The sequence below is a fragment of the Lissotriton helveticus genome, chromosome 1_1 (genome assembly GCF_964261635.1).
Source record: "Lissotriton helveticus chromosome 1_1, aLisHel1.1, whole genome shotgun sequence".
NCBI classification, from domain to species: domain Eukaryota; kingdom Metazoa; phylum Chordata; class Amphibia; order Caudata; family Salamandridae; genus Lissotriton; species Lissotriton helveticus.
Window position 1 is genome coordinate 585,032,443 of NC_136057.1, and position 72,089 is coordinate 585,104,531.

Consider the following 72,089-nt stretch of genomic DNA (forward strand, 5'->3'; position numbering starts at 1 on the left):
TAAGATGGGAATTTATTTGTTAATTTAAACTATAGCAACATATTTTAAATGTAATATATTTACATTAAATAAATATTTATTTCACACAAATTAATAGTGATTTATTTCAAATACAACATTAACAATAATACTTAACTTAAAAATATCTTTACTGTTTTTTTCCCAAGTTTAATTAACTTTTTTAGTTTTTCCTATGCTTTACCATATGTTGATCTCTGCACCCACTAGTATCCCCCTATGATAAAGTATAGGAAGAAGTGAAAAAGTTTATTTAACTTGAAAACAAATAATTGACTGCTCCCCACACCTACCAGTGACACTGATGCCCAACAGTTCACATTTGTGTGCGTGACCCAGGATTTAAAATTATGGTGGGGCAATTCTCTTCTTGCTGCTTCAGCTAATACTCCACCCTTCTGTTCACCATATCATCCACCCTGCTGCCACCAACAAATTCTCTTCCCACCCTTTCTGAGAAACATGTTTCAGTATTAGTAGCAAAGCAGACCTCACTGTAATTATAATTGAGAAACATTTACTGTAGTAGCAGGTAATTACCACAGAGGCCCCCAAACAATAGCACCAGACAAGACACTTGCTGTTATTAGAAATACAGGTCACGCATACTATCAGTAGGCTGTAACCCCAGTGACATCAACACAAAGCGTCCCACACACTGTCCGCAAATGTAGGAAACACAAACACGGAGGTCCGGGAATTTGCAGATGGCCAGCAACCTATTTATTAACCGTGGAAGAATAGGAGACTCAGCTGGTTTGCTGGGACTTGAACTTGGGGCCTGCATGTCATACACATGTCAGCTTTGAATGCTGGCTCACTGTAAGAATAACTGCAGAACTGCGGGGTCATTGGGAAGGGTAGGAGTTATTGTAGTTCGGCAGTGGCAGCATGGCTTGTGTGAATCCTATTTTGCATTTATGTTTTGTAATATGATTTAATCATTTAGAGTTACACCACTACTGACTGTGGCCTTAATCAGCAGAATGGAGGATGTACCAGAGAAGGAGAATAAACCACATGATGTGAATACAGGTTTGTACAGCTAAGGATGTGCCCTCCAACAACTATAGTTTAGTTGATTTCAAGGAAACTTTGTGTTGCGCCTGGCCCTCTCTGCAAGGTCACTTTAGATGTGTGCCTTCCTTTGCTGAGCTCATGTTTGTTGTGCTTTTGGGACTGTGCCCTTTCCCCTTTTCAATCAGTGGTAAATTGCTTGTCCTCTCTCCTTAACACATGGTAAAATTTGTCTTCACCTAAATGGTACATTTAATTTTCTTGTAAGTCCCTAGAAATGGTACTATATGTACCCAGGGCTGCAACACTCATTGCACCACTCACTAAAGTAGCATTTTAAAGTATACATCAGGCCTGCCACTGCAGTCTGTAGTGCAGTTTTAAACTGCCATTGTGACATTACAAGATAAACCTTTTACCAGACGTAAGCTTTCTTGTTAAAAGTGGCGCTAAAGGCTCATAAGGAAAGGTTTATGATATTCAAAAAGTAGGATATGTGGGTTTAAGTTTTACATGTCCTGGCAGTGAAAAACTTCTAACGTTGTTTTTTACTGTTGTAAGGTTATCTCTCCCACAGACTAACACTATGAGGCCCATTATGATGTCGGGTGGATTGCCTTCGCCAGGCTGGCGGAAGCCACCGCCGGCCTGGTGGAGGCAATCCGCCCGACATCTATGCCCGGATTCCCCCCCGCCGTATTAGGATGGCGGGGGGGAGCGCCATATTACAATGGCCACATATAGGTGCCTTTCCGCGGCGGCCTTGCCGCCACGGAAAGGCAGGCGGTGTTTGCAGCGGGGGCCCCCAGGTGATGCCGGTGTAGGGGGAGGACAGGGGGTACCTATGGTACCCCCCCCACATTTGCATATGCAAATGCATTCACAAGTGTTTTGCATTGTGGCGGGCGGTGCAGAGTGCACAGCCCGCCACAATGCAAAACATGGAGGACGTGCCCGCCACAGTGGCGGGCACATCCTAATTCCCCCTACGGGACCCCCGCCCTTATGGCGGGCGGTCCCGGTCTCCGTTAGGGCATCCTAATGAGCCCCTATGTTACCTTATTTCACTTAGGGGCAGATTATGATACTGTCAGAAAAGACTCCGACAGTCGGTCGTAGCCTTTCCGACCACATCCTAATGTGCCTGTCAGATTCCTTTCCGCCCGCCTCATTACAATAGAGGCGGCCGGAAAAAATCAGACCGGTCATTCCGACTGTCTTGCGACGTGTTCGGAGAGCCTGACCACCAGTCAGAATGCTTTCAGTAATCCCGGATTTTTTTCCGCCCTTGGGATTACATTGTTGTTTTTCGGCAGCCTTTCTGTGGCGGCCTTTCCGACACAGAAAGGCTAACGGAACACGACTTTGGGGGCCTCCAGCAAGGCCCCCTCTGGTTGCAGGCTGCCTTGTTGATCCCTGCACCTCATGCCAGGCACCTTGAGGTGCCTGCCACGGGTGCAGGGATGAACTGCACCTCTGATTTTACAATGGGAGCATGTATTCCAGCTGGAATACATGCTCCCCTTGTAAAGTATAGGAATGTGACCGAACAGTGTTCGGTAGCATCCTAATTAGTTGGTCGGGACCGCTGACCGGTATCGGTCTGTCCCATGACCGAGATGATGTCAGTCAGAGTAAACTCCACCCAACATCATAATAGGGCCCTTAATAAGTGATACATTCTGGTTGGGACCAGATATAGATATGATGTTTGCACTCAAGTGACTTGTAATTTAGAATCTTCTACAATGGTAAAGCCAGATTTTAGGTACTATTCTGCAACTTACACTTTTAGAAAGTTGGTATTTTAAAGATATATGTAAGTATCACCTAAGGAAGGCCTATGAAGCCCTATGGCAGGTAGCTATGTACACTTAAGTAAGACATATACCTTTTACTATGTCTTAGCAGCAACACTTCTAAACTGTCAACTTGCTGTGGGAAGATGAGGAGCCCCATCAGCTAACACAGGGTTAAACAGTTGGTATCCCTAACCGTATAACTCCTGAATGGGAACACCTAACAAGGTCAATCAAGTATGGTATCAAATTAATTGGGACATTAAATCCGACCTGATGCCCATGCCAGATTTTGAGTCACTATTGAAGTTAAGCAACTTTTAGAAAGTTGCCACACTGCTCTCCAGCTAGTACCGTGACCTCAAAAAGGCATTGACACATAGATGGGTTTCTGAGTGCCTGGGGAGATGTGTGAACGACTCCTAAGCCTAGGAACAAAGGCATTTGCCGCAGAGTGACGTATCACCTCCTGCACCAGGATGGCCACTCAGGGTGTTAGGCAAAAAAGCAGGCCTCAAAGGTGAAGCCTTTGAAGGGTTGCTTGCAACAACATCCCTGGGCAGTATGCCTTTTGTCCTGCAGACAATTAGGAGACAGAAGTATGAGAGGGGAGCCTGTGTCCAAGCTGGTTTTCCAGTGGGCATGTAGCCCACTGGTTAAACACACCTCTGTGGTGGGCTACCCTGCTCTCGATGACCGAGTAGGGGTCATGCCATTTTGAAGGGGGCAAGAATAGGATCTGGGATAGCCAGATGCCACACATCTATTTATTTATTTAGAGAGTTTTATATAGCGCAAACATGACCCTTGGGTATCAGAGCGCTTCACATTCACATGAGGTAGGTTTGATATACATATACATCTTATCTGGCATGAGGTAAGTTTTGTACAAAGCAATATAATAAACATTTCACGTGGTATGAGGAAGGTTCAGAAATTACATATGTCTGTATAATTCCTGTAAATGTCTGACTTAAAAGTTTCAATGGAGATTCTTGGACTAGTCTACTGTGCTGTACTTGGTGTATTCTGGCTCCAGTACCAGTTTCGAGTTGCCCTATTCCGTGCATTCTGCATCCGTAGATCTGGATTAGTATTGTATCGACACAGGTTATCCTTAGCATAGCATGTGACTTTCTCTTCCCTTCCATTTGTTAATCTATTTTGGAACATCTTTGTTCCGGTGGTGGTGATGCCCTGTCCTGTCTATTTGAGGAACTTACTCATTAGGAAGATCTTAGCTTCCCTCTTGAATTTTGCAGTGTTTGGAATTTTCCTAATATTTGAGGGGAGTGAGTTCCAAATTCTGCGGGCGGCTCCGGAGAAAGCTCTGTTAAAGGTTTTCTTCTTCCGGAACATGGGTGGTCTCAGCAGCAGCTACTTGGCACTTCTGGCTGGTCTGCCTCTTCCAGATAGCTCAATTTTCTGGGCCAGGTATCTTGGTGTTTTATAGTGGAGCGCTTTGTGGATGATACATGCCATCTTCAGTTGGATTCTGGCTTCGTACGGTAGCCAGTTTAACGATTTTAGGTGTGAAGGGATATGATCGAATTTCCTCCCTCCAGTGATGATTCTTGCAGCTGCATTGAGGCATGCTTTTAGTGGAGCTGTGGAATTTTTTGGTAGACCTGCTAAGGTTGTGCATCCATATTCAATCCTTGTGACCACTAATGATTGTACAGCCAGTTTGAGGTCCGCCATAGAAATTAATGGTTTCACTCTCCTAATGTAGTTCAGGTGAAAACTGGCACTTTTTGCCATTGATTTGATGTGGGCTTTCATGTCTAGGTTCTTATCTAGCGTGATTCCTAGTGATGTTGCTGAATCCACTAGCGTAGGGGTGCAGTTTAGTGCTGTGATCAGTTTGGTCCATTCCTTCACCTCTGTGTGGTTCTATGGTGGTGAAATTAATAGGAATTCTGTTTTTTATGTGCATTTAGTTTCAGATGATTAGTAGTTACCCATCAAAGTGACAGTTTTAGGGCCTCATTCATTACCTTGATGTCTTCCAGGGGTGCGATCTTCATGTAAATCTGCGTGTCGTCTGCGTACATGTGACAGGATATGTTTGCGTATCGGAGAATTTCTGTAAGTGGTTCGACATAAAGGTTGAAAAGAGATGGAGATAGGGTAGACCCTTGAGGGACTCCAATTGAGTTAGGACATGATGGGGATAGTGTCTGGTTGACCTGAAATCTTTGGGTTCTATTCTGAAGGAAGGATTCAAACCATTTCAGCACGTTTCCTGACAGTCCCATCCTGTCATGAAGCCTGGCTAGTAATTTTCCATGATTTACCTTGTCGAATGCAGACGACAGGTCGAGGAGGATTAGTAGACATGTTCTATTGCTATGTAGGGCCTGTAACGCATCATTGACAATATGTAGGATCGCTGTTTCCGTGCGGTGGCCTGTCCTGAATCCCGATTGGCAGTCGTCCAGTAGCATGAAATTAGCGATGTGTTGACTCAGTTGATTTTGCACACATTTCTCAATTAATTTGGCAAGTAATGGAATATTGGTAACTGGGTGAAAGTTATTAGGATCTGCCGGGTCCGCTGTAGGTGTTTTGATGATGGACAATTCAACAGGATCCCTTGTGATAGTGAGGCATTAATTATTCTAGTCCATATAGGGATGACGATGTGGCTGATTTTTTGAAGACATTTAGAGGGGAGTGGGTCATTATGGTGGTTATTAGGTTTAATATCTGAGAGTGTTTTGGCAATGGTATTCTGGACGTATAGCTTGAAGGTATCCCACTGGATACCCTGATCTCAGTGGCCAAAGATGCCCCACATCACCCGCGGACCGAGGACTCAACACGACTTTACGCTCGCCAACTGCCCAGCATCAGGAGCATCCTTTGAGCATCCATTGCCTCCATCCCTAAGCATTCCATTAAAGTCAATGGCGGTTATCCTGTAAAGTTGAGAACTTGCTTCACTGACACTCTGGTGGCTGGTAACTGTCTGAAGCATCCTTTCTGGCCTCCTAGACCAGATCCCTGCTGGATTTGGTCACCAAAGTCAGGTCGGAGTACTTCCACTAACTTTTCCAAACTTCTCAAAAGTTTTCAAACTTTACGTTTGCTAGTGATTGTTTGCGGTTGAATTTAAAAGTGATAAAAAGTTCTAAAATCCGTATGTCCGGAACCCTCTGGAGAATTTGATGATCAAGGTCTCTAAAAAGTCATAAAAATATGCTCTATTTTTATAGATTGTTGTTATGTCTATTGATGTGCACTTCTCTTTTGTTGTAGTTTGGTGCTGTTAAATGCATTACACTAAGTTCAGTTACCAAGCCTTAAAGCTCTCAGCCACAGCTATCCAAGGTGGAGCTTAAGATTGAGTAAATGATACTGACTGAACCCAAGATGGTGTCTGTGAGTGTACGCCACGATAATGCCTCACAGCCATATAATATAGTACACACAGATACTCACAACACCCTAGAGAGTTTGGAGCCAAACCAAGGTGAAGAGGAATAACTGACAAAAACATGTTTTGGGGGTTGGTCAGGGCAAGCCTGGCACCAGGTATAAAAGTAGCATCTTCAGAACCTCTTATCAGAACACTTCTGGACCTGTGGAAGATTTAAAAGAAGGACCACCCTGCTGTCTGAAGAAAGAAGATTGCCTTGAACCCAGGCTCCCCAGAAGTCAAAGGTTCATTTGGCTGACGTCCTGTTTGAGCTACAGGCGCATAACAAGCTTCTAGAGGCCTCCCTGAGCTACCCAGCTGTCCAGCACCAACTGGACCAGCCTGTACCTCCCTGAGCCTTGCTGCTGGCCTCTGCAGGAGTGAGTCTGATCCCAAGTGGTGCCCCTCAGGTAATGGACCGTTGGCTGGCACAAACGCGTACTCCTCCTGAAGAAAAGATGAAGATACAGACGTTTTGGGCTCCCCTTGAACGAGAATTGACTGTTAATAAATATAGACACAGTCTTTACTATATTAGTTTGACATGTCCGGCCGGACAGTGGTCTAGTGTTTAGTGTCAAGTACAGCATGAATTTACAAAGTGGGGCACAAGCCTGTACCCTACTCAACAAACATTCAACGTACAATTAGTAACCATAGAAACATAAAGGGATTTTTAGGCAAAAACAGACGGTTCCGTTATCTATACAGTTTCAATTGTCTGAACAGAACATCAGTAGCACCTTCACAATTAAAGTGACATTACGTTAATAACTGTATAACTGACTGTATAAGGTGCAAAGTTTCGTCGATGGTGGTATGTCTAGCGGACATGTGTATCACACATGTGTGTGTACGTTTCCCCGGAGCTGCACACAATGCCTACGTTATGAGGAGTAGTCACATGCTGAGACTGATGGCACAGATGCCAAACCAGTGTGCCTGGCTTGTTGGTGTGTATAGTATACCATTGGGTGTGTTTGGCAATGTTGTATCCCACCCTCTTACAAGACTCAACTAATGTGCTATTCTTTGTAAGTAGGTGACTGTGAATACCCCAACATGACGTGGTTGCTGACAACCCTCAGGAATCCTGTGACAGCAGCCGAGATGTGCTACAATGAGGCACATTGTCGAACCAGGAGAGTGATTGAGCGGACCTTTGGTCTCCTGAAAAGCCACTTCCGCTGCCTGGACAAGACCAGAGGGGCCCTCCCATATGAGCCTGCAAAGGTGTGCAAGATCATCATAGTATGCTGCATGCTACACAACATGGCAGTGCGGAAGAAGCTGCCTCTCATCCAGGATGACGATTACCTACATCCGCCACCTGTGGAGGATCCTGGCCTGGGCCACGATGCCTGTGATGATGATGATGAGGGTGACGTCGGCACACAGCTCATCAACAACATCTTCAGCTGAATGTGAGTTTACAGGGTTGTTATGTCAATGTATTGAGCTAGCCTGAGATGTGTTGGTGCTGCTCAGTTGCTATTTGAGTTTGTCCGTGTGGTACTTGACAGGATGCCTGCAGTGATGTGTCCTGTCAGATGGTCTGTAGTCCACAATAGTGTCGACATGCTAACTTGTTTCTGTGTAGGTTTCTTGTGACATGTTTTGTGCATGTGTATTGCATTTCTATTCTGTTCTGATGTGCTTCTGACTGTGTCTTATGTCTGTCCTCCCCAAGGTACTTTGCCTCTTGCATGAACATCTGTGGCTCACTTGTCCTTCTTCGGACGACCCCTCTTCTTCTTCTGGGGGGGATCTTCAAGTGCAGGCATCTGAGGTGCATCGGACTCTCCACCAGATTCATCCTCCCTCCCTGTGGCATTTGCAGATCCTGCAGCAACAGATGTTGTTGGCACACAGGGAGGTGTGGACATATTTGTGCTGATCTGGCAGAGACAAGTCAATATGTCCCTATGCACCACAGTAAGTGTGTCTCACTTGGCCTCCATGCGTGCATGATGGACAGCCTGCTCCTGTTGCATGTCCTTGAGGATCCCCACTACCTGGCAGAATCCTCGTGTGCTATCCTGGTACGCATCTATGATGGGGTAATCATGCAGTCCAGGCCCCTCTGCAGGCCGTGACCTCTGCCTACCACCCCTAGCCACACGGGCAGGACCTGCGGTGGCATGCCCAGGTGACCCCGGGCCCCCTTGGGGGTTGCTACTGGTGGTGTTTTCCGTAGCTTCCTGGGTTGCCGGTGGCCCTGTGCTGTTTGAATTCTGTGTCCTAGGTCTGTCCGTGCTGGCGGGGGTGCTTGTCTGTTGCCAGACGTTGTAAGCATGGGTGCAAGGGGTGCAGATGTTTGTGCTGCTGAGGGTGCAGATGTTTGTGCTGCTGGGGCTGCAGATGTTTGTGCTGCTGGGGCTGCATAATGACTCACACCAGAGGTGCCAAGTTGTTCTTCGTCATCCGAAGAGGACAGAGCCAGATCCACACCAGAGAGCTCATCCTCCACCGGAGTCTGTAACAGGGACTCCTCTTCACTTGCTGCTGTGTCCCCAGCACCACCTGTGTTTGGAAGAGAGACACATTGTCAGTTATGTTACTACAGGCATCAATGGTTCACATATGCATTTAGCAACGGGGAGGGAGGAAGAGGTACTGATCCATTCAGCTTGCAATGGTTAGTACTAAAAATCAAGGAGGGGGGAATGGATCACTCGTCCTGTGCAACCAGGGTATTTACGTATTTTCATTCCTTACTAAATACCCTCATAAACGTACACAGGCATGGGGCAGTGTATCTTGGTTCTCCACCTCAGTGTACTATAGCAGCATTATAATTGAGCCTCCATTGTTGCAAATATGCTGTGCCTACACCTGGAGGTAGACTGGCTGCTTTCCCAGTAGTGTCCAGAGAAGAAAAAGTCTCTAGGCTCACATGGGGCTGAAACATTACACTAGTGCGGTGGATCAGTAGCTGGATCCACACACGCAACACCTTTGTTCGTACATCACAATGTTCACCATTTAACACTAGCCTTTGAGTGATGTAAGGGATTTTGACTCACAGCACTTGAGCACAGAAACACACTCTTAATTTTCCTTTCTGGACACTACCGGAAAACCAGCCGGTTTACCTCCATGTGGAGGCACAGCATATTTGCAACAATGGAGACCCAATGATAATGCTGCTACAGTACACTGAGGCAGAAAACCAAGATATACCGCACTACACCTGTGTACGTATGTGAGGTTTTGGATGAAGGCAACACAATACGTAAAGACCCGGGTTGTACAGGACGAGTGAACCATTCCCCCCTCCTTGATTTTTGTATCAATGGTTCATATACATGACATTTGCAACGGTACGTCAGGAAGCGTGCTTGTACACTGCATTGTCTTAAGTCATCACAGACAGAGATTGATATTGTTGTTGCACATTGTCCAGCCAACATGAAGCATTTCAATGTGCATGTTGAAGTGTGGGCATGCCCAGCTCATGTATGGATTTCACTGTACATGGCCATTGGTACTCAAGGGCCATCAGGTGGCTGACACAGGAGTGTCATCCCTGTTCACATTTGACTCTGCTTCCCTGTGAGGGAGTGTGACAGCAATGGAAAGATGGCTGACCTGTTGTTTGTTGATGGCCAATTCCCAGCAGGGCCTTGTGCTCCCCACAACAGAGCCCAGTCCCAAAGATCTGTCAGTCCATTTCCACCCCCTGTGAGGTGAGCATAGTTCAGTGTGAGCTTGCTGGGCCATGTAGGTGGCTGTGGATTGTCAGTGAATGCAACTCCCACCATGTCCTTGGCTACACCCCCCTTCCCAGCATGCCCTCACTTCCCTCCTTTGGACTCTGCTTCCCTGTGAGGGTGTGTGCCTGTGCTGACAAGCTGCCTAACAGTGCAATCCTGTTGTTTGTTGGTGGCCAGTTCCCAGCAGGGACTTGTGCTCCCCACAACAGATCCCAGTCACAGAGTTCTTGCCAGTCCATTTCCAACCCCTGTGAGGTGAGCATGGTTCAGAGAGGTATTGATGGTCCATTTGGGAGGGGAGCATTATCTGTGGCAACAACACAATCATGCTTTTGGATACACTCACTTCACCGGCATGCACACTATTCCTTCCTGTCAGTCAGCTTCACTGTGAGGTAGTGGTTGTGGTGGCAAGAATGTCTGACAGTGTTTATTTAGATTAGTGCCACTGCCTTGCTCTATTTGTTGGTAGGTTTGTATATGTCATGACTCAGTTACAAATCACAGTTCAATCCACGCCCCATCTTGCCAAACACCAAAGTACAAATGCTCTATTAAACTCACATGTGTGTCCCAGGTGTAGTTAAATCGTATCACATGATGAAAATAATGAAACTAAACAAAATGCAATGCTTTTACATGCTCCTGCTCAACCCCATGAAAATGAAAAAAGTAAAACATGCCAACTTTGCTCCACATCTCATGACTTTATAAATTATAATTAGTTGCACGAAAACGGAAAACTTCTGATAATAAATTTAACAATATCAACGTGTCAAAGCATTGCGAACTCAATAAACATCCTCATGAGATCACTTGTTGCCTTTAAACACTCCATGGAGAGCCAGCTAATGTGATCAATGCGTCAGAACAGTGAACCTCCAGTGTTATGTTCTCCTTTAACTTTTTTCTTCATACATTCGGTTCACTGACAAAATATTGATAGTAAAAATATAGATGACAAAAATATAGATGAAAAAATATAAAATGCAAAAATATTGACTTCTTATACTTAAACGGGTAAGTACAAAAATATTGAATCAAAAATATCGAAGTAAAACGTATAGATATAAAAAATATAAATTTAAAAATATAAATAAAATAATATAATATAGATAAAAAATATAAAAGATTACATGTTATATTTAACAAAATAATTAAATGTAATATACATTTTAAATAAATATAAAAAATAAGCTTAATTAAAAAATGTATAACCACCAACATAATAATTCATACATATGCATATATTTACTTTAAAATGATGTATTAACTTTATCTTTATATAATACTTTTAAACTTTTAAATTATATAAAAATAAAATGTATACATGTATTAATAATTTAAAATACAAAAAAATCTATAATTAATTAAAACATTAAACTATTTTTTTAAACGTACATTTCGCAATACAATAAATACAACAGTAGGGAAAATGTTGGATAGCGGAATAATAAAATGTACTATTCCAACTCCAAAGAGTGCAACAGTAGGGAAAGTGTTGGATATCGGAGGGATAAAATGTACTATTCCCACTCCAGTGAGTGCAAAGGTAGGGTAAATGTTGGATAGCAGAAAAATTCAATTTACTATTCCAACTTCAGTGAGTGCAACAGTAGGGAAAATGTTGGATAGCAGAGGGGTAAAAATGACTATTCCCACTCCAGTGAGTACAACAGTAGGGAAAGTGTTGGATACCGGAGGGGCAAAAATTACTATTCCCACTACAGTGAGTGCAACATATGGAAAGTATGGGATGGCGGAGGTGTAAAAATTACTATTCCCACTCCAGTGAGTGCAACAGTATGGAAAGTGCTAGATAGCGGAGTGTAGTGTAGTTCCTATATTCCCCAATAGGCTCTGCGCATTGGAATAATATATCCTGTAGATTAGACGTAGGACTGAGGTCGACTAGGTCTCTACCGAATATACTAAACTTAATTGTGTGTGCCAGGTAGCTCAGAGGTCACTAGAAACGTTCTCGAGTCAACAAGAAGGGATTAGTCTCTGACAACCGCATAAACATGACAACTTTGTTTCCCCAAGATAAAACGTATCTTCAGAGTCGTGGAAACAATAGATAGATATTTCACTCAGTCAATTGTGCATGCTTCGTTTCACCAGAGGTGCAGAGAAATAGATAGACGGGCGTTTTCAATAAAAAGATTTATTGAACAGTCTTCTTTCTCAAGCATAAGAATTGAACTGTTACAATCGTAACACAGTTTGTAAAATATAATGCGTACAGTATAAATAGTAGAATAAAATAATACTGCAAGAGCATTGTATGGTTCCTAAACCATAGAAAAATACATACATAAATAACAGAGGCTAAAAGTACTCAACTGATGCTTCTAAAATACGCCTACTTCGGTGTACCTAACCTAAGCATAGTACAAGGGAATAAGTAAGTGAGGTGTAGCATAAATGTAGTATTCTTTTGCAAAGAATCTGCCCAAGATTTCTCAATGGGTCTAATCAGCTCCGTACCTTAGTTTAGAATGGAGAAGGCTGATCTCGGGACTCGATTTCCCACCAACACTGGAGCTGGATTTCTCGGCAGGAGAAAAGACAGCGTCTCTCTCAGTGCGTTTGCTGGATGGTCGGCTTCCTTTGGCACTTGCTGTAGCAGGCTGCGTCGGGCAAGTAGATAGTCGAACTGCTCCAAACCACTATGTGTTTCCTTGGGCAAGCGTGGGCATATTTATATCTTAAAGGTGCCTGGTTTGACATATGGTTGGACATAATAACGTCATCAAAGAGTCTCAGTTCTTTGAAAACTCCATGAGTTCTTGGATAAATCAGTGCTCAAGCAAGGGGAAGTCCCTGACTGCTGAAGGCGGATTTTTCCAAGAAATCGTTGTGGATTTTTAGAACTAGTTGAAGTAGCCCTGCCGTATTTGGACTGCATGAGCTATGCCTAAATATGGTTATGATTTCTATATTTCTATAAGGATATAGTGAATTATACCTATATAAGGGCATAAATCGGGAAACTTACAATAGGGTCCTAAAATAATATATAACAGGAGGGGTAAAAATTACTATTCCCACTCCAAAGAGTGCAACAGTAGGGAAAGTGTTGGATAGAAGAGAAACAAAAATTACTAATAACATTTAAACAATTGAAAAAAATTAAATAATCTTGAAAATAAATAAATATTTTTAAAATATATGATTATATATATTTCAAACATATAAAACACATATTATAATATTAATTACATATAACAAAAAGGTACAAATATTATATAAAATAAATTGAAAAATACATTTATAAACAATATTTATTTAAAAGGAGCAAATATTAACAAATTATTTAAAACATAAATGCATTTATTTTATTTCCTACCTTATAACATCACACCAATAAAAAATACTTCAACATTTTAATTTAAATGTATTTCCATAATTAACATAATTAATAATGAATTCAAAAATATTTATAGAAAAATATAAACATTCATTGAGTGCACATTCTTTAACACTATAATATCCACAACACACACCTAAAATTAATTACACAATTACCATAATTAATTACTAATTAATTAATTTAAACTAATTAACAAAAAATTAATAATTAATAATCAATACAAAATAATTTACTTTCCCCCTTCCCACCAGATACACTTATAAACACCACAACACACATCTAAAATTAATTACACAATTACCATCATTCATTACTAATTAATTAATTATAATTAATTAACTAATTATTAATTCATCAATTAAAAATAAATTACTTATTACCCTTCCCACCATTTTCACCTATAAACCACACCCTTAAAATTAATTACACAATTACCATAATTAATTGCCAATTAATTAAAATCAATTAAGATCTAATATTAAATAATTAATAACAAATTCATTTACACACACATTTAACACTAGAACATCTCAATGAAACAAATATTAATAAATACAAATTATTCAATAAATGTAATATATAGGAGTACGGATGGGGAACATGGTGGCCGCCAACGAAGTGGTCACGGGTCGGCAGTCCCCCTGGCCCTGTATTTTGAACAATGGGGCTTTTCCAAAGCCTCCCCGTTTCCTTTCCGCTCCCTGCAACCTTATCTTCACCCCCTAATACCTTCATTTGATGACCCGGTTGTGTATTTCGGCCTGCTCAACATGATCTATCCTGATGGCTCCAGATCTGCGGGAGGAATCAAGGTGCTCTGAGCCCCGCAGTGGGAGGGCGTGGCTCGGGAGTGGCGCCGCTGTCGTGCTGTGAACTTTCAGGCCCGGGTAGGGAGAGGCAGAGACAGCACTAGAGATGGCAGAGAGGGCGTGCAGATGCAGGACCGGGATTTCAGCATTAAACTGGGGGCCTTTTCGGCTGAAGGAGGTGCCACAAGGACAGGTTCCAGGGTCTCAGCAGAAGGTGGCGGTACGATGGCCTTGGAGGCGGCTGGAGTCACGGGGGGTCTGCTGTATTTGACCTTGGCCCCATTTAATGGTGCTCTGTCCCATTCACCTCCTCTGGTCTCCCTGAAAAACCTGGGTGGCATTTAGCGAGTGGTGGAGCTGGGTGGGGAGGAGGCACAATATCCTATGGAAAGGGGCAGTAACCAGCTAACAAGATTTAACCCCTTTGCAGGGAAAGTGTGTAGGTTTACACTTCATACAAGGGGCGTACAATCCATCTCCTCTCCAGGGTCAACAACCCAGGAGCCCCCGCTCCATGAATAATACAGGTAATACCAACGTACCCAGGTCCCTTGAGCGTCAAAAAGAGAGGAAAGGAGGCGGGGAGAAGGGGGGAAAGAATTGTGATAGTTAAAGGTCCTGGGAGCAGGGGCACGGGTAGAGGGAAAAAAGGCTTCTGTATCGAGATTGAAGATCACATTATCACTAAAATCCTATTATAAAGTTTTTGCTGCGCCAGCCTTAATTCCGGCTTAGGAACGTGCTCTTGAGACTGTCAGGTACTCTAGGATGGAGCCAAGTCAGCCGCGAGAAGTACCTGGGGTAACTTCCCCCTCCTCTCCTCCCCACCTAGCCTCTCCACACCCGCCTATAGTGAAATTTACTCACTCGAGGCTCGCAATTTGCATGGGTGGGGGCTGGGTTGTGGGTAAAATAAAAGGAAAACATACCTGATCCCGGTCCCATGCCGCCTCTGTTCCTGGACCGGTCCTGAAAGGGAACAGGAACATGCATGCTCCCTCCCCTCCTGTAGCCAATCACAATGCTGCAATGGCAGCATTGTAATTAGTGCAGAGTCCCGGACAGTGCCCAGCTTGGTGCCTAATGGGAGGCCATTTTCTCTATGTAGGCTGCAAAGAGAAAATGTAGAGTGCGCATGACTGCTTTGGTCGGCCACAGGACCAAAGCAGTCAGGGTACTCGGAGTGGTGCAAACCACTCCTCCCGACCCGCCCACCTGCCCGCCTCCAACCAGGCATATATTCCCTCCCTCCACCAACCATGCATATCCCTGCCGTCTACTTTCTCGCAGCGCGAGAAGCAGAAAATAAAATGGTATTTCAAATACCATTTTATTTTCTGCTTGTCGCACTGCGAGAAAGCAGTGGGGCATCGCTCCTCTGCCTTAATGACGGAGTTGCACCTGGACTTACTGTGCTGGAGATGCAAGAAGGGGATAGTCAGGATGAACAGCCAACATTAATGCAGCATGCTTCGAGCATTTGTCAGGCTCCCCAGACAACCTCGGAGATGCTGGCTGATATCCTTTTATCCCTTAAGGAGGAGATGGGGAACAGGTGTGCGGTATCTAAAAACAACCAAATGGCGATACAGGCCTCCTGCGTAGTTCTAGCACGGAAGCTGGAAGAAGTATCCCTTAGAACTGATACTCTGGAGCAGGAAATCCCTAAGATAAAAGAGGTACTTGATACCACTTCAGCAGAGGTGAATAGACTAACGAAACAGAATAAAGAAATGAGGGATGATTTAGAGCGCCTTGAGAATCATTCAAGAAAGAATAATCTGAGACTGATTAATGTTCCAGGAGCCCTAGAAGGGTCCGATATTAAGGATTTCGTGATTTCACTGCTAAGAGACACAAGGGCAGATTTACAAGGCCCTTGCGCCACTTTTGCTTCACTTTTCCCATGTTAAAAATGACGCAAAAGTGGCGCAAGGACCTTGTAAATAAGCCCCACAGTTCTTAAAAACTGCCCAGATATAGACCTTTCGAGATACAGAGGGTTCATCGAGATCGGTACAAAAGAAGCCCAGCGAGACAGAAGCCGAGGAAAATCCTAATACATTTTCTTACGTACACCACAAAAGAGGCTATTTTATAGATTGCACTTAAGGAAGGCATACTTTCATCTGGATCGTTTTCTTTTTCAAACAGATCAGATGTATGCCACACTACTGCCCAGAGCAATGAGAAATGGGCAAGCGGATGGAAGAGCTAAATAAAATTGGCGCTAGGGCGCAGTTAAAATTCCCAGCCTCACTCTGCACAATGTGGAACAATTATATGTGTGTGCATTGCTAGGTGGAGGAGGTGGACGATCTTATTGCAGAAATTAAGAAGGGAGCAGCAAAGTAGAGGGGGAGATGAAGAGGCGCTGGGGAGTTAGAGGAGCTCCGATAGAAATAAGTGAATCCCAATATGCCCGTGGGACTGAGACCCATTAGGCTTTATCCCTAATATAGTAGGGAGGGTTCCTGGAGAGGGGGTTGATAGACAGGGGCACGGGGATTGGGAGGGGGAATGGAAGAGGGGGGAAGCACGTGGTGGGGCAGTGGGAAAAAAAAAAAAATAACAATCCTCTATCATGTCAGAAAGTTAACTTTGTGATCACTTTACTGGCCATAGCCCTAGCTAGGATGCCACCTGGATGCAAATCTCTTTCTAATGGGAGTTAGTGATTTAAAAGTTCTCTCATGGAATGCTAATGGCCTTAGACGTAAGAGTAGGCAGAGATTGATTATGAAATACTTAGAGCAGAACCCAGGTCAAATATGCATGATTCAGGAAACCCACCTGGATATCTCAGAGAGGCGTGCTACCTTCCCGCGGTACTCTTGGATAGAATCCTTTTGCACCTCAGAGCAGACATTTCATTGCAAGGGGGTTGCTATCCTGATTATAAATAGGTCGGGCTGTGTTATAAAATTGTTTAAAACAGATAAAACTGGGAGGTGGCTGATTGCCCTTTTAGATTTTGGTGTGACAGAGCTAGCCTGGACATCATTCTATGGCCCAAATATCGACGAGCCTCTTCATTTATGTAATCTACAATGGAACTTGATGGAAGTCACGGCCCCTATGATAATAGGGGGGGATTTTAATGTTTTGCTTGACGCTTTGCTTGATAGATCGAGTCGACATGTGGGGGCTCCTGGAGTCCGTCAGGCCAAAACAACATGATGCATGATCTAGAACTCTTCGATGTATGGAGGGCTAAGAAGGGCAATCTCCATGGATTTACTTTTCAGAGTAAAAAAAACATGGCCACTTTTTCAGAATCGACTATCTGATGGCAGACAGATCTATTATAGATACCATATCATCTATTGATATATTTCCAAGTCATATTTCAGATCACTCTGCGATTACCATCACTCTGGTAGGAAGTAGTCGATCATCGAGACCTAGATGGACACTTAAAAGAGCGATGTTGACCGACCCAGAAATTGCAGAAGCACTGAAACATGCATGTCTCGACTACTTTGTGGTCAATATGGGGTCCAAATCCCTAGATATTATATGGGACGCCTTTAAGGTTTATCTGAGGGACACTCAACACAGTCTTATACGTGCTAAAAATAGAGCGGAATCCCAAATCTAAAAAAATAGAGGATAAAGTAGGCTTATTAGAGGCTGGCCTATCGCGGATGAATCCAGGGACGGTGGAAGCAAAGTCACAGGCCCAGAGACTGTTACATGAGGCTCACCAGGATTATAGGATCAAGTTAGACAAGAAGTGCAAAGCACAATGGTTTGCAAAATCAATGCAGAATTTTGGCAGGGAGATTGGCCAAGCTCGCCCCACAATTAATACACTTAGACCAGAAGGATTCTATCTCCAAGAGGTACATTCAGGAACAGATGCAGAAATGCATTGGCATTATAGATCTTGCCTCTGAACGTGTTGAGCCCTTGGCCGTGGTGGCCCTTCATGCAGCCAAGGCGTTCGATAGAGTGTGCTGGGAGTACCTGTGGGAGGTATTGAGAACAATGGGCTTTGGACCAACGTTTGTAAATACTTTAAGAAAGTGCTACGAGGAGGCCTCAGCTAGGATCTTGATAAATGGGACTCTAACATCAAGCTTTAATATACTGAGAGGGACACAACAGGACTTTCCCCTCTCACCCCTTTTATTTGACTTATATATAGAGCCATTGGCCCAGGTGATAAGATCAGATACTTCTATAACTCCCTTCAGATCTCAACTTTATAACAACAAGGTCACATTTTATGGGGACGACCTGCTGTTATAAACGGCTGATCCAGACACAGGAATTCCCAGAGTTGAACATCTTTTACAGGAATTTGGGTCTCTGTCTGGATACTCAGTAAGTTCATCAGAAACTGAGGTGATGTGCTGGGACATTCCAGATTGGGACGGTAAAGTTAGCCTCGAGTTTAAGTATTTGGGTATTATAATCATCAAGGAGATAGATAAGATCTCACAGATCAATTTAGATAGGGTTGTAAGAGAAATTGACCGACTATTAGCAAGGTGGAAAATTCTGCCTTTAACCATCTATGGAAGAGTCAATTTAATTAAAATGATTGTTCTTCCCAAAATAACCTTTCTGATTAATGCCATCCCCCTTGGCTTTACCAAGCAAGGTATTAATACAATTCAGGGGAAGATCGTAAACTTTAAATGGGATTATAAGGGTGCAATGTTGGCATGGAATAAACTTAGACGTAGGCTCACCAAAGCCTATGGAAGAGTCAATTTAATTAAAATGGTTATACTTCCCAAATTAACCTATCTGTTTAATGCCATCCCCCTTGGCTTTACCAAGCAAGGTATTAATACAATTCAGGGGAAGATCGTAAACTTTAAATGGGATTATATGGGTGCAAGCTTGGCATGGAATAAACTTAGTCATAGGCTCACCAAAGATGGTTTGGATCTCCCAGATATTAATTGGTATGGAGCTGTCTTCCAATTCAAAAACATCCGGATGCTGCTGTGAAAGGTTGAGGACTCAACTTGGGAGAGGCTTCTGGGCATTATGGTAAGGAATGAAGGTGAGGATGGTTTCTTATACCAATTTGGATCCCCCAGGTATTTTTAAAAAGTACTTTTAAAAGTACTGAAGTCTGTCCTCCTAATGTTAAGAGTAGGTGGGGTCTAGGTTATTACTCGGATTTTGCTTGTATATGGGATTCTCCTGGGACCCCGTTATGTCTGAAAGACAGCTTGAGTATACTAATTAGAAGGGCAGGTATCACAAAATGGTAAGATCTGATATCACCGGGGGGCATTCACCCATGGGAGCTTTTGAGAGCAAAGATAGGGGATGATTTACCCAGGTTTAAGTTTATGCAATTAACCTCATGGTTTAAGTCTGAAAGAAAAGAAGCTTGTGTTGACTGGGAATTGGATCTATTTCTTCAAGATTTTAATCTTAAGAACAAGAAAGTCTCTAAGTGGTATCAGAAACTCTTAGAGGTGGATGAGGAGTGTTTACCACATCTGGTTTAGAATGGGGCTTCCCTTGAGTGCGACATAGAGACAGTTTCGGACCACTCCCTGAGGCTTGTATACAAATTTGTAAATTTGTAAAGCCAGCAAACCTGAAGAAGAATCATTTCTTCATCATGAATCGTTTATATTGGACTCCGGCTAAGATAGCAAAGTTTGCCCCTATTCCTCCCCCCGAATGCCCAAGATGTGACTGTATAGGAGCTAACAATTTGGAATATTTTTGAATGTCCGAAGTTGAGAGATTATTGGGGTGGTATCGAGATCGCTTTTAGGGGAATCTTTGGTAGCAAGATCACCCTGAACAGGCCTCTAGTTTTTTTTAATTTAAACATTTTTTAAATGGCATTTTAGCAACAGGCCTCTAGTTTTAATGAGCAGGCATAGAGGGCTGCTGCTCTATCTGATCTTGATTTAACCGGAGGGAAATCTGCATACTGGTTCAAGGCAGCCATCAAAATCGCTCGATTAGATCAGGCAGCGGCAAAGGAGAACAACTCCAAAATCTGGCTTAATTTTTTTGATATGGAGTAGAGCCCTAGGTCTCGATTATTTTCCAATGGTCCAATGATTACACCTGACAACAAGAAAGGCGGCTCTTTAAAGTATAGCTGACACTTTTTTTCTGGTGATATGAGGATAAAAAAATGTATAATAAAAAAAAAAAAGGTAATGTAATTAAATTACTTCCCACCCTATTTCCCTATAAAGCCACAAACCGCTACGGAACTAAAAACTCAAAATTCAAATTAAAAAAGTAATATCTACTAAAAATAATCAATACATTTTATATAATTAAATTACTTCCCACCCTATTCCCCTATAAACCCACAACCCCTAAAAGAACTAAAAAGCAAAATTCAAATAAAAAAATTAATAACTACTAACATTTTAACACATATAATAAACGTACAAACAATTCTTATACAAAAAAATACATCACACACACACTAAAATACATAACATTAATAAAAAATCGATCTTTTTACCAACTATGGGGTCTATTAGGATGGCGGACAGATGGCTGCCGGAGGACATCTGCCCGCGATAGCAACCCGGAAAACTGCCGGTCCCACTACAATGGTGCCGGTGCAGGGCCAGTTTCCGCCGACTTGATTATGATGCCGGTGGTAGCCAGCATTTCCGCGGCGGTGGGACCGCCATGGTAAGGCATTCAGAGAATGTCTCCAGGGGCCCATTGCGGGCCCCCAATGTGTTGGAGGGGTGTGTGGGTGCACTGGGCGGGTACCATGTCCCTGTAGTAGGTGGCAGGCACTGTGCAGTGCCTGCCACACAGTGCAGGGTCATGCAGGACATGCTTTTTTGGACATCGCGGCGGTGCTGCTGACAGCAGCCACCGCTGCAATGTTAAATGCTGCGATCTGACCGCCGCAGTCGGATTTCGACTGCGGTGCATACTAATTGGACCAGCAGTTTTCCTGCGGTCCTAGCGGCGGTGTTTTCCCGCTACCATGGCGGTTGGAGTGATTTCCAATGCCATCCTAATAGACCCCTATATGTTTGCAAACGATATTAAACACTTCGATATTTTTTAAATCGATATAACTTACCTAAAATCGATATTCTCGACCACGAGAATTTTTCTGTTGATATTCCTGACCCATGATATTGGTGCAATTCGATATTTGTAGTCAATATTCTGTCCCTGCACCAATCCCCATATGTTCGGAAGAAAAGCCATGTATGGCATTTGTTGAACTCGTGGTGACATTTGGAAATGTGAACTTATTTGGAGAAATGATCTATGGACTAAATTGGTGGCAATAAAATAGTTTTAAAAGGAGAAGATTATTGGAATCGATATGTTGTTGAATACAACTCATTGCTGTGCATCCCGGGTTGGGACCTGACGAGGCTCCAAAAGGTTTATTTTGCCATATTGAAATGGCTTTTTAAAGATGCACACAGGCTGCAATGGCAGGCGTGAGAAATGTTTTAAAAGGCAATTTCAGTCGGTGGCACAATAAGTGCTTCAGGTCTACTAGTAGGATTTGACTTATAGGATTTGACTTACAGGCCCTGTACCATTTTACTAGGGACCTATAAGTAAACTAAATGTGCCAATCAGGTGAAGGTCAATTCTACCATGTCTTAAGGATTGAACACAAGCTGTTTAGCACTGGTTAGTAGTAGTAAAATGCACAGAGTCCTAAGGGCAACAAAAATGAAATTCAGAAAACAGGAGGGGTAATTGCAAAAAGTGTGGGGCAGCCCTGCAGAGAGGGCCAAGTTCAACACGCAGTCATTTGCTCAATGTCAAACAATTTTAAAAATGAGGAAGGCGGGTGCGTGGCCAAGCAGCATGGCCAACAGGACGTGAGCTCCTTCGGCTCCCAGCAGGTAAGCGCAGAAATCCTGTTAAACATCCTATTTTGGGGATCTCGGACCAAGTATACAGGGTCCAAGAATCCCGGCGACCTAGGGGCACATCCTGCTCGGGTGTTCGCCCACCGGTGAACGTTGGACAGCAGTGGCAGCCCGGGCTGCGGGACTGCGGGGCCAGATTCACGATAGGCTGGGGGTGCGGCCTATACCAGCGATCCGGGTGCCCCTTGCGTCCGGCCCTGGTGGAGGCGTGCCAGTAGGGGAGGCGCCCGCTTCCACCGGGGACCTCCCGAGTGGTGAGAACCTCCTGTGGCCCGCCCGGGCCCTGTGGAGAGCGGACGACGAGACCGAGGCGGCAGCCTACACCGGTGCAGCGTAAGTGGCCCGCGATTCCAGTGCCCTTCGAGACTGGCCCAAGAGAGAATCGTAGTAGCAAGGGAGGCACCCACTACCATCGGGGGGCCTCCCGGTAAGTGAGGAGCTCCTGTGGCCCGTTCAGGCCCTGAGGGGGACACGCACGGTGCGGAAGGCGAGGCCGGGGCGGCGGCCTGCACCGGTGCGGCAGAGGCGGCACCGCGATCCCGGTCCCCTTCGATACCGGCCCTACAAAGATCCTTACCAGCAAGGGAGGCGCCCACTGCCATCGGGGGCCTCCCGAGAAGCGAGGAGCTCCCATAGCCCATCTGGACCCTGCAGGTACACGCCCAGGGTGACAAGCAAAGCCGGGACTGCGGCCTACACCGGCAGGGCGGAGGCGGGCTGAGATCTGGGTGCCTCTTGAAGCCGGCCCTGCCGGCCCTGGTGGAAGCAGCGGGACAGCAAGGGAGGTGCACACTGCCATCGAGGGCCTCCCGAGAAGCGAGGAGCTTCCGTAGCCCATCTGGACCCTGCAGGTACACGCCTAGGGTGACAAGCAAAGCCGAGACTGCAGCCTACACCGGCAGGATGGAGGCGGCCCGAGATCTGGGTGTCCCTTGCGGCCGGCCCTAGGGGAAGCAGCGGGCAGCAAGGGAGGCACCCACTGCCATCGGGGGGCCTCCCGAGAGGTTGAGTGCTCCAGTGGCCTGGCCGGTCCCTGCGAGGGGCATGAACGGTGCAGAGGGGGTCTGGCGAGCACCCCGGGGGTTACCCTGAGACTGGACCCACCTGAGGTGACGACCGGGCCGGCCCTGGGGGTGCGTACTACTCACCGGAGGCGGGAGGTGTGCCCTGGACGCTGGTACAGCTGATCGGAGACGGGCGGCCAACTGTTGAGGCCCTGCAACCAATGGACTGACACTGAGAGAGGCCGGGGCTGCAGCCTACATCGGCGTAGCGAAGGCCCGGAGCTGGGCGGCGACACGGGAGGTCTCCGCGGCCATCTGTGACTTTACTTGGGGGTTGGGGCCTCGTCCTGCTCCTGGTCTACACGCACTGTGCACGAGAGGAGGCGGTGGGCGCTGGAAGGCCTGAGGAACGGTGCAGGCCTATTCATGGTGTGGGAGGATGTTGGACCCCTTCTGCCTCGCTGCTGCTCCTGTTGCACTGCGGGGGGTGAGTGGAGACGCCTGGAGATGGCCTCTGGATCTGGCTGTCTGCTGCCCTGGCGCGGTGCCCGCTCTCCTTGGGGGTCCGCTGTGACCCGGTACCCTGAGACTTCTTCTACATGAACCGGGGAGTTCGCGGATGACGCTGTGGTGAGTGGGGACTAGTGATGCTTGGGGCCGCAGCTGGGCGCAGCCGGAGAGATAGCGGCGGACTCATCGCATCTTTACGGGCCTTTGAGTGGGGCTGCCTGGGGACACTTCTGCAGCTTGGAGGCCCAGGTGCGGTCCTTTTAGGCTGCTGCAATGCGTAAGGACAGGATGCCCCGTGCCTCGCAGCCCAATACCATAACGCAATATTACCACTCAACAACACCCTTCGCAGCGGATCACGCGTCAGTCGGGACAGGACGGAGAGAGTGAGGTCCCCGACAAGCCCTCCCGGGCGGAGCTGCTGAAGGCAATACAGGGGTCCCATTCCGCCCTGGAGAGACAAATAGAAACAGTATCCATAGATGTGAACCTGCTGCGGATGGATCTGAGGAAGGTGGCAGATAAAGTCTCAACTGCGGAGGGGAATATCGTCCAGCTGCAGGGAGAGGTGGCGTCCCTCAAAAAAACAGTCTCGCAGCTCACCGCCTCAACGGGGGTGCTGGAGCGTACGGCAGAAGCTACGGAAGGGAGGGCACGCCACAGTAACCTTAGGGTTCTTGGTATTCTGAAGCGCTCGGAAATGGGCAATGCCGAGCGCTTTCTGGAACACTGGATCTGTACGACACTCTGCCCCATGGGCCTGTCTGATATCTTCGTAATTTAGCGCGCCCATAGGGCGCTGGTCCCGTCACCAGGGCCGGGCGCCCCTCCACGAGCCCTCATTGCTAAGATCCTGAATTACCGGGACAGGGACTGCATCCTGAGAGCGGCTAGGGAAACGGCGAACCTCACCTTTGAAAACGCCAAAGTGTCCTTCTACCCGAACTACACTCACCAAGTACAGGAACAGCGGAAATCCTTCCTAGCAGTCAAGCAGAAACTTCGGGAGTTACACCTACAGTACATGCTGCTTTACCCTGCTAAACTTGAGGTCATATCCCAGGGAAAGGCGCATTTCTTTGAAGCCCCGGAGGAGGTGTGGGAGTGGCTGGAGATCAGGGGGGATGCCCTCCCGCCGGGCGAACGGGGGGACGCGGAATACATGGGGGACACGGCCATCAAGGAGGCGCAGTAACAGACGCAGACATTTGTCGGACGCTGCTGAGCGCGAGGAGAGGCAGCGAGTCACGGTAGGAGACGATGGGGCCCTCCGCCTGGAGTCGTCGGGGTCTTACGGCCTTCCTGTATTTTCGGTAGCTCCCCCTCGGGATGAGGTACTGGTTCCGGACACTCTGCAGCCCACTACGGACACTCTCCCGCCTACCACCGACACGGTCCCTGAGACGGCTGGGGCCTAGCTGGTTGTCTCTGAGGCCCCGTCCTGAAGGACATATTTGGTTGTGCTCTGAATTGTTCTGGACCGTGGGCTTTGGTCGGCCTATCTGGTCTCACTCACGACAGGGAGAGTATTCTGGGGATACTTGGATTGGGGAGGCGCTGTTCCTAGGGGGGCGGGGGTTCTGAGAGTTACGCATATCTAACTCCTGATGGTCCTAGACCTATGACAATACTGAGACAGCTGGTTGTGTCAGGAGCTGGGTGGGGGGAGGGAAGTCTTCTTTTTTACCTGTTGGGTGGTTCAGCCCTGTTGGGCGTATGGGGTGGCTGTGCACGTCCTGGCATCAGCAGGGGAAGGGCATATCGGCATGTTCTGTTGTTGCAAGTATATTGCTCGTGGGAGGGGGTTGATGTTTTGGGAGGGGTTGTTGAGGGGTAATGTTACAGGCATTGAATGTATCACATTTCGGGCACGGGATCGGGGTGGCACCATGGGTAGAGTACTATGGCTGGTTCGGATACGTCATCAGACATGGGGTATAAGTTTTTGAGTTGGAATGTGAGGGGGCTGGGCACATGTACTAAAAGATATAGGGTCCTGTCCTTCCTTCGCAGGCACAGGGTTTCCATTGCGTGCTGCCAGGAAACCCACCTTACTGATGATGGAGCCCAAACATTGGGAAAAAAGTGGCGGGGTCAGGTGTTCCACTCCTTGTTTTCTACATACGCCAGGGGGGTCCTGATATGGGAGGCACCCGGGGTCCCGTTTGCTATCCAATATGTGGAGGCAGACATACACGGAAGGTACCTGCTCTTCCGGGCGAAACTGGACGGCAGGGACATCACCATACTAAACTTATACGCACCCAACATGGATGACCTTGTCTTTTTCCAGACCCTTCAGGAGGTCCTGATCCCAGACCTGGAGGCACCGGTGCTTTGGTTAGGGGATTTTAATTGTGTCCTTGATCCCGCTTTGGATAGGTTTCTGCCCCGAGCAGGCACAAATCCACGAATGACAGCGAAGCTCAGGTAGGTCATGGGGAATATAGGAGCTCTTGATGTTTGGCGCCAGAGAAACCCGACCCAGAAGGTGTACACCTGTTTTTCCTCCACTCACAATACACATAGTCGCTTGGATAGGGTACTAGTGGTGAACACAGAGACAAACATGTCCCTTGAGGTTACCCATCAGGCCCGTTTCTTATCTGATCACTTCCCGGTGGCGTGCCTGGTGAATTGGGGGGCTCCGGTTTTCCGGACCTGGATGTTGCCAGCAGATATCCTTCAGGACCAGGTGGGGAAAGATCATATAGAGACCGCTCTTTACGATTATGTGTACCTTAACTGGGAGGGGGGGGCTTACTTTTACCACTAGATGGTATGCCCTGAAGGCGGTGGTGAGAGGGGCATGCATGGGTCTAACCTTTGGGGTTCGGAGACAGCTCCACCGGGACTTACAGGAGGCGGAGGATAGTCTTTTAGACTTGCAAACCTCCACATCCCCGGATGCTTTACAGCAGGAGGAGGAACAGAATTCTCGGTCTCGCATTCATGACATCCTAGAATGGCTTGACAGATATACCCTCGGCCAATATAGACAGCACCTTCACAGGGAAGGCGATAAATCAGGTCGCCTTTTGGCCTGGATCCTTTGGCGGGAGCAGGATCCGGAGCGTATTGTGGCCCTGTGGGAGCCTACAGGAGGTGTGGTCCACTCAGAGGTTGGCATCCTGCGGGTTCTCCAGTCTCACCTACAGCGGGAATATGCCGCAGACCCTGCCATTACCTAGGCCTCTTATCTCCCTTACCTTCAGGGGTTGACCCTGCAGTCGCTTCCCAAGGTGGCACAGGAGGGGTTAGATGAAGCCCTGACGCTGGGAGAGGTGAGGTGCGTTCTGCATTGGGCCGCTTGCCGCAAGCTAAGTCCCCGGGGAGTGATGGATTCCCTCCTGAATTTTATCAGGCATTCGACGGTACATTTTCCCGCCTCCTCTTGCAAGTATTTCTCGAGGTGTTTCAGCATGAGACTCTCCCGCTGAGTATGACACAGGGGGAAATATGTATGATCCAGAAACCGGGGGTAGACAAACATGACCCTTCGTCGTATCGTCCGATTACGATGATCAACACGGACGTGAAGATTTTATCCAAGCTACTAGCCACGCGTTTGCCGCCATATATGTCTCACCTGGTCCATGCAGACCAGTGCGGGTTTATTCCAGGACGCAACACGGACATGAAGTGGTTGAATCACATTATGCATGAGGGACGTGGCAGGGCAGAGCAGATGGTTCTGGTGTCGGTCGACCTCGCTAAAGCGTTTGATACAGTCGATTGGGGGTATCTACTGGAGGTCCTCCAGGTAGTAGGGTTGGGCCCCAACTTTTGTCGCTGAATTTGCATCCTAAATATGGCCTCTCGCGCCAGGGTGAGACTTGGAGCTGCACGGTCGGAGGAGTGGCGACTGGGACGGGGTACATGCCAGGGGTGTCCCCTGTCTCCGCTCCTGTTTGCCCTGGCCATAGAGCCCTTTGCTGTCTGAGTCCGAACGGAGATGGCACAGTGGGGCATTACAGTGGGAGACACATGCTGGGTCATCTCTTTATATGCGGATGACGCTTTGTTTTATTTGACGGCTCCGCGGGAGGCACTCCCGATATTGCTGCGCCACCTGGATCGGTTCGGCGAGGCGGCAGGACTGAAACTTAACTGTGGCAAGTCTTTGATCTTGCCACTTGTGGGGTTTGACTCGATGCCACTGGAGTACTTGCCAGACCTCGGGCTGCGCTGGGAACGGGAGGGATTCCGTTATCTCGGAATTCAGGTGGCCCCGACGGACTCGCAGCTGCAGGTCCGGAATATTGATCGGATACTCAAGTGCCTACAGCAATCGGTGTCCTTTCGGAATTCCTATCCGCTTTCTTTAATGGAACGGCTGGCCGTCGCCAAGATGGTAATGCTTCCCAGGATGCTATATGTCCTCCAGAATACGCTGTGTCCTCTTCCCCCACGAGTCTTTCGCACTCTCAACATGCTGCTCACGTCCCTGCTTTGGGCGGGCCGGCGCAGCAGGGTAGCATTCCACACTTTCGTTCGCAGCTACGACGAGGGAGGCCTGGAGGTGCCGCGCTTTGACTTATATTACTATGCGCCACAACTACAGCCTGCGGCACGGTGGCTCACAGACGCGGATAACTGGGAGGTGCGCCTCTTAGCGGGCAAGGTGAACATACAGGGGCTACAGGTCGCACTGATGCAGGGCAGGGTAGTGGATGAAACTCTTCCTTATGTTGTGCGTCACACAGCAGATTTATGGCAGCGGTTTGTGGAGAGGGTCTTGCGCCGGTCGCCCTTCCATAGGGAGCTACTGGTCTGGATACTGGCCCCTTTCGTTGCCATGGAGAAACACATGTCCTTCCACACTTGTCGGGAGGGGGGGTGCGAGGTTCTAGCTGATCTCTACCCCAACAAGTCCTTCCTGACTTATGAGCAGGCGGAGGAGGCCTTTGGCCTTGGGAGAGGGCAATACTTGCACTATCGGGACTGCAGAATGTGGTGAAGGTTACCTGGCCTCATTGCCCGGACGCACCACCAATGACCCACACCTTAAAACATTCTTCCTTCCTGCGGCAGGGGGCGTAGACTAATCTCTCTGCTATACACGGCTATGAAACAGGACTCCACCCCACCGGTGCCGCCGTCCTGGGTGGCATGGGAGGCGGATCTTGGTGCTACACTGGAACAGGGGCAGCGGAGGCGAATAGGGTCCCTCACGCGCAAGCTATCGTGCCATGCACGGTTCAAATTGATACACTTTAATTTCCTACACTGCACCTACCTGACACCGGTCTCGTTGAAGCGCATCTCTGGGGACAGGGGGGACAACTGCCCCAGATGTAGTGCAGGGGGAGCGGGCTTCTTACACTTAGCCTGGGACTGCCCTTTGATCAGGAGTTTCTGGGCGGGGGTGGTAGATCGTATTGTCACCACTACAGGCCTTCAAATAGCAATGAATCCCCTGCATTGTTTACTGGCGTTAGTCCCCAAGCCCAAGAAAAGGAAACTCTCCTATAACTCTTACAATTGATGTTGGTGCTTGCCAGGCGCTGGGTGGCGATCACTTGGATGGGACAGAGGGCTCCGGAGGTGCCCACCTGGTTTAAAGATGTGAGAGAGTGGTCCCTGGCCGAGGAAACTCATATGTAACTTGCTCGGAGGGACGAGAAACTGCAGGACGATTTACTCGGTTGGCGAACCATGTGTGCCTCGGGACTGGCGGAGAGGGGGAGGTCTTCCCAGAGCGAGTCTGACGGGGCAAGTGACGAATTGTTCTCGCCAGTGGGGTCGGGATCTGGTGGGGAGGGATGGGGGGGACCACTAGGGTTTATCTATCACCGGGAGTTGCGCTGTGCTTGGCTGCTACCTCACTATGTTATTTATTTGCCTGCTAATCTGTTATTCCTTATGTGCCCGTACCTCTCTAGTTGATGCCTACGTCCCCAAGTGCCATAATGAGGTTGTCGAACTGTGTACATGTGTTGTACCTATGCCAATTGTTTTTTTTTTGTATATGTTATATAAACTGAAGAATAAAGTTTAAAAAAAAAAATGAGGAAGGCATAATTATATGTCTTCTGGTTTCTCAGTTTTGAACTAAGTGGCTAGGCGTTATGTCTTAGCGTGGAACTTCCTCTAGGAGCTATTAATTGCAATACCCATCCTTCCACTCCTATTGCAAAAGTATTAATCATTTTAGAAATTCAATGAACTATGGCCCTATGTGAAGTGCTGTACAACCGGCAATTTCGGTAATTTAAGTCAATAATCCGTTACTTTCTGGATCTTGTATATTTTTGTTTTTCTTAATAGGTGTGGACCTAACCATCCCTGAAGGCCAAATGCTGCCACCTACAGGTCAGGGTGAAGGGACCACACAGGATTTGAGTAGGATGGGCACGTATATGACTAAAGAAGGTACATGTGTCTTGATAAGAAATGGGAGTTCTTAACCCCTTCCACGCTGATGACGAGCTGGGCTCGTCATGGCGTAGCCTCCTCGCACGCTGATGACGAGCCCAGCTCGTCACGTAACATGCGCTTTTAAAAATCTCAGCGTACGAGCGGAATTCCGCCCGCACGCATGCGGTTAAACAAAATGAGACCACAGTGATTCCAACATGGCTAATTTCGTACTTTCTTTAAGGAAATGTGCATGTAAAATCGAATTTGTGTCTCCTTTGTTCCATCCGTTCAAAAGTACCCAGTTCCTACCCCAAGGTTTCCCTGTGCATGGCGTTATGGTCTGAGATATTCGCTCCTTCGGCATTATGCAAAGTTGATCTGCTTTCTATTATGTTCTCAATCCCCGGATGCTAAGCATGTTCTTATTTACTTAATACATATCTCTTGTTTTATGGGACCTTTCGTTGCATTGATTTTTTTTCTGTGAATGGTTTGTTTTCCTTCATTGCTGGGACTTTTTTCAAAACCTTTTCTGAGACCAGCTATTTTTAGGACTACTTCAAGGAGACTACCCCCTTTCTGCCCTATCTCTGCACACACCTTCAAAGATCACAGAAGGGATTTAGGGCCATATGTAGCATTGAAATTCGCATTCGCAAAGGCCGAAATTCGCAAAATGGAATGTATTAAGCGAAATGTGGGGGAAAATAAGGAATCGCAATATTTGCGATTCCTTATTTTGCAATTGCATTTAAGGAATCGCAAATTTTGCGATTCCTTAAATGCAATGTATGATGCAAAAATAAATTGCTAATTGTCCCTAAGGAATCGCACATTACCACCAACTTCAAGTTGGTGGTAATTTGCGATTTTCATGAAAAATGCCAATTTTAGCATTTTTCAAAGTGCCATGTGATGCACATACATGCCCTTGGGGCATGTATGTGCACCACATGTGCACCCATGCTTATTTCACGGGTGCAACAGGGTGTCCTTTGGACACCCCTGCACCCTTGAAATTATTCTCAATTTGCGATTAGCAAATTGCGAATTGCAAATTGAGAATAATTTCACATTTATTCCTATGGGCCTCCTGGCCCATAGAAATGAATGGGAAATTATTCCTTAATAGCGATTAGCAATTTGCTAATCGCAATTAAGGAATTTTAAGGAAAAAATCGCTATTAAGAAATCGCAAAAGGGTATGTTGATACATATGGCCCTTAGTCCTTTTATCATCTGATGCATTTGATCACTGGGAATGATGGAAACAGAGCTTAATCTGCAAAAAGAGTGAGTGCCAGTACCGAGAGCTCTGCTTAAGAGCCAGCGATTGGTGCAATTAAATGTCAGCACGCCAGATACCAGGACTCGTAGTCCTAAAATCACCTCATGCCTCCTCAAACCATTACCAAACCCTCCCTGACCGTATATCTTACTCTTGTAGGTTCATGAGAATAACCTTTCTGATTATGCCAGGGTTAATCATGGCTTGAATACGAGCAACTTCCTTATTTTACCACCTTTTTACAGATCTACTTACTGGGGCAGGAGATAAGCGGTAAGCAATAGTTCCAGGGTTGGGTTGCCCTTTTGAGTCTGTGCAAACATACTAACTTGTATGTTTTTATGTGTTATCACCAGCTGTTCTCTACTCTTTTTCCGTACTGTCTGTAAAGAGCAGGAAATAGTGGTGTATCGACACCCTCACCGGATCACCACAAGATAAGGAACGGAGCGGCTCACAAGAAAACTTCCGGTGCTTCTCACGAGTAACTCTAGGAATAATTGGCAACACTGTGGGGAAGCAGACGAGCTTATAAATCTTCCGCTTTCCCTGACTGCAGGGTGCACCCCGCAAGGAATCATGGGAACTGTAGTCTTGTTCCCGAGACGTCCTCGAGGACGCATGGGGAGCGCCAGGAAAGGAAATGCGCTAGCGTCTCGAGGTGAGACAGGCAGGGCTGGACTGCCATAACGGGCACCGGGCAATCCCCTGGTGCGCCGCACGGGTGGGGGGCCGGTTTGGAGCACCTGGGGGTGCGTTTTCTTTACAGGGTCGGCCCTGTAACAAAATCGGCTGAAAACCGCCCCTGGCAAAGAGCTTGGCGGCACCCCCTCCCAGGAGTTGGGGGTGGGGGGGAGGCCGAGCACTTTGCCAGGGCCGGTTTTGGTTCCCAGTCCGGCCCTGGAGACTGGGTTCATGGAGGATGGGAGGGGGGAATATGACAGGAAGTTTTCTGTCTTTGACACGTCAAGTGTTGGTTTTTTCAACAAAATATAGTAAATTTATTTTAAACGCAATAGCATCAAGTCAAAGTGTACATGTAAAATCGAAAGTAATTCCACACTATACAAAATGATATAAAATGCACAAAAACTTTAACAAAAGTATTTTAGTATTGTGCATGCGTGACAAGAAAGATACTTTTATCTTGTCTTAGAACATGATGCGCAGGTGTATGATAGGGGAAAGATGGCCCAAAGAGGAGTGTGAAATTGAACAAATGCATTCTTAGATCTAGCTCTACAGAGAAATGTTCTCCAGGCATTATGTGATTACCCTGAAAAGGGCTTCAAAATCTCTATCAGGAGAGGGGCTTTGGCGTCACCCACAATTTTGTAGCCAGAAGTACATGTTTTGATTGGGCAGAAGTTATGTGCTTCTGATGCAGCGTTACTCCAAAAATAATTTCTGAAATCATATCACTTATCCCTGAAACACCAGAACATACATTCACTCACCAGTGGGGCCCATATCACTGTGAGCTACATACACACAATCTTCTACCTCACTCTAGAGATCAGTGAATTTCAATGGAGAGCTGCTGTATCATAGCGAAATGTCTAGATTAAAACTAAACGTTTATATTATTTACATCTGCAGTTTTAGAGAGTTTACCATGGTTTTATGATCAGAAAATATACATTTAGACATATCGCCATAAGGGTCGATGGGTCTGCTAGTAAAAGATTAGGCATAGGAAAACTCAAGACCAGCTTAATTCTCCATTTATCTAATTTTTATTAAAGCAAATTTAACATGTCTAACAGTTTCTTCTCTTTATTTATTTATTTAATCTTCAAATGACATTTAAACGAAAGCTTAGTTCAAAACAGTTAATTTCATTTATTTTAGAAAATTTCAGAAATAATGTTAACATTTTAGGTTCAGAACGCACGTATTAGCAAAAGACAGATAGTTCCCAAATCCATTCTCCTAACTCCCTAACTAAAATCCCTCACTAAAGTACCATTCCTGCAAAGAAAAATTATAAGTCAGAAAGAATCTTACATCACAGGAAAATCAGCAATCCAGCAGCATCTCTGGTAGAAATTAAGAAGATGTTTTTTACTCTGTAAAATCAGCACTTTTTATACCTTTTTCACTAGCTCTATCTACCTAAGAGAGTAACTTTTAGAGAAAAGTCGGGTCCTCATTGGTCAGTTTGGGGGTGGATGAGCATAACCTCATCATCACATTATACATTTTCTTCCTGTCAAGGGTTTTTTAATGCTCCCATTGTCTTTCATAGTCCGGCCTAGTCGAGTTCCTTAATTTGTAATTTCAAGTAAAGTTCCCATGTTCAGAACCATTGCTCTCATCACTTGGCAGCCATCTAAACTTCCAGGCCACAGCGGCCTTGAACCGCCTTCCGTGCAGGCCCAAGCAGCTTGCATTGATTCTCATCTCTTTTGCTGCGCACGCGCTTTGCCTTTTGCTGTCACAGTAAACCAGTGAATCCATTTTGTCACAGGCCTCTCGAGTCAGAATGGGAACTATCATAGAAACAAACACAAATAAACCTTAATTTAAGAAAAGTAGCCCTTCTGTTTACCTCCCCCTTACTAAGGTTTTCCCTATTAGTAATTACCTAGCAAACAAGCAACATTTATGGTGGTATACTCACTTAGGTCCAATTTTCTGCACACAAATACATAGACAAAAGCAAATGTATGCTTAATTCCATTATATCAATGCAGCATATTAGTACAGGACACAACACAATTACATAGTTAGTTAGTTATAATTGCAACATAAGCAGAGGTTAATTCCCACATGTATGTGTATGTTCAACTTTTTATTCTAGGTTGATTAGTCTCATGCACCACTTCATTAGTTCAGATTACATGTTATCGAAGTGTGACTTCACAAGGGGTACACAAAATTTTGTTTCTCCGCTTTGCTCCATCACTTTCACCAAATAAGTGCTTGCCTTCCACACAGCTGTTATCATTTTGTTTATTTATCCAACTGCCTGAGCTGGACCTTTCAGGGACACACACATGACATTGAAATACTATTACAGTGTCTTAGATAACTTTATAATTTATGATGATTTAAAGGAAAGGGGTTATCAGATCCAAGTATTCTAATGGTGCCATGTTAGTTGATATTTAGGGAGTGTATACGTATCCCCTTGAGGGCATGACCCCTACCACTCACCCAAATAAAGAAATCAAACTCTTGTTCTCGCATACAATTCCCTTGTATATAGTATATCATAAAAAAAAATGAAAAAAGGACAGTCATGAAGCACTCAGTGTAGGTATTGTGTAGTGTGAGTTTGGGAAGTCCCTTGTGGTAAGGAGAAAAAACTACGAGCGAGTAGACATGGAAGAGTCATACCTGTTTATAGAACAGTAGGGAGCATAATCTTTGTGTTCGTGTCGAGCAGAATGGTGCAGTCTGGATAGAAAGAGTTGAAGGGAAGAAGTGAAAGGATTATCTTTTTTTCCGTTCTATTTATTAGTTGAATCCACAAGCTGAAACAACATGGTGCTCGTGGTGTCCAGGATTGGAACTCCAAGGGAGAAACCCTAACTGATGTTGTTAGAGCGGTGGCCATATTGAATGGTGTATTAAAGTAAAAGAACGTATGAACTAGGATGCTTGCACAGACAATCAAACAATAGCATTTGCATAGAACAATGCATGAATTGGAATACTGGTATAGGCAGTTGCACAATCAAAACTAGAACCATTACTATTATTGAACACTTCATCCGCAATATGTAAATAGCAGATTGCATGTTTAGTACATGGAGCATACGAAGTTTCTATAGGAAGATGGAGTATAAATACATGTTATTGCAAAATTGATATAGTCATAACTTATATCTTTAACATCTATATTAGTTATTTCTATTCAGATATTGATTACAACCCCATCGCTTGAGATTAAATTTGCTCATATGTGATTTCAATCAATCAATCAATCAGGACATTTGTTAAGCGTGCTACAGACCCGTAAGGGTCTCAAGGCGCTGGGGGGAGGGAGGGGGTGCTACTACTGATCGAAGAGCCAGGTCTTGAGAAGTCTTCTGAAGGCCAGTAGGTCTTGGGTCTGCCGTAGGTTGGTGGGGAGGGTGTTCTAGGTCTTGGTGGCGAGGTGGGAGAAGGATCTGCTGCCGCCGGTCGTTCTTCGGATGCGGGGGACTGTGGCGAGGGCAAGGCCAGCGAAGCGGAGCTTGCGGGTAGGGGTGTAGAAGCTGAGTCGTCTGTTGAGGTACGCTGGGCCGGCGTTGTGGAGGGCTTTGTGTGCGTGGATGAGGAGCTTGGAAGTTATCCTCTTGTTGACGGGGAGCCAGTGAAGGTCTCTCAGGTGGGGTGTGATGTTGCTGCGGCTGTCGAGGGGATGTCGAGGATCAGTCGTGCCGAGGCCTTCTGGATGCGTTGCAGCCGTTTCAGGAGCTTGGTTGACCTTCCTGCGTAGAGGGCGGTTCCGTAGTCCAGCCTGCTGGTGACGAGGGCCTGGGTGACTGTTCTTCTCGTTTCGGTGGGGATCCACTTGAAGATCCTGCGGAGCATTCAGAGGATGTTGAAGCAGGATGAGGAGACAGCGTTGACCTGCTTAGACATGGAGAGGGTGGAGACGAGGGTGTCCCCCAGGTTGCGTGCGTGGTCGGTGGGTGTGTGAGCTGTTACCAGTGAAGTCAGCCACCAGGAGTCGTCCCAGGCTGAAGGGGTGGAGCTGAGGATGAAGAGCTCCATCTTGTCCGAGTTCAGCTTCAGTCGGCTGTTCTTCATCCATTCGGCGACAGCCTTCATTCCGTCGTGGAGGTTGGTTTTGACGGAATGAGAGTTTCTGGTGAGGGAGATGATCAGCTGGGTGTCGTCGGCGTAGGAAATGATATTGAGGCCGTGCTGTCGGGCGACGTGGGCGAGGGGTGCCATGTAGATGTTGAACAGCGTTGGGCTTAGGGAAGAGCCCTGGGGTACGCCGCAGATGATCGCATTGGAGCGGAAGAGTGGGAGGCGGACGCTCTGAGTTCTGCCAGAGAGGAAGGATGTGATCCAGTCCAGGGCCTTCTCTTGGATCCCGGCGCCGTGTAGGCATGTTCGTAGTGTGCGGTGGCAGACCGTGTCGAAGGCGGCTGACAGGTCCAGGAGGATGAGGGCTGCTGTTTCTCCGTTGTCGAGCAGTGTCCTGATGTCGTCGGTGGCGGCGATTAGGGCGGTTTCGGTGCTGTGGTAGCTGCCGAAACCGGACTGGGATGGGTCCAGGATGTTGTTGTCCTCGAGGTAGCGGGTCAGTTGTTTGTTGACGATTTTCTCGGGAACGGGAGCAGGGAGATGGAACAGAAGTTCTTGAGGTCCTTGGGGTCCGCCTTGGGCTTCTTGAGTAAGGCGTTGATCTCGGCGTGCTTCTAGCTGTCCGGGAAGGTTGCTGTCTCGAAGGAGATGTTGATCACTTTCCGGAGATGGGGGGCGATGGTTGTGCTGGCTTTGTTGAAGACGTGGTGTGGGCATGGGTCAGACGGGGATCCGGAATGGACGGAGTTCGTGATTTTGATGGTGTCATCGTCGTTGATGTTGGACCAGGCGATCAGGCGGCTGGTGGTTGCAGAGGTGTAGGTCTCGGTGGTTGGTGGGGCGGTCGGGGCATTGAAGCTGTGATGGATGTCGGCGGTCTTGCGGTGGAAGAAGGTGGCCAGTGAGTCGCACAGGTGCTGCGAAGAGGTACGTCACTAGTGTTGGAGCTGGGGTTGGACAGTTCCTTCACGATGCTGAAGAGATCTTTGCTGTTGTGTGCATTGTTATCCAGGCGGTCCTTGAAGACAGTCCTCTTGGCGGTTCTGATGAGTTGAAGGTGTCTGCGGGTGGCATTCTTGAGGGCCGTGTAGTTGTCTGGTGATCGTTGCGGAGCCAGTTCTTCTCCAATTTCCGGCATGTACGCTTGGAGGCCTGGAGATCTTCAGAGAACCAGATGGCTTTCTTGCTGGTTTGACTGTTGGAGGATGTCTTGAGCGGAGTGAGAGTGTTGGCGCAGTCGTCTATCAACTGTCGGAGGTTGAGGGCGGCAGTGTTGGGTTCGGTGGGGTCAGCTGGTGGGCTCTGGGCGAGAGTGGTGGCTAGCTGCTCTTCGGTGACTTTGCCCCTGCAGCGACGGGGCATCTGTTGGGTGCGGTGGTGTGTGGTGGGCTTCCTGAAGGTGAAATGGACGCAGCTGTGGTCGGTCCAGTGGGGTTCGGTGGTGTGGTTGAAGGAGACTTGGGGGCTTGCGGAGAAGATGGGGTCAAGCTTGTGACCGGCGGCGTGGGTGGGTGTTGTCACAAGCGGTCTGAGTCCAAGGTTGGCGAGGTTGTCGATCAGGGTGGCGGAGTTGACGTCGTTGTTGTTCTCGAGGTGGAAGTTCAGGTCCCCGAGGAGTATGTAGTCTGTGGAGGTGAGGGCGTGGATGCTGATGAGGTCAGCGATGGAGTCGCTGAACTGTGGTCTGGGTCCAGGGGGTCTGTAGATGAGGGTTCCTCTGAGGGTGGTGTTGGGTCGGTGTGGATCTGGAAGTGCAGGTGTTCGGCGGAGCTGAGGGTGTCGTCGGTGTTGGTCGAGACTCTGAGGGTGTTCTTGTGGACGATGGCAATTCCACCTCCTACTCTGTTGGTGCGGTCTCTGTGGGAGATCTTGTAACCTTCCAGGATGGCTATGGCGATGTCGGGTGCTGAGGCGGGTTCAGCTAGGTCTAGGTAAGGAAGGCGACGCCTGGGGCGGTTGAGTCGAGGAGGTCTCAGAGTTCGATGGCGGGTTTGTGGGCGGAGCGAGTGTTGAGGAGGATGCATCTCAGGTAGTTGGGTTAGTTGGTTGGTGGTTTCGCAGGTCGGATGCTGGTGAAGCTGCAGTTCTGGCAGGTGAAGGGCCCTTGGGTGTGCTTCGGGGTGGCCCGGTAGCAGGTTTGTTCTCATCCGGGGTTGAGTGTGTGGAGGGTGCTGGGGTCGTAGTGCGGTCGGGTGTCGTGGTGTCTTCGGGGTCCAGGGGTTCAGGCGCTGGGCGCGGTCCAGGCGCGGCATGGGCGCAGACGGGCTTGCCTTAGGGGCGCCTTCGGCAGAGGCCGCTACATAAGGATCAAGTGGGAGGGAGGAGCAGCTGGGAGGCGGGAGTGGGCGGCCAATGGGCGGATGAGGGGGCGGGGCCACAGGGAAGAAGCGGCGGGGACGGCAATCGGGGCGGGGTACAGAAGGAAAAAAGGGGTCGCAAAGAATAGACAATCACAGGGGTAACAGTGGGAAAAAGGCAACAGCAGACAATACTACAAAAAGTAAAGAAAGTAAATATCAGTGAAAGGGGCACACAGGAGTAATTGTGCACAGGAGTCATGGGAAGCAGCAGACTAGCGGCAGCAGCGGGTGGAGAGACACGGGCGCACTGGTGGTGCTGTGCGGCGTGAGGAGAGGCCTGTCTTGCGAGCAGGGTCAAGGGTCGCCCCAAACAAATATGTAAAAAGACTGCATGACAGACAAGTGCCAAAGGATAGATTGTTGTTTCTCTGTATTGAAGTCTACAGATAATTATTTTGTTACTTGGAACGTCACAAACTACCTTTGTAGGGAATGATTTGGTGTTGGCTACTGTCTTGTAATAAAAAATTCATTAATATGTATCCATATACATACATAGATAACCTTTGGGTCAGCTCTGTTCTACCAATGGTCTGTCTGAGTGTAATTTTCACTTTGTCTTCACAACAGCAAAGTGCATGGGGTAATGATTCAGTCCACATCAGGCATTGCCACGCTTGCCCTGTGATGCCCTATAACAGTATTTTCTGATTAAATGTGCACATTCAGGTTTCATTTCTTTGCTTCTCCTCTTTTTATATTGATGTTTCTTAGGAGGATACTACATCTTTCCAGGCAGTGCTAATGGATGGCTTGCTGGTGTTACTTTCATCATCAGTGTGCTGCTTTCCATAAGTCCACTTCCTCTCAACTAGGAGAGCATTATGGAATTTTGTTGTCTGTAGTGTATCATTGCTTTACCATTGGTTCTAAATGTGGCGGCCATGCTTGAATTTTAATACAACAATGTACTATTTACAACATCTTTGCAAGACAGAGACCCACTGCAATGTTAAGTTTTGTTATTTCAAGCTTATGCACATCATGTTTAGACAGCAGCATCTGTTCTTTTTTCTACTGGTATTATTTTAATTTACCCTGCATATGTTGTTGAGTTTGTGTGTATTTTTCTTTGGTTGTGTTGGGGAGTGAATACATAAATTAGTCATTAGATGGATGAATGGATGGATGAGTGCAAAAATGAGTGTCAGAGTGCATATATGATGACTTATTGAGTTTTTAAACTCATTAATAAGACATAAGTCACTTCCATTCCTAAGCCACACCGATTGCCATTGCCAATCCTTGTACATCATATTGTTGTGCCTGATTGTGCAAGTCTCTGTGGAATTAATTCTGTAACAAAATATGAGAAACCCACAGCATACACTGGATGCATCCAGTCATGACAGGGGCTCTATATAGCCCCGCTTACAGCGAATGGTGAGTTACTCTCAGAAAAGCATTGTATGCAGCTAGCCATGGAAAACAATGCCAGTCCAGCCAAGAGTGATGGGGATTACCCCACTGGCTTACACAGAAGAAAAGCAACCTTAGTAATGCTCTTTAGGGCTATCCATGAGCAAAGGGAATCCACTGTAATCCTCTTGTTAGTGAACAGACAGTAAGGTAGCCCATGGAATTTACTAGTTAGAGGCAGCCAGGATAAATATCATATAGGTTCCACTAATGGGCAACAGAGATGGTGATAGAGGAGCAACATATAGGTGATCCATCATTACAGGCAGTCAGATTAAAACATTTTTGGGCTCCAATGACATTAAAGCCAATGGGCATGCACTGGATAAAGTTGCCCGTCATACATAAGTAAACATGTTGCCAAAGAGCAATGAAGAATCTTCCTGCTGCATGCAGTCATAGTGTATTTTTCTAGAAGCTACCCAGAAAAAATCTTGTAGTGATAGTGGCAGTCTGCACGCATGCACTGGTTATAGGCAGCCAGGGCCACAAGGTTACAGTTGTAAGTGTCAGCCAACAAACAAAGAAAATACACAAATCATATGTTACAAGGCAAGCTGTGACATAATGCCCAGCTCCTACAAATGTATATCACTCTGCACTCCATCATGGAGTTGTGAAGGTGAGACCCAAAGCGTACTACAGGTGTTACAGTATAGGGTCTATAAAGTCTGCTAGATGCAGAGGGAGGGCAGAATGATTGCCAAGGGCATTTTGGGAAATGGTCTGTGGGTCCACCCAGATGCAGCAAAGTTAAAACCCAAATAATTTCACAGACGACTGAGTAGACAAGCCTAATTTGTGTTCCCCAATGCACTAGAGGTGCAACCGAAAGATTATGACATACATTTCAGTTGAGGGTCTATGAGGTACACCCATTGAAAACGCAAGTGCATCTGCACCTCCACACACATTTCAATAAATGGTCTATGGGGGTTGCCCCAAAGGTGGTGGTAGGAACAATGTACTACTGTAGGTGAGTTTTGGGAAACCTGGTGTAAGGAAATGTCTCTTTTTAAATGATCACCCCCAACGTTTGGGCTGATGCTTTTGGTTTTTTGACTCTGAGAGTGCACTGAGGCCTGCTAGCCAGACCTCAGTGCCATCATCTTAACCCCTTACAAAGTGCATGTTGAATTAGAAAGCCCCAGTGGGCATACAATGACTTCCTTAGTAGGTCCTAGTATGTGGTACAAAGTGTACCCAGAGCAAGTAAGACAATATACCCCCCACCCCGGGGTGCAGCCCTGTTGTGCCACCCCATGTGAGATAATGTACAAAATGTCCCCCAGCTTGCCACTGCAGCATGTAAGATCAGCTTTAAACTGCTAGTTTGACCTTGCCGTTTAAACCAAATTAACCACTGGAGTTGTGTGAATGGCTCCCAGGTTTAGGAACAATAGTAGCCTGCTGCAGAAGGAGGTGTTCCCTCCACCTTGCAGGGAAGCCATTCGGGGTATTGGGCAAAAAGGCAAGCTTCAACGATGAAGCTGCCTTTAGTGGGCAAACAGTGATCACGCTCCTGAAGAGTTGCCCCTTTGTTCAGGTACACAAGCTGGTAGTGGGAACAGAGAGGTGAGACCTGTGCTCAAACAGGTTTTCTCATGGGCGTGTAGCCCACAAATAGCCACACCTCTAGGTGGGCTACCAAGCTCCTAACATCCAAAGAAGGGGTTAGACATTTTAGGATTAGGCAGAATGGTGCACTCTAGGACTGCTAGATGCCATACATAGCCAGAAGTCATCACAGGGCAGGAGGAATCCTGGTAGCCCATCAGCTAGTGACCACATCATCCCCCCAGTGCATTTTTTGGGCATAAATATGGCACCCCTGGCATCCTGAACCTCTGTTCACTATGGAACTGGAGAAAGGACCAAAGAAGGGCTATTCTGTTGACCCATGGACCTGGCAAAGAGAGGCTGCCCCATCTGCTGGACTGCACCTGATGCACCTTAGGCTAGCGGAGAGAGGACAGAGCCTGTGGCTCTTGGCTTGAAGAAAAGTTGCTCAAAAGCCCCAGGTGAAAGAAGTAACTCCAAGGGTCAGTCGGCTGAACGGGACTACTAAGAAACATTCTGATACAGCTGCGAGTTCTCCTGCGAAACAGGACATGGGCGAGAGCACTCCTAGATAGCGCCGCTGAAGTGTGTATGTGTGCCCAAGTAAAAAAGGGAAGATCATTCTGGAGTCATTCGGAAGTCATCCGATGACTTCAGCCAGGCTATCCTTGCAATTATCTTGGGAAGTCATCCAAAGCCATCCTCAAGTATGCCTATAGGAATAAATATTTAAATGAGATGATTCCACATCCAGAGTCATCACAGTAACTACATCAGGCTGAACTCATGATTACCTCCTTGGAAAATGTGTGATTATCTTTAACTACTACAGGATGACTCCATGACAACAAAAGGATGAGGGCAGATTACTACACGATGAACCCATGACAACTAGGGGATGGGAACAGATTACTTCTCGATGACCCCATGACAACTAGGAGATGGGAGCAGATTACTTCATGATGACTCCATGACAACTAGGAGATAGGAGTAGATTACTTCACGATGACTCCATGACAACTAGGGGACGGGAACAGATTACTTCATGAATACTCCATGGCAACCAGAGGATGGGAGCAGACTATTTCACAATTACATCATTACTACTTCAAGCGTTGTTTGCATTACTTCATGTGTAATTCACGGTGTGGTTTTATTACTTCACTATGATCTCATGAAGTATTCTGGATAGTCTTCCCATTCCAGTAATAATTCAAGAGGATTGCTTTTAAGGCGTTCACTTTGGCTGATGAGTATTTCTCCCAGGTTCATCCCACTGGACTTTAACAGCACTGGAATCTACTGTTGAACAGAAACATACAGGCCCTTAATCAATGAATGTCAGATACCTGCCTGACATACTGTTGTGGTAATACTACAATTCCACTAAGTATAGCAACACAATCTCTAATTGTAAAAAACGCAAATGTAGACTTCATTGAGGAATAACAGGTGTATACTTCATTTAAAGATGCATAGTGACCATCAGCTTTCAGTGAACTGAAATGGCCTTATTGCATTTTCTAACGAAGCAACAGTGTGTTTCTCTAAATTGAAACAATAATGTTATGGGTAAGGAATTCTTCTCTCTGTGTACTAGACCTATTTGTGTACTTAAAACAATCTGTTACAGAGGACCAGAGAGAACTACCATCATGTCTACAACCCAGCTATCTCAATCTTCCTAACCATTGTCCCTTTTCTGACTCGATGCATGTCAGCAGTGATAGGTATCGGGTAGCAACAGTGGGAGAGGAGCAAGTAGAGAGGCTATGAGTGAGAGGGTTTTTGTAAGTATGGTCAGAGGATGACATAGGAGTTCTGAGAAGTGCCAGTGAGTAATATTATTAGTGTGAGAGGGTAACAGATGTGAGCATTAATGCAAATAGTTTTGGGTAAGGAGCAGGACAATTATGAATCAATGGGTTTGCAAGTTTGTGATGTTATGCAAGTGTATGGTGTAGAGAAATATGTGAACGGCATTGCAAATGATTTTGTAAGTGGCTAGTGTGAGTAGGGTATAGAGAATGTAATGAAAGTGGGGATTTTGAGTGGTTGAAATGATATGATGTGATACCCTGATGAATTGTCAGTGGGTGTCTCGACGGTGGATTTTGGAGACTGATACAAATAGGTGTTGGAGATTGGTTAAGAATAATGTTCAGAACAACTGCAATGCGAGTGATGATGTATGGTTCAGAATATGAACTTTAAGCTGCTGAGAAAAATTGATGTGTTTCAAGTGGCTTTTTGGTGTGAATGGTGTGAAAAACTAGAACTATTGGTTGTCTGTGAGCAGAGGGTGTGAGCAAATGGTACTGTAAGTACCTCTTAGCAAGTGGTGGTAAAAGTGGGCAATTAGGTAGTGCTGTGAGTACCAATGCCTTGGGATGAGTGAGTGGCAAGCAAACGATGTAATTGGTTGTAAGTGAATCGGTATTGTACATGAGTGAGCGTTAGTCTTTTGGTGATAGGTAAATAGTTAGAGTACTATCAAAGTGGCTGTCGGTGAGTAATGCAGGGAATAGTATTCTAAATAGCAGCACAAATTGTACAATTCTTTTTTTGAATTTCTGAATAATCATGGATCGTAAGTGCAAATGATGGTGTCAAGTGTGGATGATGCCCTAGACAGCGTATAAGATGAGAAGATATGCTTAGAGATGTTTAGTGGAAGGAGTAGCAATGAATAGGGGTTGTGGAGTGTGGAACAAAAGTGCAAAGAACTGTTGAGTGTGACGTGGGATGTGAAGACTGAATGTGCAGAGCAGACTCGAGAAATGGTTGTGAATAGTGAGTGGAGCAGTGCAACATGGAATCAAGACTATGGATATAGTGAAGGGAATGTGGTGTGTGGAGCAGATGTGAAGATTGGGGTGAGTGTCTGAAACGTATCAGCTCTACGTTCATCATCTCCTTGTGTTTGCTTTGTTCACTCTAAGTTGGCAGGGTATGCCCAGTCGTTGGTCCCTTGCTCACTTTGCTACTGGATTCAAGATAGCCTGGCTGAGAAGGGCTATTAGCCCGAAACCGGTCCCAGGATGCTTGTTTCCGGTCCAGGGAAGACATGGCTTGGCAGTTCAGACTGGACTGTTCCCATGAGGCCTGGGTCAAGACTGATTTGCATATAGCTGTCTCTGAACTGGTATGGTGAAGTGAGCTAAAGAACGATGATGGATTCAACCCAGATCTATGATTGGGGTAAGTGTCTGAAAAGTTTCAGCACTGCGTCCATCATCTCTTTGTGTTTGAGCATATTTGAAGAGCACGTCAAGCAGCAGTTTCAAGACAAGCATTGAAAATGCAATCAGTCTTGCATTTGTTTGAGTCAGAGCTATTGGCATTGTAAATGGCAATGTGTTTTTCCTATGTACTATGGAATGTATGTATGTGGTGTGTAGTGGAATTATGTATCTTGTATTGGGTTATTTGTGTAATTGTGTGGCATGGAATTGTGTGGAGTGGACTGGATTTGTGTAGTGGAATTATGTGGCATGGTGTGCTGTGGAATTATATAGAAAGTAAATATGTGGTGTTGAGTGTGCTGGAATTATGTTTAGTGGGATTGTGCATTATGGAGTGTAATTATGTGGAATGGTATTGTGTGTTCTGGAGTGGTATGAAGTGGAGTTTAATTATATGGTGTGCTGTTACATTTTGTGGCATGATGTGGAATTGTGTGGTGTGGATTAGATGTATGTGGTGTGTTGGGTAATTGTGTTGAGTTGTATTATGTGGTTTGGTGTCGATTTATTTGGTGTGGATTGCAAAAGTGTGAAGTTGAGTTGTGTGGTGGGGAAATGTATTGCTAGCTTTACCTGTTTGGTGATGAAAAAGAAGAAATAGATAGGAGCTAAGCTTCAGAGCTATGTGTTTGGGTGTTAAAAAAAACGAGTTCGAGTTATTGGTGTTCTATATGTAAATGTCTCTTATCTATATGTTATGGTTTGTAGTGGATGTAGGTGGTGTGCAGTGCAATTAAGTGGGTTAGATTGGAATGATTAGTTGTGGTGTACAGTGAATTGTGTAGTGGAATTATGTGGCATGATGTGCAGTAGTATTATGTAGATAACAATTATGTGTTTTTGAGTGTACTGGAGTTATGTGGAGTGGGACTGTGTGCAATGGAGTGTAAACATGATGAATGGTATTTTGTGCAGTGGAGTGTTGTGGAGTTTAATTACATGGTGTGCTGTTATGGTATGCTGTTGAATTGTGTGTAGTAAATTTGATATATGTGGTGTGTAGTGGAATTGTGTTGTGTGGTGGAATAATCTTTTTTTTATTATGTGGTGTGGAATGGATCTGTGTGGAGTTGAATAGTGTGGCATGGAACAGTGTGGTATAGAGTGAAATTATATAGAGTGGAATAATGTGGCACGGTGTGGTGTGTTTTTATGTGGATTGGTCTGTGGTATAGAGTGGATTTATGTGGGGTGTATTTATGTGGCATTGAGTAGTGTGTAATTAGGTGGAGTTGAATTATGTGGTCTTCAGTGGTATTATGTGGATAGTGATTATATTGCCTGGTGCGGTTGTATGGATTGGCGTTGCATTGAGTAGTGTGGCATGGAGTAGCGTTGAGTAGAATGGTGTGGCGTAAAGTGGAATGCAGTTGTGTAGCATTGTGTAGAGTCTGGTTGGTTTGAGTGGTGTTGCATATAGCAGAGTGGGGTTGCGAGGAGTGGTGTTGTGTAGAGTGGAGTGGCATTTCAAGAAGTGGCACTGCGTAGGTGGCACTACATTGATTGACACTTTGTGTTGTGGTGTGGCACAGAGTGGAGTGCAGTTGCGTAAAGCGGGGAGGCAGTTACATGAAGTGGCATTGTGTGGAGTGGGGCTGCATGGAGTGGCATAGAGTGAAGTGGCGTTACATAGATTGGCATTGTACTGAGTGGTGTTGCGTTTAGTGGCATTGCGTAGAGCTGAGTGGGGAAGAGTGAAGTTCAGTTATGTAGAGTGGAGTGTGGTTGCTTACAGTGGCGTGGAGTAAAGCAGAGCTGTGTGGAGTGGGAGCAGAGTAAAGCAGAGTGGAGCAGAACGAAGTAGAGTAACACAGAGTGAAGTAGAGTGGAGTAAAGCAGCGGGGTGGAGTGAGGCAGAGTGGCCTAGAGATGAGTAGAGTAAAGTGGAGTGGCATGGAGTAAAGTGGAGTGGAGTAAATCGGAGTGGATTAAAGCAGAATGGCGCTGCATGGAGTGCTGTTGCGTAAAACTGAGTGGTTTGCATAGAGTGGGATGGCGTTGCATGGAGTGACTTTGTACTGAGTGGTGTTGCGTGTAATGGCATTGCATAGATTAGAGTGGTGCCTAGGCGAGACCTAAAAAAAGAATGTAGATTGCTTGTAGAGACTGGAGGTGAGCAGTGGATGTTCAGCAGATAGGGAGACATGAGGGTGTAGCGTGGATAAAGAGGTTGGTTTTAGCAGCCAAAAAGTGTATAAGGAGGGGATACAGGTGATTGCACACCGATGTGACTATAGAAAATGGACAATGAATCATACAAATGAAGGGTGGAGAACACACATGGACGACTGCTTTACCACATGAAGGATGATGAGCAGGTGTGGAGATCTAGAGTTGAAGTCATCTGTATAAAGGTAGCAGCTGGAGAGTATAGAGTGGATGGTCGCAACAGGGTGGAGGAGTGAATATATAATATGGGGCAGGAAATTGGGAAACGTGAAAAGTGGAACATGGAGAGAGAATTTGGGCTGTGAGATGTGTGTGGTGAAAAGAGGATGTAGAGCCTGCACACAAGATGTGGGGAATTGGTGTAAAGAGAAGATAGAGGGCAGGTTCGGAGGTTGCATAGTGAATGTACCGAGTGGAGAATGCATGTGCACAGTGGAAAGACCATATGGAGGCTGAAGAGGGAAGTACTCAGTGGAGAGGAAATGGAGGCTGAGAGATCACAAAGTGGGTAAAAAGTATATCTGAAGAATGGATAGCTTGTCTGGAGGATGAGAGCATATGTTTATGGTGGCAAAGTACAGGGAGGGCCCCTCCTCTGGACTCAGTCTAGAGGCCTGAGGCCAGTGTTCGCTGCTGAGGGGGCCCCCTGGAGCTCAGGGCTCCCCGTACCGCGCGGGGCTATGTTACACCACTGTACAGAGTGGACAAAAAATGTAGTTAATGGAGAGTGGATATAAAAGGTGGAGCGTATATGCTGTTGTATGGGGTAGAGAACATGTGTAATCTGCATCATCCAGCCATCCATCTGAAGTACCGAAAAATAAATAAGACCATATAGAGCTATACTTACTAATAGCCCCCAATACCCATTACCAATAATCAGTCAGTTGGCAGTGTAGAAATTTCAATTGTTTATTAAACAAGCAACTCTGCCAGAGGAGCCTCTCACGACCTAACCCCTAGAGGTCCGCCGAGAAGACTGCTGGCACATTATCAAGAGACCACATATATACTGTTACATTTCGAAACCGTTACCTAAGAAGGAAAAATACAAGTTGATACAGGTTGTAGCAAAGGAAAGACCATATATGGGACACAAAGCATTCTCAGTTTAGCTCAGCTGGCTATAGCAAGGTCGAAATGGTTGACTCCCTTCTGCCAGCTTTAGGAGAGTCCGTACAGCGCCTCCTGGAATGTGCTTATCCAGCCTACCCCCACCTACAACCTTGACAGGCCTAACATGCAGAAGCAGTAGCTCGTTATATTTGTCAGACTGTTTCTCGAGAGAACGGTTCTTGCTAAATGTAACAGTAGGTTTCCACTAAGGCTACGAGCAGACTAGGCCACAAAATGGCGCTGGTCAAGCCAATCTATGTTGTCCATCAGAAGACGGGCAGAAATATAAGGCGCATACTAATCCCTAAACTACCATATGTGCGAGTATATTAAGGCTCAAACATTCTCATTAGACTAAGTAGGTACATCACGCTAATTTCTAACTACCACTACGTGTCTTTGATTTGCTCAAGGGCCTAATTCAGATTTCAGTTCCTCAAACCCTCCTTTTAGCGTGATGTAGCTAACTAATCCAGGACTAATCCTGGAAGACTTCGTCATTAATGGCCATTAACTCACGGATCTCCTGTTGGAGCATCTGAGACTTGGAAGGGGTAGGAGAAGGGACGATCATAGCTGTCATTTTGGTAGCACAATAAGAGCAACAGGCCAGACCACATTGTATACAAAGGCAACAGGTGAAGAGAATGCCTGCAGCTCCAGCTACTATCATCAATAGTTTCCATCCCCAGGTAGATAGGAGTCCCCAGAACCAGCTAGAGAGTGACCAAGACTCATTGTCCGTATGCATTTCTGCAGCAATGCGATGCAGCTTCTGAATAGCTAAATGCACTGTGGGGGCGGAGTCCGGAATGTAAACACAACAGGAGCTGCCGATCACCCGGCATGCTCCTCCTTGATCAGCTAAGATAACGTCTAAAACCATTCTGTTTTGAAGAGAAAAGAGTCTCGTGGCCTGAAGCTCTTCCGTTACATTTGTCATAATATCAGTGGTGATATTAATGACATTTTCCACCACCCTGGACAATCGTCTAACTTCTCGACTTGTGAATATCGGGCCCCAGAATGGAATCAACCCTTTGGCAAAATCAGTAAACTGTTGTAAGGAAGTGTCAGTCTGATCGACTTCAGTCATTCCGAGCTGTCTCCGTTGCCTATGAGGAGCCATTTTTGCACCATATAGCTGGTGAGTCTTATGATAGTCTGAAGGAGCTATATATACAGGGGGGTACAAGAAAGACAAATAACATTGGCATGCCCATCCTCGCGGTAACCTGGTATAAGCATTTTCCCCACACACAAAATACACATTTGGAGGAGTTAACAATGGGGGGCTGCTAAAAATTTTCATTCTATATGTATAATTACAGATACTATTCCCAACCTGCACATGCCCTATTCCTTGCACACAGAAATCAGAGGAGGTATTCAGAATAGGGATGGGCATAATGCGTTCACTGGTGACGTTCCTAGTAATAAACTGCTGGAAATATTGTGAATGATTGAAGTTAGCAAAATCATAAAGTTCGTTGATCAACCAGGTATTGTTTTCAATCCTAGTATATAAATTCATGCAGGCATTTGGGTCCAATGATCCTTCCCCTCCATTTCCTGCTGGATCAAAACCCTGGTGTGTCTCAATATAGGCTAAGATCATGTTATAATCCTTTTCCGAATATTGCTTGGGGTTTTCTACATATGATTATACATAGCTGATAACATTTGGAACGATGCTTCACAACTTCCTAAATATTAGAAAGGTAGAGAGAGAAATAAATCATGTTTATGCCTGACTGATGGCAGAAGCCCGCCAACCCAACAATCTGTCATATTAGTGGTGCTATGTGTTTGATGAAGCATCTCTACGAATACATTTTTAGCATAAGTTTGGCGATGTCGTTCCTTATGGGGGGCTAAGGAAAACATCAGATGCTCTGGAGGGGCAACAGTAGATGTCATCATTGCTTGCATTGGATGTTTATACTCTAAATATAAGAATATACTCATGAAAATTGCTAATGTAACCGTTATCACAACTACAAAAGCTATTTTTACACGCATGGTCCAAGCAGAAAACATTGGCTCATAAAAGGGTAAATATCGTGGAGCAAAAGGGCATTCTTCTTCAGGTACAATACGACCAAAGGGGTACATTCCTAGCTAAAAGTCCGAATCTAAACTGGGTCAAAGCAGACCGTCCTGCCAGAGGGTTCTTCTTTCCTGTGTCCGTCTAGAGTCTCACTGGCAGACTCCTATCGTTCATCTCTAGAAAACAAAGATGCCTTGGTGGAAATCAGATGCACAACCTGGCCTATCGTAGGTAACAGTCTTTCTTTCTGAACAGAGCACAACACCAAAGTTCCAGCTCTCAACGAGTTCAGTCCAGTGTCTCGCTCAGTACCTCAGACAAGAATCTAGCAAACCCTATTTATCCAAGTCTTTCCTTATCTCCTAACTGTGTCGTCTGAGGTACCGTGATGTTTTCTTGGCCGTAGGTTGTAACGCACATGACCCGGAATTTCCTGATCAGAAAACAACACAGGGGAAGGTACATTTCCTTTATCAGAGCCCCTGCCAACTGGAATATTGGTGACAGGTGTAAGGGCACTTGCGGATTCTACTGTGGCCGTCTCACCCATTTCCGTCACTCCTTCTTCTTGCCTTTGCTTTATTTCACAGGCGTCGGAAAAAGGGACAAATGCAGGGGCTCTCTCACTTTCCTATGTCAAAATTCCATCAAGATGCTGCTGATCATAAGGACGTGGGAGTGGCAATTTCTTCAGGTGAGACACATGTATCCAGTGTCTCTTTCCACCCACCCTTACAGCCGTCCGCGTGGCCAGAAGTATCTGATACGGTTTAGACCACCTCGGAGCCAGGCTGGTGTCTCGCTCGTATTTCTTAATCAGTACCCACTGGCCAGGTTCCAATCGATGTCCGGGGCCCTCTGGCAGGGGCTGCAATGCAGATGCTACCTGCTGATGAATAGAACGGAGATCTTTAGTCAAAGGATGAATGAGGGGTGACCAGTAAAGACATGAAGGCTAATGGTAAGGTGTCAGGCCATTTCAAACTAGTACTTTCTTGGATTTTTGCCATCTTTAATTTCAATATTCCATTATATTTCTCAACTAATCCTGCTGATTGGGGATGTCGAGCTGCATGGAATTTCTGTCGTATTTGAAGCCCGTTACAGATATATTTGACAAGGGCCCCATGGAGATGTCCCCCGTTGTCCGACCAAATCAAACGGGGCAATCCGTATCTAGGGATAAACTCCTTAATGAGAACTTTTGCTGTAGCCAAAGCAGTGTTTTCCTTAGTGGGGTAAGCCTCATCTCATTTGCTAAAAGCACAAACTACCACCAAAACATATTTCAAATTGTTGACGCGCTCCATATGGATATAATCCATTTGGAGCACCTCAAACGGTAAGGTCGGGGGTGTGAAATTCCCACTCAAGACAGCTTCCCCCTTTCCTGGATTATGTTGTAAACAAACCATACAGTATTGCACTGCATTTTATGATTGCTACTTTCTTGGGTAATGTTAGGGCTGTAAGCAGTCGCAACTTCAAGGGACCATTCTGTATCTTCTGACCTTGAGAGGTGAGAAAACCTTGTTCTTTCCACAGCCGCCTGAAGCTATGGGCCACGCCGAAGGCGTATTGACTGTCCGTATAGATGTTAACCTCTAACCCCTCGCTCAATTCACAGGCTCGTACTAATGCCACCAGCTCAGCAGCTTGAGCTGATCGATAGGGAACACGAGAAGTCTCAACTACTGTTTTTAGCGTCGTGATTGCATATGCAGCTGGTGTTGTTCCATCTGTTAACTTGAAACAAGACCCATCCACATACGATTCCCCTTGGGGGTCAGATAGAGGAATGTCTGTGAGGTCAATCCTTCCCTTCGTTTCGTCCTCTGTCCGAAAAATACAATCATGGGCATCATTTTTAATTTCCCCTGAAGGGAGGGGTAGCAATGTGGCAGGATTTAAAGTGGCACATCGCTTAATTGTAATATGCGGGGATAACAGAGTCAATTCATAACCGGTAAGGCGTGCACTTGTGAGATGCTGTGTTTTTGTTTTATTTAGCCATGCATCCACAGCATGAGGCACCATTACTGTTAGACTAGAATTTAGAACGAGCCCCTCCGAATGCCGGATGGCCACCGCTACAGCTGCAGTGGCCCTCAGACAGCTAGGAAGTGCTCCAGCGACATTATCCAATGTGGCCGAGATGTAAGCACAAGGTCTTTGCTTACCACCAAATCCTTGTGTTAACACTGAAAGCGAGCAGCCGTTGACCTCATGCACGTATAGTACAAAAGGTTTACGGTAATCAGGAGTACCCGAGACGGGTACAGAACAAAGAGCAGATTTCAGAGAATCAAAAGAAGACTGACATTCATCAGTCCAAGGGAGAGGTTCATGCACGTCTTTAGTGGTTAAATGTAACAAAGGTTTAGCAAGAATAGAAAAATTAGGAATCCATTGGCGACAGTAGGAGGTAATGCCAAGGAAAGCACAAACTTCACGCTGGGTGCAAGGCACAGACATGTTAGAAATAGTAGTAATACGTTCTGGAGTCAAACGCCTTCCCTCATTCGATAGTAGATGACCCAAGTAGGTCACCTCCTGTCGACAATATTGAAACTTAGACAGGGATACCTTATTACCTTTAGCAGCTAGGTGGTGCAATAATTTAACAGTGGCATCCTTACAACCTTCCTCAGTATCGGACGCTATTAACAAATCGTCCACATACTGTAAAAGCACACTCCCTGTAGGCAGGAGCAAGTAATCCAGAACTGCCTTAAGGGCTTGGCTATAGATGCTGGGACTTTCGGTATAGCTTTGAGGTGCGCGACAAAATCTAAAGCTGCGGCCAGATAACGAGAAGCCGAAGATCTGACGGCTATCAGGGTGGATTGGGATACTGAAGAAAGCATTCTTCAGATCGATAACTGAGAAATATTTTGCAGTTGGAGGGATCATAGTAAGTATGGTAGTTATGTCACAAGAGAACAGCAACAAGAAAAAAGAGCAATACTCTTTTTCTATCACTATACACACTATTCCAACTCCAGTGAATGTTGTGAATAGGACAATAGTTAGTAGCTAGGCTCTCAATTTCTGTCACTCAGAGATCTCTTGTGACTTACGTATTTTCTGGAGGGCGAGCCTATGCCAATTTTTCCCTCTACCTCCCCTTTTTTGTTATATTTAAAGTATGGTAGTTATGTCAGACACCACTGGAAACTGAGGCACTACAATCTTATTAACCTCCCGCAGGTCGATCACAAAACGATATGTATCGACATTCTCTGAATTCCCAGAATCAGGAGCCTTTTTCAAAATCGGGAGAATAGGGCTGTTACAAACATTTGCAGCTGTTTCTTCAACTACACCTTTATCAATTAGATCGTGTATAATAGACAATAAGGCTTGCTCGCCAGCCGGCGAGATTTTATACTGTGGTATCCGTGGTAATTTAACACCAGGTTTCAGCGTCATATGGACGGGAGGGATGTCTAACTTACCAGCATCCGCATCCCCTGTTGCCCACACCGTAGTAGGGATGGCATCATAGGTGGAAGACGTTCATTTTTAGCGAAACATTGTTTCATATTATCATTAGGAGGTTGTATCGTTAAGTAAACACCATCGGGGGAACAGTACATTTTCGCATTCAACTTCTTCAACATATCTAAACCTAATAGATTCTCACCACAATGTGAAGTCAACAAGAAGGGTGAATCAATAGTCGCTGGACCGATAGTGAATGGGAGTAGTTTAGAGATGGGGCTTACCACCGGAACTCCTGAAAATCCCACTAAAACATTATTTTGCCCGGACAGAGCCGCCCCAGGGACCAATGATCGAGCAACAGAACTATTCATTGCTCCAGTGTCAATTAGAAAATTCTCGGAAGTCCCCATCAATTCCCCCTTCACATAGGGTCTTTGTCGATTGACTGGTATCGACACTTGGCCCCCACTCTGTCCTTGGCTGTCCTATGCATACGCATACCCATCTTGGTCCCCGAATGCGTAGTCCTCATTAAAGTACTGCCTACCTTGAGGATTATCAAAATGATTTCATTCGTATTTTCCTTGCGCCACATCTTCTCTAAGCATATCACTTCGATCTGGGCCACCTCGACCACGTCCCCGCCCTCGAACAGCTCCGTTCTGTGCTAACAATAACGGACACTAGGCTCTCCAATGTCCTTCCTGTTTACAGTACGCACACTGATTTATTCCCAACGACGGGCTGGACCTCCACCCCTTCCTGTCCCCACCCCTCTGGACATGGGCCCTCGGACGCCTCTTCCTCCTCCTCGTCCTCTAACAACCTGTTGTAATAACACCCGAGTCTTGAGGTCCTTAGCCTTCTTTTCTATTTTATCCTTACTCTCATTTTCCCTATGCTCATAGTACTGGGCCATACTCAATATTACAGAGGGAGTGGAGGTAGTCCAAGTGCTCTCGGCGGCTTGTAGCCGGGTAGAGACTTCTGGTAACAAGTTGGTTACAAAACGATTTACGAACAACCGGATCCCGCCCTCTGTGGCAAGGTCCTGTCCGCTAAAATTGATGAATGTACCTTCGAACCGAGTAAAGAAATCGGAAACACTCTCGTCTTTCTTTTGTTTGCAGGCGGTCAATTTATCCCTGTCAACTTTACGTGGAGGAATCAAGGTGTGCATGTAAGCAATTATTTTCGCCGGGAGAGTAGTAATTTCCTCTCTTGGCTTGTCCCCAGGTTTCCGATCCTGATCCCAGTCTTTCAACTGGTACCAGGTCCCCCCCAGCTCAGCTGCATGATCAGTGTCATGAACCTGTCGCCATATATCCACAGGGACCAACAATCCGAAAAACAATTCTATATCGGCCAAAGTCATTACAGCTGAGGCTGCAGCTTCAGTTAATTCTTTATAGTAAGCTGTGGGATTCTTTCGAGGGTCAGGAAGCTGTGATTTTAAAGCTAAGACTTCGCTCCTTTTCCATGGAGTGTATACCCATTGCTCCTGAAACCGCGCCTCTACTCTATTCCTCGTAACTACGTTTTGATTATCACATACTTCGGGCATTTCAAGATGAAAAATGGGGTGCACTTCCCTCATAGGATGTTGTGAATCCCAGTTGGGACATCTCACAAATACTCTACCTCGATACTTTACCAATGTCTCCACGTTCTTATACACCTCTGTCGGATTTAAATCAAACTTGTGAGTCCGATCCAAAATGTCGTACAATATCTGAGGAGCCATCCCATCCCGAAAGCATTTTTCCCAAACCTCAATAAGGTAGCGAGACATTTGGCGCAGAACATGCTGCTGCATAACAGGTTCGAGGTCCCTTATAGTGCTCCATAAATCCGCTACTGTATATATATCTTTCCTCATCCATTTAACTGCCTGTTCTGTTAAAGCTTCTTTTTCACTATAGCCCACCGATGCTCTTGTAAATAACCGCCATGCATTCAGTCCGCTTGTATCCCCTAATGGAGTGGTGTTCCTCACTTCAGGGGTCGCACCAGCCGATTGGAATGTCCATATGGGACTTGGAGTTGCCAAAATTATGGGGGAATTCCCCAGAGATTGTCGTGCATCAGGAATAAGGGTAGCTGTGTCTCTCAATGAGGTAAGTGCGGCAAGAGACATACCTGTGGGGGCTAGAGACACATCCACCTCTAGGGCGGAGGCTAGAGGGGCAGTAGCCGAGTGAAGAGGTACTGCGGGGTATATGCGTTGTGGCGCATAAGGTGGGGGAGGTCGGACGTTCAATAAATCCTCTATTTCGTCCTCGGCTTCATTTCGAGTCACATAACTTTTATCTACCTGTAACCTAAACTGTCTGTCTAAACAGTCAATATTCTGTTCCGTCTGATGTTTGTCATGGGCAATGGCTTTCTGGGTTACAGTCTGTCCTTGTTTTATCTTTATTAAGTTCTCTGCTCTAATCCGTCTCCGCTTTGCTTCTTTCTGCCATGTATTGAGGGAGTCAAACATGGCCTGTCGGCTACGTTTGGCGAACAGACGGTCTTGTAAATACGGAATCTTTTTCTCGTCGAAGGATCCTGTCAGCGGCCACTGTAATTCGACATTATCTTTGGTGTATTTATGCCATAAAGTATTGAACAAAAGTGGTGCAATCCCGTGCTTACAATACATATTGTGACTGGGTCTCCCCTCCGGAGGGGCCGGCTGGCTTTCGTCCAGTCTCGTACCCTTCCGGCAAATACAGCCAAAACATAGCTTACTAAAGCACGGCATTGTCTTTTCCTACAGTCTAGTTACTTTAGCTGGAAAGGGAAAAAATATTATTTACAACACTCTCATACACATGTCCATGTTCAACTCAACTTCAATTACGCACACACAACACACAAACAAACAACCCTTTGAACAACATAAAGGATGAAACAATTTCGTACCAAGCGAAAAGCAGAGCCCGTCGACTCCTGCCTATGGAGAACTCGTGTATCTTTCCAAATTTTCAAAAAGCCCAAAATCAAGTAGTCTCGTCCTTAGACTACCTAGAGATAGCCACACAGGTTCCTAAACCACAGACCGACCTACGGGCCATCCGGCAGCCTTCATGGTCACCTCCTGTGCTATTCTGGCTTAGCCCGCTTTTTCAAGCACTGCTCCAGATCTGCCCAGGGGCTACCCAATCGTGACTGCCAGCATTCCCGAGAGCAGTCCGGCCGGATGTGAACTTCTTCCTCAAGTCACACCTGGGCGTCTGGTTCAGATCTCTATTAATCACCAAGTCTGCCCAAAACAGGAGCGCCTGCCCGTGCAGTCTCAATACTGCCCCATCAGACCCCCTTCGAGTTCTCCGTGGTCTCGAACCACCAAATACTCCAAACCAAAATCAAAGGGATATCCAACACAAAACAAGACAATTCACTCACCTGATGCACTCAGGTTCGATTTCAAGTTTCTCCACTGCCAACTCCTGAAGACCAACACGGTCTGCTTCTGGTTTACACCCGTAAGACTCCGGCAAGGGGTCACTAGCAGCTGGGGCTCTCCTGATCGGGAGAGCGGAGTAACCCACAAACTTCGGTCAGTCCTCCCCCTCGACCAAGGTTACCCTTCCCAATGTCCCGTTCTTTACCGATTACGGAGGGACGACCCCAACGTGGAGTCCCGGTGGAGTCGTCAACTGAAGTACTGAAAAATAAATAAGACCATATAGAGCTATACTTACTAATAGCCCCCAATACCCATTACCAATAATCAGTCAGTTGGCAGTGTAGAAAGTTCAATCGTTTATTAAACAAACAACTCTGCCAGAGGAGTCTCTCGCGACCTGACCCCTCGAGGTCCGCCGAGAAGACTGCTGGCACATTATCAAGAGACCACATATATACTGTTACATTTCGAAACCGTTACCTAAGAAGGAAAAATACAAGTTGATACAGGTTGTTGCAAAGGAAAGACCATATAAGGGACACAAAGCATTCTCAGTTTAGCTCAGCTCGTTATGGCAAGGTCGAAATGGTTGACTCCCTTCTGCCAGCTTTAGGAGAGTCCGTACAGTGCCTCCTGGAATGTGCTTATCCAGCCTACCCCCACCTACAACCTTGACAGGCCTAACATGCAGAAGCAGTAGCTCGTTATATTTGTCAGACTGTTTCTCGAGAGAACGGTTCTTGCTAAATGTAACAGTAGGTTTCCACTAAGGCTACGAGCAGACTAGGCCACAAAATGGCGCTGGTCAAGCCAATCTATGTTGTCCATCAGAAGACGGACAGAAATATAGGGCGCATACTAATCCCTAAACTACCATATGTGCGAGTATATTAAGGCTCAAACATTCTCATTAGACTAAGTAGGTACATCACGCTAATTTCTAACTACCACTAAGTGTCTTTGGTTTGCTCACAGGGCCTAATTCAGATTTCAGTTCCTCACACCATTTCATCCAACCATTCATCTACCCTGCCTTTCACTCATTCATACATTCGTACACTCATCCATCCTTTCACTATTCTATCCATCCATCCACTGATCCATCCATTTACCCTTTAACTCATCGATCTATGCTTTCACTCACCCATCTATCCATATACCCATTAACTCATCCATCATCCTTCCTCCCTTTCACTCACCCATCCTTAAATCCATCCTTTCACTCATTCAGCCAAGCATCAATCCACCTTTTCACTCATCCATCCACCATTTTACTCGCCTATCCATTTACCTGTTCACTCATTCATCCTTTCACTCACTCACCCATCCTTTCTTTCATTCATCATTTCACCCAGCCATCCACCTATCTTTACTTTCACTCATTCATTCATCCATCTTTTCTTTCAATCATCCATCCACTCTTTCAACTAGTCATCATCCAGCTGTTCACTCCATTCATCCACCATCAATTTACCCGTTCACCCCATCTATCCGTTCCCTCATCATCCATCCTTTAACACATATAGCAATCCATTCATCCATCCTTTCACTCATTCATCAATGCATCCATATATCCAACCCTTCACTCACTCACCTATCCATCATTTCACTCACTCATTTTGCAGGCGAAGCCATCAAAAACCCCACCCCTACTGTTGCTGCTAAAGCAGGAAGTTGACAACAAGTCTGCATCCATGCTTTCGCTCACTGATCCATTCACCCTTTTGCTCATTCTTCAATCTGTCCGCCCTTTCACCTATCTATCCTCCCTTTCACTCATTCATCCATCCTTTCACCTAATAATTCTTACATTCATCCTTTCAACCCGTTCATCCATCTCAACCCGTTCATCCATCCAGCTTTTCACTCCACCCATTCAACATCTATTTACCCTTTTAATCCATCGATCCAATCACTCATCCAGACATCATTTCTGTCATCTATCCTTAAACACATCCAACTAGCCATCCTTCCTCCCTTTGACTCAGCCATCCTTATACTATTTAATTCATCCATGCATTGGTCAATCCACCCCTTCACTCATCCACCCATCCACCATTTCACACATCCATCTTTTCACTCCCTCACCATCCCATCCTCTTGCGTTAATTATGAGACTTGGAGGGCTGAGTCGCAGACAACAGAACATCACCAGCAAAAACCCCACCGCATCTGTAGCGGCAAAAGCGCAAGGGTGTAGGGTTCACTCCACACGCTTGGGAGCTTATTTGGGGGAATGTTAAGAGCTGAACGTAGAGATGGAATTGTGGATGATGAAGGATGTAGCGCGCAGATGTGCTGAGTGGAGAGATGTGTGGATGCAGGGTAGAAATTGGATGCAGTCGAGATCAGATGTATAACAGGGTGAAAAGTGCATGAGGAACAGAACAGGGTTTAATTCCTAGATATGAGCGTCAATAGAATAATGTCGTGCTGAAGCGGGATGTAGATCAAAAGAGCAAAATGTATTGATAGGAGAGAAATGAAGCGTGCTAAAAGGCAAATAGTGAGGGGGCATTCCTATACCCTCCTATTTAAAATAAGCATTTGCAATGCAATAGGTCTCGCATTATTAAAGTTTGAGCTATTGGCATTGCTAATAATAATGCAACACCAATAGCTCAAACATTCAGTAATGCGAGACCTATTGCATTGCAAATGCTTTTTATTTAAGCCCCCATACTAACATACTGACATGGAGTAAGGACCTTCAGGGGGTTTGAGCATATGCTGCAGTGCTGTGCGCTTATAGTACAGGCCTCAGGCTCTGCCACGGCTGGCTCAACCTTTTACTTCCACCGTACAACTGATTTGTGTAAATAGCCACATCTCAGATGCGGCATCTGCTACTACAGCACTTAGAAGCCAGGCCTTGTCAGCAAGTAGTGTATATGCACAATTATTATTATTTTTTTTGCAGTTTTATATAGCGTGAACTCGACACGAAAGTATTGCAGAGCTTTACACAGTGCTTTAAGTGGGATGAAAAAACTGCGGAGGGTCTCTGGGGTGTGGACGATGTAATTAAGGACATGGCTTAAACATACCCACGCAAAAAATCTGTGGTTATCATAGTGTGCCGCCCATCGGGCATTTTGCTGTTTCTATCCTTGCATCCAGATATATACTACAGCAAGTAACATTACACCTTCAACAAGCCAGGACTATTGGCTTTGCCAATGATTGTTAGCTGCATAAGATAAATAAGCAGCAACTATGGCTTTGTTGCATACAGAATATTGAAAATGCTTCCATTTTCAAATTATGAGACTGTGAAAGCACTATAACGAGTCTCTTAGAAGTTATCTTAAAGGCAGTGAGCAGTGGCACAGCTGCACAGTTAAGATGTATCTATTCATGGAGGGTAAGGGCGAAATTTGACAGCCCGATAGGGACCCATCTCGGCACCTACTTGTTAGAACTGCCGGTGCTGAGCATCGGCAAGTCCTGTCCCACTTAAAGCCCTGGCTTAACATGAGCATCAGTAACATTACACAAGGACACGTTAATTTTTGGTAGGCAATGGGAGATTAAGTGATTTGCCCAGAATCACGGGATGTTGAGCCAATGTCAGACTCAAACTTGCTCCCACCATTGCCAAAGTCAGCAACCCTTGTGCATTGTTTAATAATTTTACAAAACAGTGGCCATCATTTTTGTTAAATAAATAAAAAATCCCGGGACCGTTAATGACGACCCTGAGGTGTTCCAGGTGAAAGTGAAGGTAGGGGGTCTCCTATGGTGAAGCCAAAGGGAGACATACAGCAAACAAAGAAACCAGACTTCTAGCAAGGGGGCTTGCTACTTGAAAGAAATTTAAATATGTGCAAGAGGTGAACCTCTAAAAGGAAGACTGCTTGGAAGCCAGGACAGGCTTCAATTGAGGGAGTCACACAAAGCTTCACAATGAATATAAGGGTTTTCATCAACTCAGTTCTGGAGTGTCGGCTCCTGCCAGGTCAAATTAAAATCTCACTTCGAAACTGGTCTGAACCTGTCTGTACACTCATGTACTTTACTGGCAAAAAGACTGATCTATTTCTCCACAATGGCTGTAAAAAAAAACCCTGCGGGACTCCACATCACCGATCCCCGTTTACATTTCACGTTTTGCTTCTTCTGGATTTCCCTAAACGTATTTGCTTTTTCCCCTCAAGATGTGTTCCTGTATTTATTCATGCAAGACATGACTCTCGCATAGTGAATACTGTAGAGTTGACACATGTCCGAGTCATTTCAGGTTAGCACAGGTGTTTATATCAGTGCATTATTGAGAGCTCTGAAGCTGAGGCTGCAGTCAGTTTTCATAGTACCAGTCAGTGGGTCACAGACGTGTACATTGTACATGCCCATCCACATCTTGGCCTCTCTGCGGAGCGATGGACGCATATGTGGCAATTGTAATTATGCTTTTTGGCCATGGCCCTTTTATCGACCCATCAACTTTTTCAGCCGACTGAAAGCATTGCCAACCAGCAGTGCTGCAATTCAGTGCTCGCGAGATATTTACAACACCCGGGTTCCAGGGCCCCATACATCCCCGGTGTGTCCTCGGCACCAAGCCTGCAATCCCCCGGCACCAAGCAGCCCACGCCAACAGAGAGATCATGTGCAACATCCGAGCACAACACCGGAACGAGCATGGCCACTACACTGTGTGTTTGTGCACGGGACGGGAAGGATAGAGAAAGCTAGGGTGCGTGAGGAAGGTGACGCCCTGCAGGCCCCTCCAATGTCTGACCCACCCAGAGAGAGGGTGGGACGTAGGACTGCTGCTTGCGGAGAGTAAAAATCAAAGTGTAAACCTATCATTCAGGTGTCTGAGGTCTGACCACTGCGCCGTCCTGTACTGGGTGTTCTGTGGTGCGACGCTCCTGCTGCCCCCGGATCTGTGGAGGATGGGATGTATTGGGTTACCTGCTGGACTAGCCTGTGCATGTGTTGGCACCCAGCCTGGCTGCGTCAACGAAGCCAAGATTTGGATGCTGACGGCCGGGCTAAAGACTGCAGTTAGCAATAGCGATGTAGGAGGGCTGTGCTCTTGGCTCACTAGCTGCCGGGTGCCATGCCCTTTCGCGTCTTGCTGCGCTGCCGCAGGCTTCCCTCCGTCACTCTGTAACTTTGCCTAGCTTAAGGAGCACTCCCCTATTAGAAATGGGGGTCAGCTATGAGAAGCGGGGAGGTCGATGAGGCCGCTTTTCCATGTGTTTTGCAGGCGGCGGCAGCGGGTGAATGGCATCGGATTGCGGGCAGCGACCTCGGATCTGCGCATGCATATGAGCAGGTGGAGAACGGAAAAACGTCTGGACAGAGCTGACCACAAATACAACAAGGAGGGGCAGCGCGATGAAAACAAACTGCGACGCAGAAGGAAGGAAATATTGTATATAAAAAATATTCAGATGAAAGAAGCGGGAGAGGCAGATTAAAACGAAGAAAGCAAACGAGGGTGGAAATCGAAAATAGTGGTGCACGCGCACCACAGAGGAGCGGGGGGGGCGAGGGAGCCTGTTGTCTGTGCCGCATGCTGATGCGCGTCCTAGACACGGACGGGAATGGGCAGAGCAAAGGCGGGACATGCGCCCACCTTTGTCCAAAGATGTGCCGTTTTTTTTTTTAAAGCACGCGAAAGCCAATGGCAGACGGGGAAAGCAAAACCACACGCACGTGCGTGTGGGCAGCTTTTTAAAGCCCGTACAAGAGGTCTCGCGCTGCGCGAACAGTGCTGCGCACTGCAACGCAGGCGTGAGACCTAAAGAAATATACCAAATTTGTGTATCTCTCACCTAGGGGTGGGTAGAATCAGTGCCTGTACTCACCTCGGTCATCTCGTCTTTCCTTGCTATCTCTCCTACACCCTTTCCCCTCCTGCCAGAGAGCTGCACTTAATTTAAAACCCTGAACATTTCCTCTTTTTTATCTCTAAAGAGAGCAGCTGATGCAATTCCGTCGGTTTTAGCTCCATGCTTGCAGCTCCAAATTTCCTTTGTTTTCAGCTCCATGTAGGACAAAGGCCTGCACTGCACGCTGTAGTATCCTCGAGTAAGAGAGTGCTTGTTTGGACACCGCAACTGCCTTCACTGATTGGCCGAAAGAGCTTAGGGGGCTGGGACAGGTCGGCAAGGTTGGTTGCAGGACAACTCTTATCCATTTAATTTTAACTAACTTTATTGAACACATAAGCGTAACAAGAAGACAGCAAACTGATTCAGGGCCGGATGTAGGTCGGTCGGTAACGGCCGAAAATCGGTATTTTCGGCCGTTACCGACCGGTATTTACGAAATGTATGTAGGGCCACATATTTTACAGATTCGGTAAATTTACCGATCGGTAAATTTACCGAATCTGTAAAATACCGATTCGGTATTTTTACCTATTCGATAAATTTGATATGTAGGTGGGACTCTTCTGAGTCCCACAACCCTTACCGAATCTGTATTTTACCATCAAATATATTTGATGGTAAAATACCGATTCCGGTGTGCATGCACATGTGTGCATGCACACCTGTGCCATATGACAGGCAGACCTGCCCTTAGGGCAGGTATGCCTGCCACATGGCACCCGAGCCTCTTTTGGGGGTGCCAGGGGGTGTCAAAGTGACACCCCCTGCACCCTTGTGGAATTCGGTATTTACCAATTCGGTAAATACCGACCGGTAATGCCCATTCATTCCTATGGGCTGCAAAGCCCATAGGAATGAATGGGCATTACCGGTCGGTATTTACCGAATCGGTAAATACAGATTTTTACCGATTCGGTAAAAGGAACATCTGGATGTTCCTACATGTCCCCCATTCTTATTTACCGATGCTTAATTACCGAATCGGTAAAATTCGGTAATTAAGAATCGGTAACTGAGTCTTACCTACATCTGGCCCTCAGTTCCTAACGCTTTGCCTATGTGCTTCTCTGTGACATTTTATTGCCTCATGTGTGACACTTTTAGTGACGCTATGGCAAGCTGAATCAAGAAGTTAACTCCTGCACTGATGTGCACACAAACCTAACATGAGCTGTCTGGAAGCGCCTGTGAGCGCTGGCATTCCTTACATAGGAGTTTACCTCAGAGCTCTGAGCCCAAAGGACTGCGCTGTGGTATCAAAGTCCTGTGTAACTGCAAGAGTGAATGTTTCCTAGATGTTCCGGATATCTGCAAAGTATTACTCCAAGCCGAGTTTGTGTGCCTCCTCGGCCATGCCTCTTCTGATGGAGGGCTCTTTTCCCTGTGATGTCACTTTGGTCAGCTAGTAACAGTGTGCTTTTTACTCAGATTTTCGGAGGTGCTTCAATTTTTTAATTGATTGACCGTTAGAGTGTACCACCCTTTTCAGAGCAGAAGCAAATCTAACATGCAAAAAACAAAACACAGCAAAAAGTGAACTATTCAGAACTACTGCATCTCTATACGATTCTGCTGTCCAATTTGTAAACAAAAAAGGCAAACTAGATGTCATTTATTTTACAAATATTATTAGTTCAAGATCCAGCCATTCGGCAGCAGCTGGCAAAATAAACAAATAGGGCTGAATCTCAAAACATATTTGAGCAGCACTAAAATATGTTATTGGCAGTAATTAAAGCAGTGTTTGCTAGACATCTTTCATCATTTTTTATATTATAAAAAGCAGTTTTATTTTTAAGGTCATGTGTAACCAACAAGAAGGTTTGTACATATCTATTGTGTTGCATTTTTTAGGAGTGGTGATATGTTATGTTCTTTGTACTGTTTTGTTTTTGTTGTGCATAGTTATATTGTGTTGTTGTATTTTGTTTATCATGTTGTGTTCTGCTTTGATTGTTATGTTGTGCTGTGCTATTTTTTTGTTTTGATTGTGTTATTTTTCTTTGTGTTATATTATTGTGTTAAATTCTGTTGTTTGCTGTCAGAAATTCTAATACATTTTGTTGTATCTTTACCTTTAATTGAGTACATTCCTTGTTAAGAATGTTACTAGGTCATGGGTTGGAATGTGTTGTGGGGAGAATTTGTCAGTTAGAACATGGTCAATGGACAGAATGACTTGCCTTCCTGTTGGGTGTTATTAAACTACTTATAACTCAACCAAGGAGTACTCATCTTTACATTACTGGCGACGATGAGCCCAACAGGTGATGAAGAACCCTGCGTGATTTGATTTTTGGGATTTCCGGTACCACTACAGTGCGGTAGTGTGTTTATTGTTTGTTGGTGATTTTCGATCTTCATCGAGTGATTTCTGAGGATTTGACTGATTTCCGATGTGGAGCTTTCACATGCGGCAAGTACATTTTTGAAATATTTACTTTATTGGAAGTTTCCGCAGAAGTGCCTACCTTCGTTAAGCAGAGTGATTTGAATTCTCCACGCGAACTGTCCGCGCGAGCTGTGCATGAGCGTCTTTCAGCTTTCTCTGACGTTCAGATGCGCCTCCCGCGTTGATGAGCAACCGCGCTTCCTTCTCGTCACACGCACTGTGACGTGCACGTTTGTTTACACGTAACTTACGGAAGTGCGCTCCGTTATTTGACTTTGATTCGCATATTGTTTACGAACATCGTCTGGATTGAGGCAAGTCATTTAAACGTTTTGAAGCGAAGTTAGACCATAAGAAGAGCGAAATCAGGTGGAATATGTTCCTGATGCAATACGAAAAGAATGCAGATGTTCGTTTAGACTGAAAGAATTAATGGTGTATTCTAAGAAAGAAGGAAATACCCATTGAAGAGCAGAGAAGTTTTCAATTATTTTTCTTTCTAAATGTTTAAAGGAAAAAGAAAGGCAGATTTCACTTCTTTATTTTCTGATTATTATTTTTCCTTCATTATTTTGGATTGTTATTTTAGATTGTTGTGTTAGCTTGTTTAGTTAACTTTTCCTTTCAGGATGTCATCATCTTCTGGAACTGGAATGAATCAACCTCCTCAATTTTTGAGTGAGCAAGGTGAACCAATTTTACCATGGAAGAAATGGAAGCCAATTTTTGACTCTTATTTACGTGCTATTGGTGAGGAGAAATTTTCTGCCGTCAGGAAACAAGCTGTTTTGTTGAACAATCTAGGTATCGAAGGAAGGAGCATTTACGATAGTTTGGATCCAATACCTATTGGTAGGGGTGCGGGTGAACCTACTGATGTCTATGAAATGAGTGTTCTTCTTTTAAAGAATCATTTTGGTGCACGTATTAATGTTGTCATGGAAAGACATACATTTTTTATGCGTACACAGAGTAAGAGTGAAAGAGTTGGAAATTATGTGGCAGCACATAAATCCCTTGCACAGACTTGCGAATTTGAACTTTTGACTGACTCTCTCATTCGTGATCAACTCGTTCGTTGCACTAATGATCAGAAGATTCAGGAAAAACTTTTGTCGAAAAATCCAAATTTGAAAGAGGCCATACTTATTGTCGAGAGTGTTGAACATACCTCTACTTGGGTTAAGGAGATTAGGACGTGCCCTACTCAAACTGATCCTGTTTCCAGTATAGGTAATGAAAATCGTTCAATTTTTCAACCGGAAATAAGTGTTGCTGCTATAAGTAAAATTCCTTCGAAGCAAGAGAAAACCACTTTAAAGATTGAAAGACCTAAACAAAACTTCAGCTTTAACAGGGAAAATAAATTTAGATGTCCCAGATGTGGAAGTGAGAAACATGGGCCGAACTATCCGAATTGTTTTGCAAAGAATACCGTTTGCAAGAACTGTGGTAGGAAAGGCCATTATGCAAGGATGTGTAAAAACAGAAAAGTTAATTGTGTAGACCCTAGGTTCCCAAACTGTGCGCCGCGGCGCCCTGGTGCGCCATTATGAGTTGTGGCCGTGTGCTGAACAAGATGCTCTACCAGGGCCTGAATGCAGTGAGCAATTGAATGTTATTCCAGCTGCAGCGCAACATAACGGGGAGTAAGAAATGCCACCTGCATAATGCATAATGCAGGAACATGGTTTGGCACAGTAAGAGCACAGTGCTGCCATACGTGCATAGGTGCATACATACGTGCTTTCATTCACAGACGTAATCTCCGCGTACCCCGTAATGCTCAGCAAACTGTTGAACATTATTTCTGCCTGCCGTGTTCTGCCATGCTTTGTGGGACCCTCTTCTCAAATTACATAGGTAAGAGGGCAGATTCACTGCTCGCTCATGATTAACTTATTTATTTTGTCAAGTCGAGTTTGAACGGGACAAGTGTTAAATAAATGTCTGTGCAGTGGCCCACAGTCTCGTCGGAAAACAGGACAGCATCTTAAAGAACATGTAGGGCAGGCTTCTCGCAGCACAAGATAAACTTTAAAGATTTCAAATATTGCTACTTCACACAGCCCTTTTATAATTATATGCTGGCTGCTGTTCCCGCACTTTATGTGAACTTATTTATTTATGCGTTTTTATATAGTGCAGACTTTACCCGAAGGCGTCAGAGCGCTTCACAATAGGAACAGTAGTGATACATGAGGAGGAAATTACAAGTGAACAAATTACAAAAGCAGACGTTAAGTTACATGAGGTAAAAGTGACAATTGTGAGCAAACAAAATACATGAGGTAGCAAACGGTGCAATACAGGAAAAAAAAGTGACAAGTGTGCAGGTTACAAGAGAAAAAAAAGTACAATTAGAGGTATAATACTGCAATATATGCTAGACACTCGGGCACAAGAACAAACGTTACGTAGGCAATGGTGGCACTTGTGCAAGTATCGAAAGCAAACAAAATGTGAGAGGTAGCAAACAGTGTGTTACCAGAGAAAAGTGGCGTGTGCATGTTACAAAAGAGTACTAAACACAGGTAGAAGGATAATAATGTAATAAATGGCAAACACTCCAACCACAAGAACACACTGGGAAGGCACTATCATAGTCATGGAGAAAAGCATTTTCAGTAATGGGAGGTCTTCCTTCAGGTTCCTGCCTTCCTACACCGGCCTGATTTCATAAATCTGAAACTCCAGTGGGCAAACTCGTGGCTGTGGAAATAGGCCACATTGCAGCCAGGATTCATTTCACGGCCCTACTCCTGACCCCAGTCTAACCTTCCATACGTTTTTCCATGTTTCAAAACTTTTTCTGGGACTGGTACTACCCGTCCCTATTTCTTACACTTGACTAGCTTCAACCTCGGATGAGATATTGTAGCGCTGAAATTTGTGGTCATTCTCCCCACTCAATGAGGGTGAAAGGATTGTTTCCTCACTGTTAACAGGCACACATTGTGTCTTGTATGTACCGGAGCAGCCTGTGACCCAGAATTGAAGGACACAAGCCTCTCTTATTAAAAAGACAGGGATATATCAGTGCCCAATGCACATGAATACAGAGCAATCCAGAGATGTGGATGTGGAGTGTAATTAATATTGTTTAATTAGGGCTCTTGTATTGCAGTATATAATGCACAATTAGGCTGGTTCTACTCCCGGAAGCAACTGGCAGAAGCCCAGACCTTCATCTACTACTACTGTACTAGCTTCTCATGCCACTTGTTCTTCTGCTGCCCTGCTGTCTTGCCATGTGGCTTGCTCGGTTAAGATGGACTGGAGGGTGTGCAAAGTGACTTTTTCTCCCACCATCGAGCAGACTTGGCATGTGAAAAGCTCCCCACATGAACTTGCTTTGTGCCTGCCTGTATCCCAGACCTACTTGTCTGCCCTGCAAAGAGAATTAGCTTGGTCCCCCTTATTCGCCTTCCAACTGACTTTGGCCACGTCCTTCTTGCTTGTCGTACAATCGGTCTCAGTCTCAGTCCAACTGGCATGCCATGCATATCTTAACCTGACCACCACTGACCTGGGATGTAACTCGGTCTACCACCTCCACCTTGTGCAACTGACTACCTTATTCATACCAGCATGCTACACAACTGCCTCTTGCCCGTCCATTCTTCCTGCCATGAGACTGGCTCTACCCTGTTTCCAATTTAAGAAAGTACATATTCATCAACAATTTGAAAAATTAAATAAAGTCAACAGGTGATTGTATCGTTTCTCACTTAACGAGTTCTAATTGAACAACTATTAGATTTTTATTTTGTTACAAATATGATTATAATACATTCATCGCATTCCAATTAATTTCAAGAAGACAACTGGAAGTACTCCCGAGGTCGGGCTTACATCCCCCCACCGGTAAAAAAAATGGTGGGGAGCCACGGCCAACTGCCAATTAGGTCAAGGGAGCCACAGGTCTAAAAATTTTGGGAACCACTGGTGTAGACGACGAAGAAGAGTACTCCCAGGATTCGATTCATTGCATCACCAATCTGCAGTATGATGTTGTTAATGGTGTGAGTCAAGTGGATGATGATGTTGTAATCATGCCCTCTTGTGACATTCAAATTGCCATCAAAGTTGTTACTGTACTTGCTGATTCTGGTTCACTTTTCACTCTTATTAGTGATAAATTTTGGTTTTCAAATTTTGAGGGAGACAAGATCAAACTTTTGGCTCCTGACATTAATCCTGTCGGGTATGCTAAACAAAAGATTGATCTGATTGGGTACTCCATCCAGACCATTACTTTTAAGGGTAGAGAAACTGTTGGAAAGGTGTATGTTGCAAAAAGGGGGGATAATCTTCTTGGTTGGCGTCATCAAAGGAACTTGGGAATTACTTTAAACCCCAATGCTCCTGAACAGGTTATGTTGGTCTCTCTTTTGGGTGATTTTTTAGACATTTTTGAAAAATTTCCTGAAGTTTTTAGTGATGATTTGGGTCTTTTAAAAGGTTTCAAGCATAAGATTATTTTGAAAGGGAATGCAAAACCTGCAGTACATAAACTTCGGAAGGTGCCGAATCTTATGTTGAAACCACTTCAAGAAGAGATTGATAGGCTATTGAAGCTGGGTGTAGTCGAGGAAAGAGAATCCTCTGAATGGCTGGCGCCAATTGTTTTAGCACCTAAGGACAAGGGTACCAAAATTAGGATGTGTGTGGACCTCAGGAGTTTAAATGGTTCAATTTGGGTTGACAGGCAGCCTTTACCTAATATAAATGAGATTTTGACTAAGTTGGGTGGGGCTACTGTGTTTAGCGTTATGGATTTATCAGCAGCGTACCACCAAGTCTTGTTGCATGAGGAATCAAGGCATTTAACATCTTTTGTAACTCCTATTGGTGCGTTCAGATTTATCAGGATGCCTTTTGGTTTAGCCAGCGCAGCTGCTTGTTTTCAGAGGATCATGAAGAAAGTTTTTATCTGGGATTGATTCTGTTCTGTTCTTTCAGGACGACATTCTGATCTATGGAAATGATGTTGGCAGGCATGATGACATCTTATTTGGAGTTTTATCTAGACTCAAAGAATCTGGTTTGACCTTGAAACGTGAGAAATGCAAATTCAGAGTCAAATCAGTGTCTTATTTGGGGCACAATATATCTGGGGAGGGTATCAGTCCCAAGATTGATCTGGCGGAGGCTATCCTTCAAGCTCAAACCCCCTCTAACAAGGATCAAGTGAAATCTTTCAATGGGTTATCCGAGTATTATTCAAAATTTATCCCAAATTTTGCTAGTGTGATGAAGCCTATTAGACTTCTTTTGAAAAAAGGTGCGGTTTTCAATTGGAACAAGGAATGTTCAGAAGCTTTTGAGACTTTTAAGTCTGAGATCACAAAAATGCCAACTTTGGGGCATTTTGATGTGCACAAGAAAACAATTTTGTCTACTGATGCGAGTATACGTGGTTTGGGGGCTGTTTTGTCCCAATTTGTGGATGGTTCGGAAAGGGTAATTGGTTTCGCCTCACGTTCTTTGAAGGGTGCTGAGGAGCGCTATTCGGTTATTGAGCGTGAAGCTCTAGCTTGTTTTTGGGCCATCAAGCATTTCAGATTTTATTTGTGGGGTTTACCTTTTGTTGTTAGGTCCGATCACAAACCCCTGGTGCAGTTGTTTTCTTGTAGAAACGTTGAATGTACAACTCCAAGGATTAAGAGGTGGGTCGAAGGACTCATGGAATACAATTTCTGTGTGGAATACTTACCTGGACTTAAAAATATTCCTGCTGATTTTCTTTCTAGATCTCCCCTTGATAAACTAGTCGTGTGTGATTCTGAGCCTTCTGTTGTTTCATGGGTGAGGGAATCAGCATTGAATGAAACGGAATGGAAGGATAGTTTTTCTAATGATCCAGCCAGGAATTTTGTTCTAGAATCCACAGTCAATGGTTGGCCAATTTTAAAAGAAGTTCCTGATCCTGCTAAGGGTTATTGGAATGTGAGGGATGAATTGAACATTGTTCAAGGTGAATTGTTCAGAGGTGACAGGTTGATTCCCCCTTTTGGGATGAGAGAGAAGATAATAAATGTAGCACATGAGGGACACCTTGGTCGTAGTCTCACTAAAGCGAGGGTCAGGGAATCCTATTGGTGGCCTGAATTAGACCGTGAAGTGGAGATTGTTGTGAGGGATTGCAATATTTGTGCGGGCAATGATAAGTCAAGGAAAGTGAACACTGCCCCTCTTTCCCCTGTTGCTATACCTGAGCGTCCTTGGTCTAAAGTCGCTGTGGACATCATTGGACCTTTTGAGAACCTTGCTCCTTCTGAGAAATTTGTTGTTGTTCTGATAGATTACACATCAAAGTGGTTGTCTGCTTCTTGCATGGGTTCCGTATTGAGTAGGAATATTATTGAATTTTTGAAGGATGCTTTTACTTGTGAAGGGGTGCCTGACGTTTTGGTCTCTGATAATGGTGTTAAATTCACCTCTCAGGAGATGTCTGACTTTTTGAGAGATTTATCCATCTCCCACCATAAGACTGCTCTTTACTCCCCGCAGGCTAGTGGTTTGGTAGAGAACATGAATAGGCTAATTAGAGCTTGTGCCCAGACTGCTTTAGAGAGAAAACTTCCACTCAAACCTATTCTCAGAGAAAAACTGTGGGCGCACAGAAACACTCCTAATAGCGTGTCTGGTTTGTCACCTTTTAAGATACTGAAAGGTAGGGTTGCTGGTTCTAAGCTCAATCCTTTGTGGCTTTCTGTGAAGGATAGGGGCTGTGTGGTCAAAGATTCGAGGTTGGAAAATTATTAAGAAAAGTACAAACGAAGGTTCGATGTCTTAAAGGGGGCGAAGTGTGCTTCGTGGAAAGTGGGTGATTTTGTTTTCGTTAAAAAAGCAGTTTGGTCACCTAAGAGTGAGTCAAAGTATTTTGGGCCTAGACGTATTGTGAAGGTTATGAAGAATGTGGTTATGCTTGCCGGGGGGGGATGTTTGGAGTATGTCTCGTTTGTCAAGGTGTGCGGAGGGGGATGGTGTTGTGAAACCTTGTTCTGAGAAATGTTCTAATCACTTAGCTAATCTCTTACCTCAGAATGTTCCTTTTCACAGCACTAGCACAAGAACTAAGAGACCTCCTTTGTATCTTCAAGATTATTGTTCCAAATGAATAATTTCTGTATTCAGCTGTTGGATC